Source organism: Spea bombifrons, chromosome 2 (genome assembly GCF_027358695.1).
Source record: "Spea bombifrons isolate aSpeBom1 chromosome 2, aSpeBom1.2.pri, whole genome shotgun sequence".
NCBI classification, from domain to species: Eukaryota; Metazoa; Chordata; class Amphibia; order Anura; family Pelobatidae; genus Spea; species Spea bombifrons.
The window spans coordinates 77,119,246-77,180,193 of record NC_071088.1 but is presented as its reverse complement, the minus strand read 5'-3'; the positions used below and the strand labels follow the sequence as shown (position 1 = coordinate 77,180,193).

The window sequence follows — 60,948 nt, the reverse complement described above, 5'->3', positions numbered from 1 at the left end:
GAGGGTGCTTTGGGCCACTACGCACTTGCAATTCCACGTTTATCCACCTTGAGTGACAAGGACTTAAGGCAACCCACTTGCCTTAACACCTGCTAAAAAAACACTGTATGCCCTGAGCTGTATTGTTCTGCCCCTTCCTTTCTCTACGATTCACGCCAGTTTGTTGCAACTAATCACTTGAATATTATAAAGAATCTTAAGATACTTTTTTAAGAATATAAGACCATCTTTTCACATTTATTCACTAACAAACAAGTTGTCTGTCAAGTTGAAGAAGGGTGACTTAACTCAAAACCACTCAATTAAGCCAACTTCACTGTTAGTCTTCAAGTTGCTGTTGAGTCAAATAATTGCTGCCAAGTTCAACTTGTCTGAAGTTATATTGCACAAGATAGCTGCCTGGTTGTGCATGAAGTTTGTCATTCGAGTTGGTGGTTAGCACATCTGCATTTCTGAATTAGTGATGATCACTGCTATTGCATGTATTGAGTTATTTACCACCAGTCAGCTCCAACAGTATCTTGCTGATTGCTGTGGGTAGGGAGTCTATTGATACCTCTGTGTAAATGCATCAAACGTGCTCACAATTATTTCAGTGTGTAGTTTTTCCTGCTACTGATTGGTTGCTTCCAGAATCATCGGACTTGGAGAAGGGACGCTGCAGCTTCTCCCTAAGGTAAAAAAAAATGTGTATTAAAGTACTCATTCTCCTTTAGCAGGATTGTCAGATACAGTAAACTGTCCCAAAAAGAGCTAACACAAACTGGTATTGTCGGAATTTATTTCTCATTTTGCTCATGCTTGAGGTTTCCATGTCATCCGACACATTCTAAACAACATCCCTGCCACCAAGTAGAGAGTTTGGCAGAGCAACAATAAAAAAATAATGTTCAGAACAGAATGATTTATCTCCTAACATTCATCAGCGATGTATTACAATGCTGAATACAGCACGTACTTCCAAGATACTGTCAGGGAAGTAACCAAATCAGATGTAGATATTTTCTTTAAAAAAAGATATGCAAACAGCCTTTTCTTCATCTACACTATCTATCCTTTGCAGCCACCAAATCCCTTGGACCCTATAATACTTAGAGAATGATTATTTGCATAAGAGCCTCTCATCCATAAATTCCTTTTTAAAAATGAAAATAAAATCACATAAGACAATAAATCAGCTACCAGTAGTAAATTATAGTATTTATGCAATTATATTGTTTAAATTATATTTCAATGCACTTTTCGTGGTTTGGATCTTGTGTCAATGAAATTCGCTCTTGCCGCTTAAGTATTAAAATTAGACCTTGGAAAGTGCATCTGTCACCTGAAACAAATTGCACCAATTAAAATAGTAAAAGAAAAAAGGTAAAAATGAGCTCCAATCTTGGTTTTACAAAGGGAACCTTTCTTTCTACATCGGTGCATAAGATTTAAAATAACAGATGGGATTGGATGGGGTGGCTGCATGGTAGGAAATAGTGGAAATATTTATTTAAAGGTTCAAGTTTTATTTTTTTTTTAAAATGTCAGTCAAGTTGCCCAGACAAACTCGTCAGAGCATTAGACAAGCTTCATGAACAACCAAACAGCTATCAAGGACAACTTGATCCTAGTTGGCTCAGTTGAGTGATTTTGAGATGTCAGCCCTCTATAACTTGAAAGAGAATTTGTACCATAGTGAACAGATGTAATCATCCATGCTATCACTGTGAAATGATGCTCATTATACTGGCTTACCAGACCTAGCCCCCATGCTCTCTCAAGAGCAGAGAGGTTGGGCCCACCTGTTTAGCTGCAGGGACGCACTGGCATGGTAGAAGAGGGAAGCAGCAGTGCTGCAGCTTGCATGGAGGTGAGAGAAAGATGAGGAGGGGGATTAGCGTGTGTGTGTGTGTGCTGTACTGTGGTGTTAGTCAGTGTGTGTGTGTGCTGTACTGTGGTGTTAGAGTCAGTGTGTGTGTGTGCTGTACTGTGGTTTTAGAGTCAGTGTGTGTGCACATGTTGGTATATGTGGTGTAAAAGGAATAGCACACCCAGGTGCCACTCACCCTAGGCTTGCCCTAGCTCTCATAAAGTTTGCTCATGGGAGAATCGTAAGGAAGGGTGATGGCTGAAACAGGGGCAGAGCAATGGAATTGACATGGCGCAGGCTGATTCTCCACAGTACAGATCTGAAAGGTAGGACATCACCATGCTTGTGGTGGTGTATATATGAAGTGGCATTGCCAAGATCCCAAACATTGTAATCAAGTCCATTTAAAGGTGATAGGCAGCAAATAAAATCCTGAATGAAATGAGCATCAAAGATAGCCAGTTTATAGTGAAGATATCAAGAATGGAAGGTACACATTACACTAAACAGTAAATACTAGATTTATGCATTCGGATTTCTAAAAATTGCAAAAAACTATGTATTTTGTCCGAAGTTTGCAGGCTCTTTCACTTCTTCTTGTTCTTCATCTTCTTGTTCTTCTTTCTTCTCTTTTCCAATTTTTTTTTCTCTATTTTTTCTTCGTACGCATCTTCATAGACATGACCTCCTGGGGAAAACTTCCATCAAAACGGTGGAGCTTCCAGTGACGTCCTCAACCCCGATTGGAGGGTCAGGGTAGGGGACATTACAGGAAGCTCCATCATTTTACCCTGCAATAACCCTGTGTAAACTTTGGCCAAAATGTCAGAACTTCCTCTCCCCTTGATTGGAGGATCGGCGAGAAAACGTCAACGGAAGCTCTACCATTTTGCCCTAAGATAACCTCATGTGATCTTCTGCCGAAATGGTGGAGCTTCTGGTGACGTTCATTCCCCAGATTGGGTGAAGAGAGAAAAAGAGCATATAAAAGAGAGGAGGAAGGTGAAGAAGAAGTTGCAGAACAACAGGATGTGAGACATGAAAGCGGACCTACGAGAAAGGGGGTTGGGAGAGAAAGTAAGGACACATTTATAGAGCATGAGAGAAAGAGTGAATGAAAATGAGATAGTGAGAGAATGAGTCAGAGTAAATGTGAGTGTCGGACAACAAGTTTTGTTTCTGAAATTAAAATGAATGGGCAGGAAACAGAAATTGTAGTCTGAAAATTAATGGGTCAAAAATGAACTGAAAGATTTGTCTGAATTGTTTTTGGCTTGTTTGCACATGTCTAGTAAATACATCACAATAAAAACAGAAGGGATGGGGACACAGACCATTTATCTATGCAGACAGACATACATATAATTGAATGTATAAAAAGAGGATTATGTAGATATCAGATGTTGTCATGTATAATTATGTGGCATGGTTTTGGCTTTGAACACTTCTCCCTGTCAGAAATATACATGACTCATCCATTACTAAATCATGGCCCAACAGAATTAGAAATAGTAAAGTCAGCAGGTGCTCTGATGCTTTTTGTCAGTGATCTGAAAACATTTATCAGTCGACCTTCAATATATTTATTTCGCATTCCTTTTGGGAGGAATTCTATGCAAATGGCTTATTTGCTTCTAAATATTGGTTTCCAATCCAGAAAGAGCTGCATTTTACCCTGCAGATTATAACTGCCCTAATGGGCTGTCAAGTGGGTGGTCTTTTATATGGCAGCAGGAGAATCTGTAGAGCGACTTCTACATTCGCTAGCACAATGTATCAATCTTTTTTCTCTGTTCAAAATACACCTGCCACCTGTGAAAAAATGTCTACACTAACAGACTTTTGTCACTGTGACAGTGTTACAAACGCACAATGGGCTGTCAAGAGTGACAACCCATTACAACAAGCAGCAGATAACTGGACCAAAATAGAAGCAACACTGATTTATTTTAAGATGACAAGCAAAAAAATGAAGCGCTTAAGCAAATAGGATTTTTTTTTTAAACAATAGTGTAGAGTAGTAAATGTCTAGTGTGTGTATGATAATGTACTCAATACTGCATAATACTGCATGGTATCTAAAAAATTTGAAAAGTACACCAATGGCATAGTATCCACTTACGTCAGCAGGGCTGATGTGTCGATGTGTTATGACACATGTACATAGTCCTCCAACGGGCATATAACTTGTGTATCTCCATTGCCAATGGATACTTGTGGCGCTAAACAGAGCAAGAAAGTATTTACAACTGTAAATGAGACATAATAGTTTAACGGGACCATAATTGGGAAAGTGAAAGTATATATGGTGGAAAAAATTTGTTCAAATAGTAGAATATATTGACATAGATATGCTTGCATTAACACAAAGTGATGGTGTATCTTATGTGTGTCTAAATAAATGTAAAAAAAAATTATAACTGAAAAATATAAATACTTGTATACAGTATGAATCAATACATACATGTATATAAATAATTATATACATTTGTAATGTAGTAATATATTAACAAAGTAATTTATACATCCTTAAAAAAATAAGTGCATGTTTATTAAAAATTATTTAAACCAGATGGTCTCTTGTGTGTCTAGTATATATGGCTCTCTTATTGTGAATTAAATAACGTGTTATTTATGGATACATTTGTGTAAATACAGTATGTATAATGAAATATATGTTGTCTGGACTAATGAATATGTGATTCAGATGTATAGATATCATTTGTAAATAGGAATTAATTATATATAGTGTGTATATATACCATACATCTTACAATACTGATAATATTAATAATTAAAAAAATCTTATACAAAGAAACAACTGATCCCAATAGGTATAAATAACGTATTAACAAAATACACAAATAAATATGGGTCATTCCTTGAAAGTCAATGTGGTGTTAAACCAAATATAAAAAATATAACAAAGGTTTGTCTACATTCAAAGGTATTTATTATAAGGTAACAACACAGCAAACACATTTATCTCATATACACACGCATAGCCAAACCCCACAGGACAACAACCCCCTTTTATCTCTCTCTCTACATATAACAATTCCCTTCAACACAATTTGATCTCACCCACTGTTAAGCCTCCAGATCCGATAATAGCTCACTGCTGGGAGCTGACTCTTACTACATCCACCATGGAGGAAAAGGAAAAGAACTGAAGGAGTTCACGTGTGGCATTATATTATATACCCTTCATTTGACATCACATCCTGTTTCATCACTTCCTTTAGTGAACTGTGGGAGGGAAGGATTCTAAGAACGCCTACCTTAACCTATTTCCTTTGACAAGACAAGTTACCACAGTCAATATATTACATTTGGGTTTAAAGAAGTTTTCGGTAAAAAAATCCACTCTGTTTCTTAGATAAAATTTCAGATATATTACCTTCCCGCCAACATGATTTTATCCCTATGGTAAGGAAATTTGTGGAATAAAAAAGAGGACGTGAATTACAGTGTAATGGAACACTGTGTTTAACACCTTTGTTTTTTATGTTATGTTCCAATATTCTTTCTTTCAGTTCCTTTTTTAATTGTGTAGAACACATCTTGGAATTACCACAAATATGAAATCTCTTAAATTGAGTATTTAAAAAAAAAATTAGAAGATTTATCTTTTTTGAAAGGTAACACACTTGGAACTAGGATTTGTTCTAATGATTCAGTTCTTTTGAAAACAATTTGGGATTTATCTGGTAGAATATCTTCCAAGAAGTCATCTCTCGCAAAGACAGAACAGTGTTTACCTATAATTTTATTGATCTCAAAGGCCCTAGTATAATACTTCGCTAAGAAAGTAAGATTTAAGTCCCTTTTGCTATATCTAGGACATCTTTCTACCAAAGACACTTCCCTATTTATCTGATTTACCTGATCTAGGCTTTCCTGTAATATTGCAGTTGTATATTTATTTTACATAGATCTTTCTCTGAATTAGCAGCATTACCAGCACAATTACAAGCTGCAGTTGCATCCTTTTATGCTGTCCATCGTCTGTGCTTGATAAAATATTTGGGACAGGCATGACAATAGAGGTGGGCATAATTCAATACAGTTTTGCCTACTAAACCTGTATAGATGCACACAAGGACCAAACTACAAAAGGGGAGTATGTGTTTCGGCTGGCTCAGGTGCTGTTTGGATTCCTATGCTTTTAATGAGTTAGCCCAAACCATAGTGTTGAACAGTTGCATTATTTGTGTACGAGACTCCTTTTATATTTTGTTTTTTCTTAACTGATTTTGTGAGTACGGTTTTCTGGTGACAATGTTTTTTTTATTTTGTATTAATTACTATACTACTATAAGTATTGCTTAGCAACAACAAAGAACTTAGTGTGCTAAATATAATTCTAGTACACAAATCTAAATGAGAAAAAAGGATGTTGGACCTCAAATCTATGAAAATAAAGCAATGGTTTTACCTGTACACTCAAAAACCTTAATGGATTTTTTTCATCTCTCTAGCATAGTTTTACATTGCTTTTTTCAACTCTGTCCTCTTCAACCACATATTCTATTTTATTGTGCATAACAGTTCTGATCTGAGAAAAAAATCTAATAGTTTTCATTCATTTCCTGTAATATTTCCACGTAGTGGTGCAACTACAAAGTCGGAATGTGAAGAATATTTAAGACTCATTTGATAGTATAAAGAGGAGAGAATACAAAACACAGTTTCCCTGTTAATAGTGAAAGTGTGAATTAAAACATGTTACCATTCACAAAGTGTTATTATAGAAATGAGAATAAGTGGTAGTATCACATGGAGGAAAACAGTATAACTGCTGTCTGTTACTACAAAGACTCTGAATGACACAGTTGTTATGTGTGACCCTCACAGACACGATTGGAAAGAGACTTGGTTCACAGACCCTTTTAGAAAGAGCTGAATCACAGAAGGTGGACAACTTACCCTAGAGGCATCCACAGGCAATTGGTTCCATGATTTAGTCAGGGCCAGCCCTAGGCAGGTGCAAGGGGTACACCTGGCCCTGGGAAGGAACCATCTTTGCAACACTCAAACAGCCTCCTTTAATAATTGCAGCACTGTTATGTTTACAATATGAAAACATCAGTGCAAATACTTAAAGCCAGATCCATAAGTTATACACCACACTTCCCTTCTACTAAATACTCAGGGACTTGGAGAACTGGGCATGGAAGGGAGAGGGGATGGTTGCAAGAAGCAGTAACTCTGTGGCTGTATTTATCGATACATATCTGAAATCCAGGAGCAGCGGTGGCCTTGGTGAGGTTTCAGTAGTTCAACAGTAGTGGCCATATAAGTCAGACCGTATAAAACCGTATAAGAAACTCTATGATTCTTTTCTCCAGCCTAAAACACCAAGACGAGAAGATTGGCAAAGCCTTCTTCCCCCTCAGAGCTGGTACACTCACTGGCCACTTTATTAGGTACACCGGTTTAATTGCTTGTTAACACAAATTGCTAATCAGCCAATCACATGGCAGCAACTCAATGCATTTAGGCATGTAGACATGGTCAAGACAACTTGCTGAAGTTCAAAAAGAGCATTAGAAAGGGGATTTAAGTGACTTTGAACGTAGCATGGTTGTTGGTCTAAGTATTTCAGAAACTGTTGATCTACTGGGATTTTCACGCACAACCATCTCTTGGGTTTACAGAGAATGGTCCACAAAAGAGAAATATCCAGTGAGCGGCAGTTGCGTGGATGAAAATGCCTTGTTGATGTCAGAGGTCAGAGGAGAATGGGCAGGCTGGTTAGAGATGACAGAAAGGCAACAGTAACTCAAATAACCACACGTTACAACCAAGGTATGCAGAATACAATCTCTGAACGCACAACATGTCGAATCTTGAAGCAGATAGGCTACAGCAGCAGAAGACCACACCGGGTGCCACTCCTTTCAGCTAAGAACAGGAAACTGAGGCTACAATTCGCACAGGCTCACCAAAATTGGACAATGGAAGACTGGAAGAACATTGCCTATTCTGATGAGTCTCGATTCCAGCTGCAACATTCAGATGGCAGGGTCAGACTTTGGCATGAACAACATGAAAGCATTGATCCAGCCTGCCTTGTATCAACTGTTCAGGCTGCTGGTGGTGGTGTAATGGTGTGGGGGGCATTTTCTTGGCACACTTCAGGCCCCTTAGTACCAATTGCGCATTGTTTAAACGTGACAGAATACCCGAGTATTGTTGCTGACCATGTCCATCCCTTTATGACCACAGTGTGCCAATCTTCTGATGGCCACTTGCAACATGTCACAAAGCTCACATCATCTCAAACTGGTTCCTTGAACATGACAATGAGTTCAATGTACTCCAATGGCCTCCACAGCCACCAGATCTCAATCCAATAGAGCACCCTTGGGATGTGGTGGAACGGGAGATTCACATCGTGGATAAGCAGCCGACAAATATGCAGCAACTGCGTGATGCCATCATGTCCATTTGGACCAAAATCTCTGAGGAATGTTTTTAGCACTTTGTAGAAAGTATTGGGTACTAGCAAGGTGTACCTAATAAAGTGGCCAGTGAGTGTAAATTATTTAAAACCCCATGTGACATGGGATAGGAATATGCATTTTGTGAGCTGTGAGGATATATTTATGTTAGCTATGCCTTAGAATGCCAATTTGTATGCTTACACGTCACATCCAATACAAACAAAATTATTTAACAAAAACCCTAAATACTGGTGCTAGCCCAAAATCTAGGCTGAGATTCATTACCCTGTTGTTATCATTGTTAGCAACAGTACAACTTAGCCTCAAAAATTGTCACCATTTGATTTTTTAAGTAATAACATAACAATAAAGTATATTTTGAATGCATTAAACATGACTGAATTGTTTTTGACCAAAAAGAGAAGGCTGCAATATGCAAACTTGGTATTGTCCTCATTTTACTGTTGATAAGCAATCTTTCCTAGCAGTGTGTAAATCTTTACACACAAAATTGGATTTTGCATATGCTAACAGACTGCCATTTGCAATTTCACGCACATCTCTGCTTCAGAATAAATCACAAGCTTTGCATAGCATACTTATCAACAAACACAGCTCCAGAGGATTAAAAAAATGATTTCATACAGATGCCACTCTGTCATTTAATCTATTAATAAAGTGCAAAAAATATCTCATTAAAGTTGATTAAATCCTATTGCAACAGCTGCTGCTAATGGGCATTTTCTTACCAATTTTTAGACTGGTCCAAATGTATTCTGTATATATATATATATAAATATATATATATATATATATATATATATTTTTTTTTTTTACATGATAGCTGTAGTCGATAATGAACAAGACAGAACTAAACAAAGAAAACATATATGATTTTGAGACACATTCCAAAGAAAGTTATAATGGGATCCCGTTGAGCACACCTGGGCGGTCCACGAAGCATCAGTGACATATATATATATGTATTTATGTCTTCTGAAAGTGAGTCCAAGTATTGGTCTTAAGTTAGCCAATACTGGGTCAACATGAAATATTTCCAAATGTAGTAAATGAATGACGCCGTTCATATGAAGAACAGTTATTGTAACGTTAATTAGAATGATAGACAACATCAAGTATTTTTACTTTAATTGCTTAAAATGCCAGTTTACAATGCTGGCACAATAAAATGCAATAACATGTGCCCAATTCAATGTAAAAACGTGACCAAGCTTTGACTTATAATTTTGTTTCAAGTTCTTTGAACACATGGTAGATGCATTGTATTGCGTTCAGTCCTGATGCTTGTAAACATTACAACCCTGACATCTATTCAACTCAGTTATTCAAGTGAAAGTAGTAGAATAGAATTACAAGTTTGTAGGAGGATTTTTTCCTTGATCTATATATATTGAGCTAAAAGTCAGAGCTTGAAATGCCGTGTAAATATGACACAAGCCATGCGTAAATGCTAAGTAACAAATACATGTTTTTATGTCCTAGCACAGGGGTGTCCAAGTTTTTTCTACAGTGGGCCAGAAATGTATGTGTGCGTGGGCCGCACTCATTTTTTACTGAGAGAAAATATGGCCTTTTGGCTTTATAATGCATATTAATACAGGGTTAATTTGGCGGTAATGAAAAAAGCAGCGGACAAACAGTTTTTTGATCAACTTTTATATGTCATTCTATCAATACTAAATTACTCAAGCAGTAAAAGTCAGTCCACAAACCATTTAAAACAAGTTTAGCCAAATATATGGCTGGAGCACACTTTGGGTACAAGCTGGATTTAAGATGGCTGACGCACACTGGAGACAGGGCCGGATTTAGAGCATCATGGGCCTGGTGCTGAGGATTTTGGTGACCATTTTATGGAAAAAAATAAAACAGACAAACTTAACTCCTCAGCATCCATGTGTACTGGATAAAGATGACATCAGAGCTTGGCAGATAATATAGGATAGAATCTTATGTGATGGAATTGGGAGTAATCAGCACACTTAAAAGAAAGTCATAATACATGGGACGCCTGAAGCCACAATTTACTGCTACTAATCCTTTGTAATAAAATATGCAGAATGAAACAACACAAAACCTTTACTTTTCCTCTCACTGATTTCTGGGCCAAGAAAATGTTGTCCTCTGAAGTGACTACAAATTCAGGAGGGCGTTTTACCTCTGGATAAGTAAAAATTAAATAGTTCAATTTGTTCCTACAGTAAGTAAAGTGCCAGGAAACAGATAACCAAATACACACCAGGGCAGGCTCTGCCACATCGACATGCAAACACACACACATACCAGGACAGGCTCTGCCACACTGACACACACCAGGACAGGCTCTGCCACACCAACACCCAAACACACCACGGGACAGGCTCTTTCACACCGACACGCAGACACACACACACCAAGACAGGCTCTGCCACACCGACACCCAAACACACACACCAGGACAGGCTCTGCCACGCTGACACCTAAACACACACACCAGGACAAGCTATGCCACACCGACACACAAACCAGGACAGGCTCTGCCACACTGACACCCAAACCAGGACAGGCTCTGCAACACCGACATCCGCATCAGGATGGGTTAAGCTACATAAAGCATAAAAAATACTTTCCAAACTGCTTTTTTTGTATTGATGCTCCAGCCAGGCTCCCTTTAGTATTAATGTACTCCCGCCCACACCCTTGTGTATTGCCCCATGTGCATTTGTGCCCCCAGCCAGCTCCCTTTGTGAATCCCCCCCCACACCCTCGTGTATTGATTTTTATGTAATGCCCCCAGCCAGCCTCCCTCCCTTGTGTATTGATGCCCCCACCCCCTTTTGTACTGGTTAATGTAATGCCCCCCCATACCCATGTGTATTGTAAAAAGTCACCCATCCCCATTTTTTTGTACAGATTTATGTGATGTCCCGACCACCCTGTTGTGTGCTTATAACCCTCAGCCGCCCCCTTTTTGTATTATTTAATTGTTGCCTAAGGCAGCCCCCTTTAAATATGGGTCCCCTTCCATTAGTCACCCTAAGTATAGTTTTGTGATGGTCACAACAAGGATCATCTCAATGAGCTTCTGACCAAAAGCTACCAGACTTACTGCTTCTGTCAGAATATGTTAATTTTGTATAAATTATATCTAATTTAAGAAGCCACTTTCACATGCTTCACGCAATAAAGTAATTCATCAGTACTGAATGAATGTGTGGACATTGAAATAATACCTTTGAAAGTTGCTACAAAAAAAGAACAGAGAGATTCATGGGGTCAGGTGGTTATTGTCTATACAGAAGTGGGATGTTAGGAGTCATTTTCTATGGTTATCTATAATTCTATTAGTGGTACAGGGGAGGTTTTACTCAACCACTTCAGTATGATGATTGATGAAATTATATTGGTATAGCGCAAAAGTGACAGTTCCCCTTTAGACAAATTGTGATTATATTAACCATAGTCATCCATTTAATTATATAAACACATTTCCACAGGTTTTACAATTTTTTCCCACATGACAAAAATTAAAATTAGGTTTACATCATGACAAACCAACCAAAGCCATATTCATCCTTTTAATTATTCCTGTCTTGGGCTAACACCACCAAGTTTCACCCAGCTAAGAGTTTCAGTAATATACACAATGTATTTTTTATTAAGAACTTCGAACAACTGTGATTTGTGATAACATTACAAAAAACAGACCGGTCTACTCTGTACATTATACACAAATAAATTGAAGACCTTGGCAAATAATTCTTTAGCAGCCAAATATTAAGCTTGCAAAGCTATTTGTAGGAAATCTGCTAAAATCAGCACATACACTGAATCTACCTACTAAGCTACACCTACCATTGATAATGTATTGAAAATGGAATGTTGGCAGCTGATCGTTACTCATGCATGCCTACCCGGCCATATGTTGCGTACTATAACCTACATAGGCTTTGTGTGCGATCTACATGCATGATCAATTACATACCTACAATGCATGTATTAAGGTTGGATCTTTTCATAAAATACTTTTGTTTCTGTTATTTTAATTTACTTTTCCATATATGGGGAAATACTTTACTGTACTATGATTATACTATACTGTACAATTAAATATGAAAAAAACACTATATGTACTTGAAAAACAATACATACATTGAAAAACAATACATACAAAAATGCCAAATGCATTTTTTTCCAGGGAATAATATCCCTTTAGTAAAGTGGAACATTACAAAGAAATACTGGTACCATGTATCCTTTTTAAGCTACTTCTTATATTGTGCTCTGATATTGCTCTCTTTTTACTGGAAAACCTAATATATCCTGTTGTATTGCCTAATTTAATAGTTTTTTTCCTTTGGCTCACATACAACAATCCACTATAAAAAACTAGAAAGTACTATTTTATTTAATATATCTGTTTTTGTTACACTTCACTAAAGAAACTGTGTTTTTCTATCTCTAAATACTTGTCAACCAGACCACAGCATCTGATTATAGCCATTGAAAGCCTAGATAACAAACTTCATCCTAAATGTTACATAGATACCTAACTCATTTGTCTAACACTTTCTATCCAATATAAGTCTTCTCCTCCAATAAAACTTTATTTTTACAACTGAGTGATTTGCATTTTGTATTTAAATATCTCTCTAGTACTAAGAAGTAAACACTTTAATATATAACTTGAAAGACAACAAAGCCTATAGATAACATTATTTTCCAATTGTTCAACAAATGTTAATATCTTCTGAATTATATATCAAAAATACTCTATATTGCTTTGTAAATGCTTTGCTTTTAAAGAGGCAGTTCATAAATGATGTACCAGAGAACCTTAATACGCATTCTTTATAAAAAAAAAAACAACCAAAAACACTTACCTGAGGTAGAAGCTAGACCTCTCCTCTCCCTTCGTGTCATTGATCAGTGGCAGTAAAGTATTCCCATTTAAATCATTTTCCATTTGCAAGGATGACTCCATACAAATTTAAAGGGACCTCTTGGCTATCTTATGCATTAAAGTGTCTCTTTAAAGCTTTAACATGGTTCAATATGTTCCGAATCGCATAGTTAAATAAGGCTAGAAAAAGACTTAAGTCCATCAAGTTCAACCCTTCTACCTAACCTTCCTACTCTTGATCCAAATGAAGGCAAAAACCCTAAGCTACTTCAAATTCTGCCATCAGGGGGGAAACAAATCCTTCTTGACTCCAAAAGGCAATCGGATTTCTCCTTGGATCAAGAAGCTCTAAAATATTAATTCTATTTTCAGCCCTGTAGGTCATGCCTTTCTAAAAAAAATATCCAGACCCCTTTTGAAGGCATCTAATGTATTTGATAGCACTACCTCCCTTGGCAGTTAATCCCTTACCTTATTATCCTTACTGTAAAGAATCCCTTCCTTTGTCGTCTATGAAATTTCCGCTCTCCCAGTCTCAGAGGGTGACCTCTTGTTCTTTGTGCATTTCTGTTAATGAACAGGTCACCGAAGGGCTCTATATAGTGGCCCTGCATATATTTATATAAAGTTATCATATCCCCTCAAAGACACTGTTTTTCTAGTGTACATAATTTTAACTAACATCGTCCAATCCCCTTATTCATTTTGTAGCCCTCCTTTATATTTTTTCCAGTTCCATAATGTCCTTTTCAAGGACCGGTGCCCAGAATTGTACCGCATATTCAAGGTGAGGTCTTACCATTGACCTGTAAAGAGGCAAGATGATTTCCTCCCCTCGTGAATACCTTGTTTTATGCATGTCAAAACCTTGGCCCTTGCAGCTGCTTGCTGGCATTGCGCACTGTTGCCAAATCTGTTGTCTACCATTGTTCCTAAGTCCTTCTCATTGGTAGTTTCCCCCAAGGATATTCCATTTATAGCATAGATTGCATTGTTGTTATTTTTACCATAATGCATAACTTTGCATTTATCTATGCTGAACCTCATCTGCCACTTGCACGCCCAGTCCCCAACTCTGTCTAAATCCTCCAGCAAAGAAGAAACATCAAGATTAGTCTGAATTACCCGGCCTAATTTTGTGTCATCAGCAAAAACTGTGACATGGCTCTAAATGCCGCTTGGGAGATCATTTAGAAACAAATTAAAAAGAAGAGAACCCAGGACTGACCTCTGAGGCACTCCACTTAATACCTGCGTACAATCTGAGAAACATCCATTCACAACAACTCTCTGCATTCTATCTTTTAGCCAGACCTGGCACTTTATACTTCTGGGAGAGGAGTGATGTGTCCGCACTATCCTCTCTGTGGGGGTGGGTAAGTATTCATGCTTCATATGGTAGAATTGTTATATATTAAGGTATTTGTCTTCTGTTCCGGTTCTCTTGATAAAAATCCACAGGTAGGGGCTGAAATGTTACTATGCAACCAAATATGCACCATTAAAGTTATCTTGAAAACTCCTAGTGTGCCCTGAAAGAAGCACCCAGGTAATTAACCTTTGGGGTTGTGTATATGGTCCCTGTTGTGTTGTTTCCAGCTCATAAAAATAACACTTTTCAGCAGATAACCTTACAGCATGTATGGGACCTCTTCTTCCCAAATAGCCTATTTTATGCCTTTTGAAATATACGTAGCTTGTTTTATAACTGGTGTGTGATAAAGAAAAGGAAATAAAACCAAAAACCCCACAGTTTTTATTAAATATGACAAAATAGTTTACATATGAATTAATGTTTACTAGTAAAACTTTTTCCTATAGTGTAGGCTTTTCCCCCCCCCTAAATTAATATTTAAATACGGGTAAATGAAACCCCTTGGAAATACCTGTTTTTTTTATTGCATTAACTGTTCATAACATGTGATCTGACCTACATCTTAGTCACAAGTATAGACAAACACAATGTGCTTAAGCTATTACCACACAATGATATTCTTTCATGTCTTTATCGCACACATCTATTAAACATTCACAGTGCTGATAAAATAAAAAAAAATGAAGTGAACCATTGGATTTAATAACTGGTCAAACCTCCTTTGGCAACAACCTCAAACACGCACTTCTGGTAGCTACAGATCAGACCTGATCAGAAGGTATTCAGGAGGAATCTTAGGCCATTCTTCCTCACAGAACTGCTTAATCTAAGCCAGGGGTTTACAGCATCCCAATAAATAAATACACACATATAAAACGCACACACACTACCGTCCCAATGTTTGGGGGTCAAATAGGAATGTCCTTGTTTTTGAAAGAAAGGCAAATTTTGGGACGGCTGATTTGGGATGGCACATTGTGTTCACAAATCCAAGCTTAAAAAGCTGATTAATCATTAGAATACCCTTCTGCAATTATGTTGGCACACCAGATGAAGCCTGCAAGAGGGGAAATACATTGTGGGACAGCATTAACGACATTCTATTCCAAGTTGTAGAACTATGTGCTCTATACAGAGACAGCTTGAAGGACTGAGCAGGGATCTGAGTGATCCGTTGTTTTAAAATTGTAGGGTATTTTATGCACTTTTTCTATGTAATGAATCCAGTTTAATTAAATGCCTCTACGTTGTTCTATTCGAGAATCAAGACTGGAGGAATGGGACATCTCATTTTTGACACAGAAACCTGAGAGGTCAAATTGAAAGCAGTGTATACAGCTCATGAAAGAGTGAGTGCAATACAGCTATCATCTATATATGGTTTTTTTCCTGATACAGACAATACTACAATATGCACTTAATTAGTTTCTAATATTCACATATAGGTAAAAAAGCAATGCTACATTTTTAAAATATGGTTTAAGTTTTTTATTTGACAGTGGGAAATATAAAAGTAAATTTAGCACTTATTTACATGTTTTGTATTTCTGTTTTTCAAATCGACCTTTACTGTAGTAAATCATTATCATCTTCATCATCAACTCGTGGACGCTTCCGAGGGTTTCCTTCACATTTTAGTGCGTTTAATTCATGTTCAGCAGAATCAATATCACGAAAACCTTGATGCTGTGAACGGTACAACATTGTTTTCAATTAGAAAAAAACATCTGCAGTGCTGGGCACATTTGACGTGATGAATGATGGTTAGTGGTCCTTCAGGACTGAGAAATCATATATAAAAGGAGTTGTCACCTGCATGCTTTGTACTTTTGGAAACCTATGGTTCAACTCTTTAAGCGTCGCATGTCTGAACAAAATGTTCAATATAGTTATAATATTTAGTTAACGGCAACTGTAAAAACAGCTTAAACTTTTTTTTTATAGATGCCTATTTTCAAGGTGCCATGCATTACACCATATATTTGTAGAAATAATAAGAAAGCTTTACCCATTTTGTGTAACAAAATAATACAATTAATTATTTTTTTTTCAAAAACCCTGAGAGCATTTGGTAAATGTATCCAGTATATACAACTGCACATACATTTTGATTACAATATAGCTTATGTATTCCACATGTCCCAGGGCAGGCACACATTAAGTGGGATTAATGCCAAAATTATACCAAAAAAATCAAATCAACGAATAGACAACAATTTTGCACAAACTGTGTATGGTCTTTTGGGAACCATAATGCTCATGCCTCTCATAATCTTTCTTGCTGAGGGTCAGGCAGTTGTAGTCCACACAAGCTATCCACCTGTGTGTTTTTATTTACTTGGGGGAAGGGGCTTTAACAGGTATTTGTGGGGGCTAGTGTTACTATTTGTTGTTATAGAGAGCCATTATCTTTTTTCAGTGCTGTACAATGTGACCTCACAGTATCTTATCCATGTACCTTGCTTGTGGAAAAACATTCTCCAAGTGAGTTGCTTTGTGAGGATTCTTGCATCATACAACATTCCAACACAGCAGGAAAAAAATGAATAGGAAACAATGACCCCATTATGAGACCACTTACTGTGATTGTGTATGGCACTGTAGCCATCTTCTGACTTGGGGATTTATACAAGGTTGCAAGCCTTAAAACAAAAGTTTCGATTAGCTTCAGTATTACCCAGACATTGCAGTTTACATATCAGATTCTAAAACTACCATTCTACCTTACCAAATACTTATGCACAAAACAATGAGCTTACCATCCATTGACATTTAGTTAGCCGCTTGACACCCTTATGGATGCACTAGGTCTTGCAAAAAGTGAACACAATAGCCACTACGATGTCATTTTGCTCTCGACTGACAGCCTGATTTCCAATTTTATCAAGAAACTCCCATAAACAGTGTGATCACCGTAGCCAAGGCCAAACAGAAGAAGGGACATTTTCTTCCAGGAGGCCATCGACAGCAAGGTTTTGTCAGTGCAGACCCTCTTTTATGCTAATAAATATTGTGTTGCATGTACGAAGTTTCAAACGAAAGCTCTAACTGTAAATTGTGTTGGTATACTAAACATGAAAAAAGGGAACCATGGCTGAACATATGGTAAAAATGAAAATATATCCAGTCTTTATGGTAGAACATAACCTAGCAATTTAACCGAACATTAAAAACAAAACAATTACCACCAAGGAACATGTGCGATTTGCCTTTGTATCCTTTATGCATTAATCAAACACATTCTGCATTATGTGTTCAACCTTGAAACTCTCAGATGAAATAGAATACTTGCATTGTACAACAAATTAAATTAACAGCTGACAAGAACTACTCAAATAGAATATTATGTTAAATAAGGAAACTTTTAATGATCTTTTTTTTTTAAAAAAAACTTTAGAATTGCATTAAAAACTCAGTGGAGCTTACTCTGCATTACTAAATCTTTGGGGGGCTTTTATGGAATTCTGCTTATATTGCATAAGAAGCATATTTATTTTTAGACTAATTACATGATTTTTTTCTGATTGATATTATTAAGACCAAGGAAAAATCTTATGGCTGAGGCAAAAAGGACTGAAGCAGACTGTCTGGGTTGGGTTAGTGGTATAAAAATGTATAAACAAGAAATAAGTTGGTCGCTGTTTTTGCCACACAAAAAGTTCTGCATGTATACGCAGAGAGAAACTGTATTTTTAAGTAACTACACGGGCTAATAATATTGGTAGCAAAAAAACAGCATTTAAGCTCCAGATGGGAAGGGCCCTTTCTATACTATTTTGAACCGGCACGGGGATACAGGAGCGTATTGGGGTCCCGTGATCCCTCTGTGAAACTGAGGCTGCCCGCACAGTAAGCAGCCAGAGAGGAAGCTGCAGGAGCAGCAAGAGGTAAGCAGGGGTGGGATGCATATATGTATGTTTGTATGTATGTATGAGAGCATGGATGTGTACTTGTGTGTTAGCATGGAACTGTACTTGTGTCTGTGTATTGTGTGTGTGCGCATACATGTGTACTTGTGTATGTGTGAGCATACATGTGTACTTTTGTGTGTGTGAGCATGCATGTGTACTTTTGTGTGTGTGAGCATGCATGTATAGGTGTTTGTGAGCATAGTTGTCTAAGTGTGGTGAGGTAGAGTGTGTGTTAGTGAGTGTAAGTAAGTGTGCTTACATTTGTTGTATGTTGATAGGAGAAGCAAAGGCTACTGAAGGCACAGACAAGTTGTTTGGGGGCAATGATTGCACAGACTAGCGGTTGAAGTTGTGGGCCCCCGGGGCAATTTTCGCACCAGGGCCACATGGTTTCTAGTTACGCCCCTGGCTGTTTTACTTGTTTTATGATTAAGGTAAGCAAAAAGGCAGTAAGAATTACTTGTGTACAGCAAACGATTGCTTAGAAAATATAGGGAAATAAAGGAGGCTAAAATGGCATATTGTACAAAAACTGAACACAAAGACAATTAGGGTTTGTTTTCCCAGTATTTGTCTGGAATTATAAGCACATCTATGAAATAGCATGCATTTGAGAAGATATATATATATATATATATATATACATATAGCAAGACTATTTAAGTCTTTTGTACTGATGAAGAGATCACTTGGGTTCCCATGAAACACCAAGATTGTATAAAGGAAGATGAATAAAATTATTAACCTTATAGCCTACACATAGACCAAAACATACTAGGTTATTAACATTTTACTTGGCAGAATGGCACACAGTTGTCATGGATGTGCTTATAATTCCAGACACATACCGGGGAAGTAAAATCTAATTGAAATGCTATTAACTGGCTGCATGTGATACCTAAAGCTACTCGTTCCTCAGGATATCACCAAGAAAGTAAAACCAGGAGAGGGTTTGTATTAAACTGAAAAGTCAATAAACAGTACAGAATATGGACCTAGGATTTGGATTCTTATGCACTTCTAGAATGGTCTCAAGCACAAAATGGTTTGTGAGCCACTGTTCAAAACCATAAGAATGAGCAAATTATTATTTTGCACTAAAATAGTACCATGTAAACAGTATGGACTACACTACTGATAAAAACAGTAAATACTGTCTTACCTTAGAGAAACATGTTATAACTTGTTTAAATAGACATAGATAAGCTTTTCTTTAGAATACCAAAACCTCTACCAAAAAAGGTGAAAATCGTGTTAAGAAAGTAAGCAGCATCTGTACATTTAATCTTAGACGGTGGCATTTACGCAGTCTAACACATAATAGAATGTAAAAGCATTTTCACAGCTTTCTTCTTTAGTGGGCACCATGGTAACTCATTACAGATAAATACGCACTAATCCCGAATAAAGTCAGATACTCTGTGCATTTTAAAAATGCCGTTCTGAAAACAGGTATAACGCTTAAACATCAGACTGATGATGCCAATATGACAAATCACAAAAAAAAAAAAAAAGGATCACTTACTTGCAAATAGGCCTTAATTATACCACGGTCCAACATTTTATTGGTTACAGTAATATTTAATTCAGAAGCAAATGTTTGGGTGCTGGCAAGGGTAGTTAAAGGAAGTAATACAGTAGATTGAATATATTGCATAAGTCCAGTGGGATATCATATAAAAGCCTTTAAGGACCAAAAGGATGAAAACCAGACATGGCCCCACTAAATTGTCCAAACTATGGAATGATGGACCTTAATGCTGGATAGGGACTTTTTTATTCTCAGTTTTATAAAAATATCCAGTTACAGATAACATCCACATGAGTAATACAGAGACTTAACGACATATCAAACTTTTGTTTACTTCAGTAGGCTGCTACTTCCATATTCTGCAGAACTAATTACCTTTGGGCAGGACCCTGTGTCCAAGATATAGCATCTTTGGATTTTTTTTAAGGTAGATTTCAGGGATTACTATCAAGTCTATATTCAAAGTCTTAATTAAAGTCTTGTGTGGACATTTAAAGATGTCTGCTGGAGGAGGTGGAAGAAGGCTGCCTGTTGGTGAACATAGTTGGTACACTAAGCATCGAAAGTGCTTCAGCTTGTGAAGGGTACTTAAAAAGCATTTTCTTACATGAAAACTGATTCAAATGGTGCCCTGTTATATGAAACAAGTTGTAATGACAGCAAGGTGAGTTGGGTAGAAGTTAAGCTCAAATACAGTGTTTCTTGCACAGATGCTATGTTTAGGTGACTCGGATGCAGTAGGGTAGTCAAGTTAAAAGAAAACAAAATCATGTTACTGTTCCTTTGTGAGTTATTTCAGCAAATTCATCTCTGCAAAATAACATTTGTTACAATGCCTCTATGATGTTGTTGCCAACACGTTTTTAGTATTATGATGGTGGACATAGTTTCAGAATTCATAGGTCACAAAGCACCACTGTTCAATGACATGTTTTAACAAGAAGGGCAATAGAATCATAGACTGCTGTCTACGAATCTTCCGCAATAGTATAATAAATCCTGCGTAACACTTAGAAAAGTCACAGTGCAGCTACAGACCTGAAGAAAATGTCCTGTGATCTACTACATTAAAAATGAACCAACTGCATAACTTTTAAACATTGAAATAAACAATAAATACAAATGTACCTTTGATTGCTTTCCCAGTTAAGTAGTAAGCGGATACTAGCTGCATGCCCCCAGCTGTCTCCTAAAAGAGGAAAACAATATTGCATTAATTTATTATCGCAGTACAAACATACACGAACCTAATACTACCGTGTCTTTGGATTTGCAGAAATATACACTTAACATAGTAAACCTTGATTATTGGCTGTACTCAAGTTCTGGAAGTGGCAAAATATGGTACTTTACATCTGTAAACTCCTGGAAATCCTATCTGTTTAGGAAAATAAGTCACTTTCTACTTTGCTCAAAATACTTTACAGACTAAGAGGACTTAATGCATATTCATCCCTTTTCATTTTGTGTAAAGTTAAAGATATGTCAGCTAGTTCTAGACGGTCTGCTAGATAACTTACATACACTTTAAGAATAGTCTTGAATATGTTACCCATTTAGAATTGCCACTGGTTTTGATATTGATTTTCAATTGAATCTATATAATTCCACATCATTTTCAGTCTAAAAAGTCATTGTAACTGTTTTTTTATAATGCAGATTCAGGGGAAAACAAGTATCAGCAGATAAGAACGATTCAGCCCATCTACTCTGCCCATTTGTCCTGATGTAAAGACTCAATCTTTGGTTTACCTTGAATTTAGGATATCTTTATTTCTATTCCAAGCATTTTTAAACTACTTCAATGTATTAGCCTCTACAACTTCTTATGGGAGGCTGTTCTATTTAGCTACCAACCTCTTCGTAAAGTAAAACCTCCTATTATTACTATTATATACATCTAAGCTTCTAACCATCTAGATTATGGTCTCTTGTAATTGCATTGCTTCTCTGTTAAAATAAACTTCCCTTCTGTACTTTGTTAAACATCTAAGTGTTTAAACATTTCTTTCACAGCTCCCCTCTCTCTTTCCTCCAGGCTATACATATTGTGCTCCCTTGGTCTTTCCTCCAAACCATTTACCATTTTAGTTGCCATCCTCTGAACAAAATTAATACTATTTCAAAATATGTTCCACTCACACTCTGTATATATGTAGAAGATAATATAGGTATCTTTATTGTAGAGATACAATATTGTGTTAAGTGCCGACCATTGCAGCCAATCATCCCAATATGCTGTCCCTGCAGTATATCATATAGTAGACAATACATACAAAGATACTTTGTATGCTATTCAGTAGTTGATTAGAGCTTCTTCACCGGCCTGCTATTAATGAGATTGCCTCCTCACTGTTCTGCCAGCCAACAAGGCAGTTAAAACAACCAACTGTCACCGTTTTCGAAAGGTGTCCCTGCAATCTTGAGTGTCTATGAAGGCACCTGGCTCGTGAATGCAGCATCACGATGGTAAAATGCTATGTAGGTATCTATACATCACCTGAACTCTCTCCAATATGTCATTAATCTTCTGGATATAGGGTCTCCAGAACTGCACACAAAACTATATGCAAGGTCAGACCAGATATCTGTAAAGTGGGATAACAACCTTTCTCTTTCTGCTACTAATACCTCTAGCTAGACAACCCAGCACCCTGCTTACTTTTTCTCACATTGTAATGCTTTACCTGCTTACCCTTAAGGCCTCAGAAATAATTACTCCCAGATTCTATTGTCACCAACAGAACAGTGTCCCAATGCTATGTTCAGCCTTGGGATTTTTACATCTATTTTACGATTAACACGAAACAGCATCTACCACACCCTAGATCATTCTTCTAATTTACTTTATTTACATTTTTGTACTATCGCACATAAAAGGACACCTACCGCTGATGAACTGGTTTGCCATGACCAGATGCAGTTTTTAAGCACTTTTTGAACACTCCTCTACTTGCCTGTAGGTTCTTTTACACTACTTGCAATAATCACACCACAAATCACAATTTATAAGGATTGATTAACTCACCCTAAGCTTCTTAAAGGTATACATTAAAAAAGTTGAGCAACATGGCTGAAATCTGTATGTTCCATGATTTATACCTTTACAGAGTTATCCCTGGGTAGAGCATACATAAGATTGTAACTACTTCTAAAAAACATGGACGGTTGAGGAAATCATCCATAAAAAAGCCAGTGGTTGATTTTGGCCCTTTTCTTTGCAATATGGATATTTTAGTTGTCTTACACAGCTTTTGTAAACCTGAACATAATAGAAAAAGGGCATCAGTATTTGCTTTAGTGTTCTGCATGGCATGAACACAACATTGCATACCGGAACACAACATAGCATAAGATACACAACAACTTCCCTTTTGTATTTTGACCCAAATTGACCTAATGTTTTAAGTCTGTTGCTAGGTGATCTGTTAATTGTCTGGAACAAAAATAACAGCATTGTGAATTAAGCCAGCTTCCACTAAGAAACTAAAAGTAGTAGGAATACAAAATGTTCAGTAGAAAAGAAGAACTGCACTTTCAAACAAATGCTACCCTGATTGATGAAAAACTGTAATTAAATGTTACATGATGTAGACAAGGGCCCTGTTTGAAAATAAGAACCACAATTATATTATATTGAAATCAAGAAAATGTAGCTGGATATAAAGGTTTAAGAAAACCCACTAAGGTTTTTGCAAACATGATGTATGCTGATGCTTCAGCTCAGGTTATTAAATTGAAAATGCATATCGAATTCCCACTTTGACCAAAAAGAGACTTGAGAAAAATAAACAGAATTCGAACTGCCCAATATCCTGCATAAAGGTCCAGAAATATTCAGATCATTCCTCAGATCTGATAAAACATTTAAATTGTTAGCTCAAGGCAGCCAAAACTAATTTTATAATTAAAGGCTCTCCACTGCGGGCAAATTAAATAGGAGGCAGGGAAGATTAATGACTCCACTCATGATAGTGTCTTGTCCTCACAGTCAATGAAATACCATTTAGTAACTGTGATACAAACCCAAAGGGAGTCAAATTTTAAACACACCAAGAACGGGTCATCTTTATTCATATGCCTGCTTGATTGATGGCCATAACTAAACTCTGTAATTTAAAACTACATTCATTCATGCTAGGCAGACACACACATACTTGTGATTAAAGCAATAAAACAGACTTTAATTTGTATCCGAGGCACTTCCACCAATCACCAAAAAGACAGCTATGTGTGGGTGAAATGTACCTTTGGGGCTGTTTGTTCCCTTGAGTAAATGGTGATTCACAGCACAGCCCTAATGAGTAAGATCAGTGGGACATGGTCATAGACATTGTTTATGCTCCATAATAAACTTTGTCGTCGGCTACAACCTGAAGTATATTACCGAAACCATGAAAATCCTTATTTTAGGTTAAAAAAAAAACTGAAGTCTTTTAGGTTTATCGTGTCCTTTGCTGATTTATAGATAATGTCCTCATCTTAAGCCAATGTATAGTTATGTCTTAAATGAAAAGAAAAAGGCCATACGTCATTATTTATTTTATTAAAGCATGATGATGAATCAACGTACCCCTATGCTCCAAGCACCAACACGCGGTACTCACGTGTGGGAACAAGAAAAATAAACCTCTTCTATTAAAATAATAATACTAATACTAAGTATCTATTTGAAAGATGCATTTTTTATTTATAAAACATGCACAAGATCGTACCTGGACACAACGAGATTTCTGTGTTGTTGGTGTGAGAACTTACTTCGATATACGAGTTTCTTTTTTTAAACGTTTCATTGCCTCGATAAATCATTTTAATTTGTCAGTAGCAGTTAAAGACTGATGAGAGTTGGAGTGTGAGACAGTTAGTTACAGTTAGCAGAGACTGAGACTGATGTTCAATCACTGCTTATCTACTATACTGAAAGTCAATTCAATAGTTTAGTGCCGGAAACTTACTGGGGTGAATTGGAGAAGCTGTAGTTTACTGTATATTAGTATTGGTATACAGGGACTGCAGCAGACATTTCCCCCCATTTATTTTAGGGCTGTTTTTTCCACTTTAAAAATTAACTGATGCAAAACCTCTACTGTTTGGTCAACACACAACAATAATTCACTAAAAATATTGGTGAAAAGATTAGGCATTTGACTGCTTGCACAGTGTGTTTTAGTTGTTGAAATACTGTTCCTCAATTGGGTTGAGCTGTACATTTACGCTAGAAAAAAAGGACAAAGAGGGATAGTCAACCCTTGTAAAAGTGGGTCTCACTGCTGCCGCTCAGTCCCCTTCCTACTCTGAAAAATGAATTCTTACTTTTTTTTTTTTTTAATATTGGGGGGTTCAGTCATGTAGCTGCGTGTGTCTGTCTGCATGTGGGTGCCTGGCCTATACCCTCCCCTGCCCCAGCGCCTCAATGCCCTACCTTACTATAGAGGATCAATATGTCCGTCTGCATGTACCAGTGCCACTCGCAGTGCCCTACTACTACTGCTGCTTCCATAACACCTCCCTTGCTCTGATGGCTCAATTAATCAAAATGGTCCGATTTTTGGAGAAACTGAGTTCCATAGAATGCTGCTGGATATACACTCATTGGTCGCTTTATTAGGTACACCTGTTCAATTGCATGTTAACACGAATAACTAATCAGCCAATCACATGGCAGCAACTCAATGCATTTAGGCATGTAGATGTGGTCAAGACAATTTGCTGAAGTTCAAACTGAGCATCAGTATAGGGAAGAAAGGGGAGTTAAATGACTTTGAATGGCATGATTGATGGTTCCAGACTGGCTGGTCTGATTATTTTCACGCACAACCATCTCTACGGTTTACAGAGAATGGTCGGAAAAAGAGAAAGTATCCAGTGAGCGGCAGTTGTGTGGACAAAAATGCCTTGTGGATGTCAGAGGAGAATGAGCAGACTGGTTTGTGATGACAGAAGTAACTCGTTACAACCAAGGTATGTAGAATACCATCTCTGAACGCACAACATGTCAAACCTTGAGCAGATGGGCAGAAGATTCACATCATGGATGTGCAGCCGACAAATCTGCAGCAACTGCATGATACCATCATGTCTATATGGACCTAAATCTCTACAGCAACCTGTAGAAAGTATGCCATGAAGAATGAAGGCAGTTCTGAAGGCAAAAGGGGGTTCATCCCTGTACTAGCAAGGTGTACCTAATAAAGTGGCCAGTGAGTGTATGTATCCATTGGTGCAGTGCTGCTGTTGCTGGTGGTCCTGCAGTGCAAAATGAAGTCTAGATCTCTCCCTGAACATTGAGATAGTGCTGCTTTAGGTGAAAGGTCCAGAAGGTGTCAGGGACCTCCCCCTTTTGAAATGTCCCTGAATGTCATTTCAGAATTTTGTTCTAACAGTAGGAAAACAAAATTTGTCACCCAAAAATTAATGTGGCAAAAACAAAAGGAAAATTCTGATCGAATCGATTTTGCTTCCCGTACACAAGTCTAATGCATTGCCAGAGTAGAAATAAGTTTTCTTTTGCACTCAATTTGTGTCAGTAGCATTACCAAGCTGCATATGTATTCTAATTATAGTCACAGTACAATAATACATATACATTTGCCTACATTATGTATGACAAATACAGTATGCAAATTTCATTTCAGGAAATTATGAAACTTTAGATGTGAACATTTCCCCTAAAGCATACCTAAAGCAGGCACCAACAGGGTTTCACTGGGTCCAATCCTGGTAGTCATCTGGTTTGTTAGGATTACCTAACAAAAAAAAGATGAGAAAAAGTAAGCTTACTTGACATTGAAGGGGTTAAAAACATTAGTCATTCAATTGATGTTTTTAACTCTAGATATCGACTCTGTAGCGGCCGCCTTTCAAATGCATGAGGATGGTTCTGCAGAATATCCACCTGTAACAATCCAACGAGAGAAAGGTCCCGTTTGCAAAATGGTGAGCTATCAGGACGGGTAGTCGTGGGAAGAATAGTGGAACAACAGCAGGAAAGTTCCAATAGTATGAACAAGTCATAGTCCGAGGTCGATGCAGACAGCAAACATGCAAAAGTCCAAAAAGCAATCCGAAGTCAATCCAGGCGGCGATCAGAGAGAGTAGTCAGGAACAAAGTAGGAGTGAGGAAACCAGCAAAATCAGAATATAACACACTGAGTGATAACGTACGTACCACACAAGGGCTCAGATTAGAGTGAGCAGGGGGTTTAAATTTGGTGCCAAAAAGCTGAAGCAAATAATTAGTCAATACCCTAGAGTGATGTACACAATTGCCAAGTATGGGATTCCCAGCCACTATGATGGCGTGCATGTCCGGCGCACTCAATGCACCGAGGACAGGAGAAGAACTTCCACATGACCCCCGCCGCAGACCTTCAGCAGGAGAGATCGACGCCACAACGGTGAAGAGGGTGATCCCCGACGGCGAGCAGCGCGGGAGGACCCGACGGCAGGCACCATCGAGGATTCCCCCACCGGAGGCAGCGGGACGCGCGACAGACGCACGGCAGCAGCGGAGCCCCCAGGACAGATCTGCCAGCGAGAGGTGACACCACCTTGTATGCACTTGACCCTTTGACCACCCCCCGGCTATTAATCGTGCCTTAGATGTGTTCCTGGTAGAATAATAATGACCAATAAACAAAGCTTTATTATTATTATTATTATTATTCTAGCAGCAACCCGAGAAACTGAATATGCATGCTTTTTAGGTTGTGCGCTGCCCTATTTTGTATTTTTTTCTGTGCCGTGCATATTTGTGGGTTCTGACCAAACCTTAGGGTTGAGCAAGCCCTTCAGCCCACACAGGCGCCTTTGTGAATGGTGTCCAGAGAAGGCTTCAAATTGCTTGAGAGTGTCTTTTGGGTTAAAAGGCAAAGAAGACCCCCTGATTCAGCTCCTTGGTAAGCACTATAGCCATGAAAAATTAAACCTGGGGTACTTTGACGTAGTAGCTGGCTAAGCAATATACAGCCATATAGTGTGAAGTAGTCTGCAGTATTTATGCCTAAAAAATGTGTTTTTTTAATAGAATTTGCTGGGTAAGCATGAAGTGTTTGACTGGTCTCCCTCTACTTTGCAGTGGAGCCTCTTGTAGATTATGGCTATATATGGCTGACTGGCATGAGCGTGCTGGACAAGCCCATGCTAAACGTTCAATACTGTAGTGACCCAAAAGATCTGGCAAATGATGTAAAAGGCAATAATGCTTTATGGACACAATCAGGTCATGTGCAATACACAAAATGCACATAAAAGACATCACTATATGGAACTGCAAGTCAAATACAGAGAAAAATGTTTATGTCACATCCACCCCAAGGCTTACTGGGGAGTATTATGTATAAAACCCTAGATCAATCTTATAATACAATTATTCAGGGATCTCATCTGGGTTTCAAACACAGTAGGTAAACGATGTCTCCAGTGACTTCTCCCGCATAGACATGCTCCTAATATAAGGGAAACCTGGCACCAGAAGGACCAGCCCTGCGGTTGTTTATTATTATATATTGATTTATATAGCGTTGTCATATTTCACACTGATATACAATGTCAATGTGGGCAAATTACTGTATAAAACTCCTAAAGCTGAAATCATATCCGGGTATATTTTTCACACGACTGCTTGTAAACCCATTTATGTAAGAAAATATTTTGTTTGGGATTTAATTTTTTTTTCACAATCCCATGATGCTATTTCAACGGTAACATTTTGAAATGCCTTCTTGCGGATTGTGTCGATGACAGTGGTGATTTACTTTTGTTCTAATAGCATGTAAAATGTTGAGGCACAAGGGGTGTATGATTCTGTTCAGTAAACAGCATTATAAGAATGCAATTTTGCGTTATTTCTCAGAGCCTCAGCTAAATCAGCTCAGACCTCAGCACTATTCATTTGAAAATATGCCAAGTTATTGGAACAATAAATACATTATACAAATAAAACTGAAGCGGAGAGGCTAGGAGTAATGGAATAAAGCAGGCATCTACTAAATCTGAAATGCCCAATCAGGCAAGGCAACTCACATGCTGTTTCTCTAGCTAAAATGTATTTGAACTGGAGCAATGACAGAAACTATGCATACGCATGGCTCTTTTTATATCTTCCACATTAGCCAGCTAATCAAGCAGATCATGCTGTTAACTCCTCTAGCACTGCAGACGTAACACAGCTTGGTGAGAAAACAGAGCTGTATTGCTGTACTGCAGTTACTCAACTAAATGGAATAGCTCCCTGATCGAGTTCCATAAGGGCAGTACGGCTGCAACAACTAATCGAAAAAATTGATATTAATCGATAATGAAAATCGTTGCCAACGAATTTCATTATCGATTAGTTGAATCGCTTTTATCGTTTATAAGATGAGGGTTTTTTCACAGCAAATGCTCCTGAAAAATACCACTCATTTTATAATCCGACCTCAAATAGAGGTCGGATAATAACACTAACATCCAGATCCCCCGCAGCGCTGCAGGGGACCCGGATCCTCCTCTCTGACAGCCGGTGGGGGTGTCTGTGCGATGAAGTTCGGATCCAATTTTTCGGTTCATTCAATGTCTCTCACAGCAGTTACTACTTCCCAGTCCCTCCCTGCAGTCACTCTGATGATTGCCCCCGCCCCTTTCCTTATAGAGTCCACACTGCTCAGCAACTCATCTAACAGTAAGTATAAAAATTAATATTTGGGCTGCTGAAAGTTAGGGGAGGTGTGGGTTAATTTAAGGGCAGTTTTGGTTAATGGGGTCATTAGGGTTAATTTAGGTGCAGTTTTGGTTCATGGGGTGTCTAGGGTTAATTTAAGGGTAGTTATGGTTGATGGGGTCTTTAGGACTGAGAGTTAATTTAATTAATTTAATAAGGTTAACCTAAGGTGCAGTTAGAGGTAAAGGGGTGTAAACTAAGGGGAATCTAACTCCTGGGGGCAGTGAAGATTAACATTGTATTTATTTATAAGAGTATTGTGTCAGTCTGCTGTGAACGAGTCTGTGAACAAGTCTGTGAATCTATGAGGGCACTATGGCATATCTGGGGGTATAAGGCATATGTGGGGGTGTAAGGCATATAGGGTATATAAGGCATATGTGGGGAGGGCAGAGTGGCATATGTGGGAGGCATTTGGCATATCTGGGGGTATGGGCCAACTAATCGATTATGAAAATAATCGTTAGTTGCAGCCCTAAAGGGCAGATAGCATGTTTGATAAATATATATGTATAATCGGTAGGTACTGTGAATCTATTGACTGGGAAAATAAATTATGGTGGGAGGTATTGTAGTAAAGGCTGGGATTTGTAACCTATGTGTCTTCACACTCTGTAGAGATGTGTGAATGAACGTAGGGCACCATTCTGCTTGTGGAGGTGTGGAGCAGTACATACCTAGAGAAGGTGAATTTATTGTGGGACATACCTGCACAGGCCAACATGAAGGCTGAAGTTAAAACTGTTTTGGCATGTTACGGATGTTAACAATCCCTAACATGTCAAAAGGTCTGTTGTCAACCTTCCATGATACAATGAAGTTTTCTTTATGGATAGCATTTGCGTGCAATAGCATTTGTTTTAAACAAGATTTTAAAAAATCTAAAAATCACAAAATAAAAAAAAAAACACAAAAAAAGATAAGAGCCATAGATATAACCAATGGGAAAAAGGAAGCGGGAAACTGTGCAACTAATAAAGGTGCCTCAGGAAGGTGTTCATCCTTAGTGTGTATAACGTTGCTGAATGAAAAAGAATGAAGCAGCACATTTGCTTCAGTACCATACAAGGGTGACAATTTAATGGTCCAGTGTTTCCGTACAGAATGCAAACAGGTGTGATGAAACCAGACAGCATTGTCTCATTCAGTATGGGGAAAATAAATGTGGTAGGCAAGAGGCCAGTCACTGCCTAAGAGCATACAGAAACATGCAGGGCTTATGCTTAGATGACAAGTAAATTTGCTTTATTTAATTCTGAATAAATACTATCACACTCCTTAAGATAAATACCGTATTTGCTCGATTATAAGATGACCCTGATTATAAGACGACCCCCCAAATCTGAAAATTAATTTAGGAAAATAAGAAAAAGCCTGAATATAAGACGACCCTATAGGAAAAAAGTTTTACCAGTAAATGTTAATTCATCTAAACATTTTTTTTTTTAATAAAAGCTATGATTGAGAAAAATATTTTGGTTATGCACATCTGCCCCAGAAATGCCTTATACCCCCTATATGCCACTGTGCCCCATGATATGCCTTTTAACCCTCTAAATGCCACTGTGCCCCATGATATGCCTTTTAACCCTATATGCCACTGTGCCCCATGATATGCCTTTTGACCCCCTATGTGCCACTCTGCCTCCAGAAATGCCTTATACCCCTATATGCCACTCTGGCATTTTGAGGGTTAAAAGGCATATTATGGGGAAGAGTGGCATAAAGGGAGGTTTAAGGCATTTCTGGAGGCAGAGTGCCATTAAGAGGGTAAAAAGGCATTTCACAGAGCACTCTGCCTCCAGAAATGCCTTATGCCCCCCATTTAACACTCCCTCCCCCCCAACTTACCGGTGCTTCTGACTTCCCTGGGGGATGGGAGACAGGAGGATCCAGGTCCCCTGCAGCTGCGGGAGGTCTGATTATAAGACGATCCCGATTATAAGACGAGGGGTATTTTTCAGAGCATTTGCTCTGGAAAAAACCTCGTCTTATAATCGAGCAAATACGGTACTATCACACTCCTTAAGAGATGGACTATTTCCACTCATGGAAGCCTTTTATTATACCATATCTGTCATGTTACTTAAAGCAATTTACAATTAATGCATTTACTACATATGAGAATGAATGCCAGGGGATGCTCACTTTAACAACATGTCAGCCTTTACCAATTTCGACTGAATTCAGCCATATGTCAGTTGTTCAGTTTATGGCATTTCACATTTATGTGAAGCCACCAGTTTCAGGTTCTATATGAGCACCTTACTTACTGCCAGTTTGTGATGTTTAGCCATGCTGATCATATGCTGAGCCAGAGTATTGAGTAGCCGTGTTCGCAAGGAAAGATCATCAAAATCATGACGGAATGGGAAGGCAATGCTGTCAATGACAATCAGCTTGACCTGAGAAGAAAAGCCAGAGATTCAGAAGAAAAAAAACACAAACAGCATCAACTGGCAACATTCAAAAAGTAAGGACATCACTTACAGCTACAATACAGATATGACATTAGAGACAATCTTAAAAGGTTAAATGCAGTCTTACATTTAACAAGGCACTCAACCTGCTACGAGAGCATTGTATCTATTTGATTTCATCCTATTCTCCTGAAAGGCCATACCACTTACTTACCACTAGTTCTTCAATTAGATACTTAATATTAAACTGCATTTAAACATCCGACTCTTTGGCTTTAAAGCAAGTTATGGCTCTTATGGCCCTATCAAATATACTTCCCTTCTGTACTTTTTGTCATAGTCAATGTAGTCTCACTGAGCTCTGCAGAGTAGCCACACAGAAATATACAAGACTACTGTTTCCCTTTTCAATTCATCAGTATGTTAGGTGGTATAGTATGCAGGTGGGATCTATGGGTTTCCTCTTGTTTCAATGATAAATCTTACAGCTTGTATTGGAATGAGTGCTTGCAATACAGTATCTGTGGGCATTTACGCAAATGCAGAGATATCCGGAAGTGATGCAGGATAGAAGTCAAGAAGAAACTGCTGGGAGAGTAAACATTCTCCCTGGATTCTGGAAAGCTACAAACACTGATCTCGGGGGTGAAGAGCAGACATTTAGTTACCCTGTGATGGGGAAGACAGGGTGCAGAGCACTATACAAATAGTGATTATAGATGAACATTACTTTGTCTAGTCAATTGCTCTATCCATACAAATGGGAGTTTTTTATTGTTTTCCTGTTTATATTAGAGTGTTGCAATACATTATTCTATACATTAACCAGGTGTCCAGCTGCCCTCACTTAAAAATGTCTTACGTGTAAAGCATCCATTCTTTACTTACAATGTACTTAAATGACACATCATTTATTTGTGGGACTGCAAGTACATTGCAGTACTCCTTAGAGTGCCAGAGGTCTCACCAACACCCCCCCCCCTCCTAGGAGGCAGGGACATTTTCAACAATTTACTATACAATATTTACAATATACTATTTTGGGGGGGCAGAAGTTCAGCTTTTCATTGGTAGCTGACCTGAGTTACGTTTTGCATTGTGTGAGAAGATATGAAGTCTTAAGTACATACTACTTTCATACTATATTATTTTAAAAAAAGTACATACTACTTTCATACTATATTATTTTTAAAAACTATTTTTCCAGATTCTATAGATGTGCTAAGTGTATTCCCTTAAGGGAAATTATACAAGCACAAGTTTACCTCCTTTTTATTGACCCTGCGAGTCACAAACAACTTTGTAATTTGTTTACTTTTGGAGGTATTTCTGGATATATGATTATGTATTTCTCAAATGTTATCTGAAGAAAAAAACATATTACATATGAATCTCCAAAGCCTCCTGAATAACACAATACCAAGACCCCACAGCAATCATGTAACTTCCATGAACAAAGGAATTGTATTTCTCCACTTTTTTCATGGTCTAGGTCTAGGCATATCTGAGGACTGATACTACATCCTGGCCTACCAGGAACATGATATAATATACAAAATCATATTTTATCATGTCTCCTGAACACATAGATACCACTTATGTGGTAGCAATACATGAAAGATCAGTTAGGGGGCAATTTTATTATGGTGTCTCAAAACTAGCACTCAAATAATTAAACAACTAAGTGATTTTATCTAGGGGTTAGGTTGGAGTTAGGGGATAGAGTAAGGTATGGTTAGATGCTAGGGTTATGTTACTATATAGTGTTAGTGGTAGAAATGATGAGATCAGGTCACTGGCTGTAGGACATATGTAGATGGCACTCTAGGGGTTAAAAGCCTATGTATTTGTACAGTTCCCTATATATATACATTACTTCTTAACCTTCTTAAACCCCCAAATGTTTCTATGGAAAATTACATGTTATACAGCATTTTGTTCAAATTTATTATTGAGACTTCAACTGGTGCTTTAATTTTGGATAAACACATTTAAAATGCATTTACATCATCTCATCCATGAGGTCACTTTGTTTTTGATCAGTGCCTAGAAGAGAATTCTTTATAATGCATACGAGCTGAGAATCTTGTAATTATACCTTAAGTGCATGGTGATAAAGGAGGCCAATTATACAACAGTAACAGACACCAACAGGGCAGCTGACAGAAACTAATGTTATAGCTAACTTAAGAAGAAAGTACAGGGATATTTTATACTCACATAGGGTTTATATTAATTACATGGCATGGAATTGCAAATTGCATCGTTGATAACACCACATATGTAATGTTCATGAAATGTAACCATCAGGCCTGGTTTAGCCCATGCTCCAGTGGAAGATTATGTCATTTGGCGGGCCAGTGGCCATAAAGTGCCTACCTACTCATCACCAGTCTGGCCCTGGCAAATTTTTAGCCAATAATCTGATTGCCCTTGCTGGCACAGGTGATGGTTTTCACTTAGTGGGTTAAACTAGTATGAGTTTTAGAGAGATGTTTGATTGCCTTCATCTGGATCAACCTAATTACTGTCTTCCTAAAATGGTTTCATTTGACGATATTTTTGTCTGACACAATGGTGGAAATGATGATAACCAAAGCAAATTATTTTCGGAATAACTGCCAACCAACAGGGGCAGTGCTTCATTTATGCACAGACTATGAACTGTATGCTATTTGGGAATATATTAGTTCAATGGCATGTTTCTGAACACAGCCATATTTTACTTTGTGGCAGAGCAGAAAAACAACGTATACTTATACAAAAAAAAAAGAAAAGAAACAGATTCTAAACACAAATAATAGCGTATGGTTGAAATTTATGGCAGACAGAATTCCCTTGGAGACAGAATTCAGGACTGAACTGGCACCCATCTGGCAAAACGCCATGCTGTTTATCAGACTAATATGCTGTCACGCTAAAAGGAAGATGGCTAAGCAGCTGTTCAGAGGTTTTTAAAGAGAAAACCTCTGCAAGGTAATGGGAGATGAGATGAAATGATTGAATTAAAGAACAAAAATAAAAGCATTACATGACTTGCTTTAAACATGTAGTCTCAGTTATAAAACAATGTTTCTCTGATTATAATATGGCTGCGTGTTATTTTAGGATTTAGCATTATTAATTTACTTAGGTCATATAAACCAGATACCAGATTCACCGTCACTTTAAAATAGACCAAAAAAAACACAAATCAGGATGCTGCTTTATAAAGTCATTAGTCTTTGGCGCCCCCTGCTGGCAGTAACATTATGTCAACATTACAAGAACAAAAAAAAAAGGCAATCTTGGTTTTCTTGCAAAACTTTCAGAAATCAAAATCATAATAAAAAATAAGTTAAAAAAAGTTGGTTAAACCTCATATGTATCGTGACACGATACACCTGGATCAGCCTCATCTAGGACTGAGGCTATTGTACAGTTGTTTTGTACAGCAGTAATGTCATGGCAGGAAGAGGTACAAATGTTGAGTACAAGTGAGTCAGTAAGCTGTTGTTGATTAAGGTCACAGGGGTTTGTGTAGATTTATTAATAGCTCCTATTATGTGGGAGCTATGAAAAGGTTGCAGGTTAAAAATGGTGGTCAGGCAGAGTGAAGGGGATCTTGTAGGGCTGTGTCAGGAAGTTGGTCCCGTAACGGGGGAGACAACAGTCTACATATAGCAGAGGTAGTTGGATTGTTGATGGGTATATTATAGCAACCCATAATGTGGGGACGGTAAAAGAAGAGTAAGTGGGAGATTATAATGTAGGATGCAATACCAGGGGGCTGGTAACCACCATAGAGGTCAGAAGAATGAATATGAATAATATGAGTGTATTCCATTTTTTTTTTTTTTTTTAAACATCAGTGTATATTCATTATTGGAATTGCAAAAAAAAATACACCAAATTCTATTGTCTGGAAGCTCTAATTTTGTTATGTGATGGATTACAAGGAAAAATACCTTTCTCTCCTTTATTTAAATAAAAAACCCAAACATCTGTCTACCCGTTTGTAAGTAGTTTGTGTTGCCTAGCTACCAGTTTGTTCACAAGTTGGATAATTTAGCAATGTCTTCATTGTGTCGGGATCTGACATAAATACATCATGTGGTAATGGCAGGCAGTTGACTTGTCCATGGTTATGCCATTAAATGGTGATCATCCAGTTTTGTATAATTCTGCATTCTCTTTCAAATCATGCATCCATTTAACAGCAAGGCAAACCAAGAAAACTTTTTGTTAGAGCACCATAAAAAAGCAGGGTGTTATGAATTTAGGTGGAAACAGAAATAGTTTAGACTTTATCAGGTTAAGTTTTAATTGTCGCGGAGACATCCATGAAGAGACAGCTGTAAGGTGAGTGGAAGCCCGCTTTCCCATGTTCCAAGAGTATTCCTCCCTGGATGCTAACTTTATTGTTGAGTCATATTACAAGGAAACATAGCGTTTGGTGGCAGAGAAGGGCTATTTGGCCAATCCAGTCAGCCCATTTACCTGCTGTGTAACCACAAACACTGATTGGTTCTTGGTCCTGTTATTATGTCCAGGGTGACTCAATGCCTGTCCCATGTGTGCTTAAATTCTCTCAACCATGTCTGCTAGATAGGGTACCAATGTTACCAAGAAATACAAAGCAAGGCACCGCATAGGGTTTCTCACAAAATCTAGTCTTTGTATATGTTTCAGATAATAAAAATCATAATTTTTTTTGCTACACAAAATCTGTTTATCAACTGTACATGATGAGTGTATTAATGAGAATATCCTGTTTTCTATGGATCGACAGGCCGTTTTCCATGTACTTGAAGGAGCATCTGACAGATGTGCACCCAATTCATTTTGTTCGCCGGGAAAACGGATTACGTCAAACAGCAAATATTGCCACACTGTGTCTTACCTTTGAATGCTGTGCTAGGAAGTGAGGGAGAAAGTGCATTTGAGCAAGAAGCTCTACGTAGTCATGGCAATGAAAGAAATAAATATGTGACATTATATTGTTGAGCGTGAAGGTCTGCATAGCTTTTATGTAGTCTGAAAAAGAAACATTTCCACAAAATGTCAATTTCTGAGGTGAAAAGAAAAACTTCTATTTTAGTTAAATTGATTTTGTTTAAAAAAAAAAAATCTGCACAAGGGTACAATTATGACATAAAGAGGAAACATGTATGATAAGTAGATGGAACTTTACCAATTGAAGACTTATCATTTGACTCTTACTTTAAATGAATATTTTTTTCTAAATAACCCAAGGCCCATGTTTTATCTATTCCGTTTAAAATGAATAGATAATTGGATAAAAATGAAAAATAATATTTTCATTGTTGGGAAGCCATGTGCCTCTCCAGTCATACATCATGCATCATACAATTAAGCAATGGTTTCAAAGTATGTGCAGGCCTTTCTACATGGATGTCAGATGTGTACAATTTAGTTAGAATATAATACAGATCATTATGTTATATGAAGTGGTAATAAGAAGTTGTGTAAACGTGTCTTTATGTGAGGTCTGTATATAATAAATAAATAATAATAACAAACGGCTGTAAGAGGTTTCATTCACTTAATCATAACTTAATCGTATAAATAATTTCATGGCAAGACAGGAGGCTTCATATTTGCATCAACTTCTTTACTCAAAACCTCCAGCAGCAAAGAAATGGTTAATAACATTGAAACAAAGCACCAATCAGAAACAGTCAGAGGTCATAAGAAAGCCCACAAAGTAGACCACTTCCTCTTCTTTGCTGCTGACCTCCAGGTGAGCACCCTCTTTTATAGTGTGCTTCCCATTTTGGGGCATAAGTACACTTATTTGGTCATATTTTGTGATTGCTGGTTTTTTATCCACTGTTGTTCTATTATCCATTTATTTGTCTATTGATTTGTTTGTTTTTTGCCATGTATTTCTATGTTCTTATTGCGCGATTTAGTCTTTCGCGCCTTTTTTTCCATGTGCCGTTTTTTCCTTAATTTGGTGTTTTTGTGTCCGTTACCCTTTTTTCGGTAATTTGGTGTTTGTTTTTACATTCTCGGTTCCCTACCTATCGGTGTTCCTTACCTTCTAACGTTTTTTTCACCTTCCTTCCCGCGGGCCTCGTGCTCTGTGGCAGCGCGCAGCGTCTTCTGCGGGCTCCTCTGTGTGTCCGCGGCGTTTTGTTAGCTTTAGCCGCGGTTCACTGCCTTTCGGGATGGCTCAGTTTTCTTTTAGAAAACTTTATTGCCGTCCGGTTACTGTGCGCAGCCCGTTCGGCTGCCTATCTCTGTGTCTGCGTACTGCTACGCAGATACGGAGGAGTTTCGCCCCCCCCGTGTATGTCCTCCTGCGGCTTGTCTCCCTTCGCGGCCCGCGTAACTAAGCGGCGCGGAGCCTGCTTTCTTGTTTTACACTGTTTTACTCTGTTTTACACTGCTTTTTCCGTTTTTTTGAGAGTTTGGCTTCCACCTATGTTGTTTTTCTCACTGGCCATGTCGCCTAAACATGTTTTTCAATTAAATATATAATTAAAAAAAAATAAAAATAAATAAAAATACAAATATATATATTTCTATTTATATATATGTACTGTATACTGTACATACTGATTAAGCCTTTGTGGCTGCTTACTTATTGTGACTTCGTCACTCCTGTGATTGGCGAGAGTTCCTCTCTGCCTGGCATCTGGATACAGCCCCCCTAGGGTGACCCCCTAGACAGTCTGGTTTGGCCTCTGGCCTATAAACCAGCCTTCTGGGTGACCCCCTTTGGTGCTTACAGATGACCCCCGTTTTTTTATCGGATTCTGACTCTGTCCTTTTTCTTCTGTACCACAGATTGTTTCTCGATAACGGAGTCTGCTATTTCAGCAATGTCTGAATCCGACCAGCCCTTAGCCGCCGCCTTGCAGGCATGGATCAAGACAGCCCTAATGGAGTCTCTCCTGGCTGCACTGGCCTCCATAGACCGCCCGTCCACCACCCGGGCGGCTCAACGCTCTGGCTCTCCAGGGCCAGACATCTCAGACGAGTCACAACACTCTCCTCCTGAGGAACGTCCTCGTAAGCGCCAATGGGCTGAAGGAGAAGTATCCCTTAAGGGCAAGGCTCCCCTGAAAAGAGCCAGGGCTCCCGCTTTACAAGTGGCTGAACCACCTTCTTCTCGATTGGAGAGGGAAGATAGTGTTGAGGATTACGAGACGCTGGACGAGTACCCCTCAGCCGCTTCTAGACCTGCATCCCCTGTTCCACAGTCGACCTTAGTGAGGGAAACGATTGTGGAGGATCCTTCCTCTTCCGCTGCGCCAGGGACATCCACACAGATTCTGGACTCACCGGGCCTCCCTATGTTTGACCCTCGGAACCTACGACATCCTAGGTCTTCGGAGTGGGCCCCGGCGGCTCATATTTCACAGTTCCTTCGTTTTTGGCTACGCCGGCCCCTTGAAAAAGATGCCAGTCAAAAGTTACGCGTCGAATGTCCTCGTCCTACGCTTCCAGATAAAGTGGGTCATACCCCTGAATTCGACCCGTCCTTTGTTACCTTCATGACGCGGTCTGGCAAGGACCCTCGCAAAGGTCTGGAGCAGGGTCTACGCTCTGCCCAAGATAAGTTGCTGGACGTGGTGGGCCCTCTCACTCAGCTCCTGTCGGTGGCAGACGAGGCCTTGACGGATGGCACCCTAGCAGATCCCTTCGTCATCCGTGAATGGGCGCAACGGGCAGTTTGCCTTCTGGGCAATGCCAACTCGGCAATCTCTGCTGAACGCAGGAAGGCAGCCCTGAATTGGACAGCAAGTTAGCCGAAGTGGCGTCCAAGGAGTTAGGGCCTGAAGCCCAAGGCCTGCTTTTCGGGGAGAAATTCCTCAAAGAGCTCAACGTCCACTTGAACGTGTTTACCTCCCTGAACAAGGCACAGACCTCGATGCGGAAGGTCTTCAGGTCGGGGGACCGTTTTTTGGGGAGAGCTGGTCGGCAGAGGGGCCGTGCCACCAGCAGAGCGGCCTTCCAAGGCAACAGGCCCAGGTTTCAGGAGAGCTCGGCGGGACAACGCTCCCAATTCCGCTCTCCATTCTTCAGAGGCGCCACCAGGGGTAGAGGAGTCTCCTCCAGATCACGAGGTTCTTCAGGTAAGACCTCACATTCCCATTGCCGGTCGTTTGATGTATTTTTTCCGTGCTTGGTCGAATCTCACTCAGGACCCTTGGATTCTTCAGTGTGTCCAGGGGTTTCGCCTAGAATTCCATTCTTGGCCTCGTCAACCCGGTTTTCCGCGTCCAATTCGCTTCTCCAAGGTAGCGCTTGTGCAAGTTCATGCCGAGTTGATCTCCTTGCGAGACAAATGCGCGATAGAACCATCGTCAGGGGCTCCGGTCTTCATAAGCAGTATTTTTCTAGTGAAGAAAAAGACTGGGGAGTTTCGTCCGGTCATCAACCTCCGCGCGCTCAATTCCTTCGTCGTCTATCGCCATTTCAAAATGGAGGGCATCATCTCCTAAGGGACCTGATGCAAGAAGGGGACTGGTTTTCGAGGTTAGATCTGAAGGATGCCTACCTGACGGTGCCCATCCACGCAGACGACAGGAAATTCCTTCAGTTTCGGTGGCAGGGCGCACTGTGGCAGTTCACCTGCCTTCCCTTTGGTCTAAGTTCCGCCCCATGGTGTTTCACCAAACTTCTCAAGCCCGTCATGGAGTTCCTGAGGGGGCACGGTATCAGGTCAATCGTCTATCTGGACGATGTTCTTCTGATGGCTCGGAGCCAGTCTGCCCTGTCTCGGGATACCCTTCTCACAGTTCGCCTTTTTCAATCTTTAGGCTTTGTGATCAACGAGGCGAAGTCACAATTGACTCCGACTCAATCGATCCAATTTCTGGGGTTTACGGTGGACTCGGTGGAAGCGGTCTTACGCCTCCCACAGAAACTCTCGGCCATCAAAAGGGACATCCGGAGGTTACTCCGACGTCCGTACGTGTCTTTGCAGGATCTGGCCCGCATGATCGGCCAACTCTCGGCTTCCATCCTGGCCATATTTCCGGGACCTCTTCACTTCCGGGCAATGCAGCGTTTAAAAACGACATGCCTCCGTCACTCGGCTTCCTACGACCAGCTCATTCGTCTTACAGACGAGGTACATCTGGAGCTGAGGTGGTGGTTACACCACATGGAGGCATGGAACGGCCGGGCTATCTTTGGGCACGCCCCAGATTTTTATCTGGAATCCGACGCCAGCCTCCTGGGTTGGGGTGCGGTTTGCGAAGACTGCGCCACCGGCGGTTTGTGAACGGACGAGGAACGGGGCTTCCACATCAATTGCCTGGAATTGATAGCGGGAACCTTTGCCATCCGCACTTTCAACAAGGACGTCTCTCACTGTTCCCTGGTGCTTCGGATGGACAACGTGTCTGCCGTCCGTTATATCAATCGTCTGGGCGGTTCCAGGTCGAAGCTGCTGTCGGATCTCACCACGGAACTATACCAGTATTGCCTGGATCGTCATCTCTCCATCAGGGCAGAGTACATCCCGGGTCAAGACAATCTAGTCGCAGATTGGTTTTCCAGACACTGGTGGGATGCGAGCGATTGGCGTCTTCGACACGACGTTTTCCGTGCTCTGGATCTGATTCGGGGTCCGTTGATATTGGACCTGTTCGCTTCTCGCCTCAATTGCCAAGTGAAGGATTTCTTCAGTTGGTTACCGGATCCAGCATCCCTAGCGGTGGATGCGTTTCTCTAGACGTGGTCGTCCTCAGGGGCGTATGCGTTCCCTCCGTTTTCAAGGATCCTGCAGACCCTTCATCAGGTCCGCAACCATCGGATCTCTGTGCTCTTGATTGCCCCCCTTTGGCGGACTCAGCCATGGTTTCTCCTATTGTTAGAGATGTCCTGTGCCGATCCGTTATTACTCCCTCAAGTCCCGGATCTCCTACCGTGTTTCCCCGATAGTAAGACACCCCCGATAGTAAGACGTATCGGGGGTTTCAGAGGGGTCGGCTAATATAAGCCGTACCCCGAAAGTAAGACATATGTCTTACTTTCGGGGAAACACGGGGGATTTGCCGGGTCCGCCACTCTAAGGGGCCGGGAAGTCCCCACCAAGGCCGGCCTTACGTGTCTGCGGCCGCACAGGATTTAAATTAAAACATCGGGGTTTTTTTTTAACTTTATTTAACATCCTCCATGTTAAATAAAGTTTTTTTAACTTTATTTAACATGGAGGATGTTAAATAAAGTTGAAAAAAAACCCCGATGTTTTTATTTAAACCCTGTGCGGCCGCAGACCCCTAAGGCCGGCCCCTTAGAGCAGGGCCGACCTTTGGGGTGTGCGACCGCACAGGGCGCCACACTCCAGGGGGTGCCAACCTGCGGCACCCGGCACCCCTCCAGAGACGGACAGTAATGTCCGCCGCTGGAGGAGCAGGCTCGCAAGGGAGCGGTATCGGAGGTCTTTAACAGACCTCCGGCTCCCTTGAGTGATTTTAAGCCGGGTTCAACCCGGCTTAAAATCACTCAAGGGAGCCGGAGGTCTGTTAATGACCTCCGATACCGCTCCCTTGTGATCTGCGCGGCAACAGCTGTTGTGCGCCGGGGTTTCTTGTCAGATCCCGGCGCACAACACTGAAGCCGCGCCCACCGCTGTCCGTGCCCTCTGAACCAGGAAGAAGACAGAACTGAAGAAGAGGAGCGAAGAGGAGGAAAAGAAGCTGAAAGAAGAAAGGAAAGGTAGGAAAGCATTAAGTGAGAGTGGATTGGTGTATATGTGTGTGGATTGGTGTATGTGTGTGTGGATTGGTGTATATGTGTGTGGATTGGTGTATATGTGTGTGGATTGGTATATGTGTGTGGATTAGTGTATATGTGTGTGGATTTGTGTATACGTGTGTGGATTTGTGTATATGTGTGTGGATTGGTATACGTGTGGATTGGTAGGTGTGTTGATTGGTAAGTGTGTGAGAGTGATGGGTGTTATGCTGTACCATTTCCAATGTCTTTTTCATGATCTAATTATGCTCTAAAAGTACATCATAACTCCCATCACTCTCAATTTTTTCCCAATATAAGACATACCCCGAAAGTAAGACATAGTGGGGCTTTTAGGGATAAAAAGAAAGTAAGACACTGTCTTACTTTCGGGGAAACACGGTATTAGATCCAGAAGGCAATCCACACCAGTTGGTTCTCCTAGATCAGCTGTCGCTGGTGGCCTGGACAGTTTCCAGGGATCCTGGGATACGTCGGACTTATCAGCGGAAGCTCGTGACCTACTCTGGGACTCATGGGCCCCAGGTACTAGACGGTCTTATCTCCAGGCGTGGAAATCCTGGTGTAGCTGGTGTCTGGAACGACATCTTGATCCCTCTGCAGCGCCTCTGGTGATGGTCTTGAACTACCTGGCCCATCTTTTCTCCATGGGTAAGTCCTATCGGTCTATCAATGTGGTTCGCTCGGCCATTTCAGCGGCTCATGTTCCTGTGGCCGGTGTGCCCATGGGTAAGGATCCCATGCTCTGCCGCCTTATGCGCGGCATTCGGGTCTCTCGTCCTCCATCTACGAGGTATTCCGTTTTCTGGGACGTGTCTACGGTTATTCGTTTTGTCGAATCCTGGCCCGATAATGATTCTCTGTCCCTTCGTCAACTTTCGGCTAAGCTGGCTCTCTTACTTTGTCTGATCTCTTTTCGGAGAGTTTCGGATGTTACTGCTTTTAATACGGAGTCTTTCTCCTTTTCACCCGAGGGCATGGTGGCCTCTTTTTCTCGTAGAACCAAATCCAAATCTTCATCTGTGTCCTACCCCTTTTTTCCTGAATGTCCTCGCCTATGCGTCGTCCGTTGTTGCCGTGCTTATCTTGCCGCCACGGCTGGTTTACGTTCTTCGGTCCAGGGTCCTTTGTTCATATCTTATGTCAGTCCTTTCCGACCGGTTTCAGCCCCTACGGTGGCCCGTTGGATTCGGTGGGTTCTTCAGACTGCTGGAGTGAATGGTAATTTTGGTGCCCATTCGGTTAGGGGTGCTGCAGCTTCTGCGGCTTTAGACTGTGGTGGTTCCCTTGCAGATATCCTTTCTGCGGCGGACTGGTCCAGGGAATCGACCTTTCGTACGTTTTATTATCGGCCTCAGTCTCACGTCGCTTCCGTTCTATTGCATTAGCTTTAAAACTGCAAATATGAAGCCTCCTGTCTTCCCATAAAATTAGGGATTATTCTAGCTTTAGTGTAGAGATAATCTAAATTTTATTAAAGACAGGAGCCGAATATTTCCCTCCCTGTTTCTTTTTCCCGTCCCTTATGTTTGAGGGCATGGTCTTTTATGATGTGTTATTTTACATTGTATTTATTGACCTTTTTTATTTGGTGTAATTTATGGCTCTGTTTGGATTATTATTCCATGTACAGTTTACTTTCACGATGTTTTTTCTTTCTTTTAGTTTGATCATACTGCAATGTCGTCGGGATCCAGAATGTCTTGGTCCTTTCCTGGATTCTTTATTTTTTCCGGTTCTTCTACACTGTTCTTCGGTGTGCTACTGTTCGGTTCATCAAAGAAGAGGAAGTGGTCTACTTTGTGGGCTTTCTTATGACCTCTGACTGTTTCTGATTTGTGCTTTGTTTCAATGTTATTAACCATTTCTTTGCTGCTGGAGGTTTTGAGTTAAGAAGTTGATGCAAATATTCGCCTCCTGTCTTTAATAAAATTTAGATTATCTCTACACTAAATCTAGAATAATCCCCAATTCTACCATATGTCATGGTTAGCTATGTACAAACTTCATGTTAAATACATTGTAGGTTTGCGGCAGAACACAAGAAAAGCTAATTTTTACTCAAAACTCTGTATTGCACCTGTCATGGAATAAAAACTTTCTGAAAAAAAAAAAGATTCAGCCACCATAGGAATTGAAATTATAGCTTCGTAGTACAGTTAGAGTCACAGTGTTTTCCACTGCAAAAAATACTTTCTACAAAACTTAGTATTGTACCACAGCAGCATAGGCTGGGATATGGGTTGTAAAGTGTGCAGAACATCTAATGGAAACATCTTTGTAAGGCTTAATTGTCGGGGAATATGCCATAATAAAATTTAGAATTCAGTAACCATATACTTTATACAAGATAAACTGTGTCTATATCCATTAAATATTAAAACACATACCTTCATGTCGATGGGCTTGTGTAATAAGGTTACAGTGGTGAACACATGCATTAGCAATATCCACCAGTCTTTCCACCAAGAAAGTGCTCTCTGTATCAATATAAATAGTTTCACCATCCACACCTCCAAAGCACTCTGGGATCTGCACATCTACGGCTAGCTGCATGCTATAGAGACAAAGAGAGAAAAAAGTAAAATATACAGCATATGTTAAATTATTATTCATCTTCAGTATTATTATTATTAATTATTATTAATCTTCAGTAGTCAATCATTTTAGTGTAGGCTCTGTTGTTCAGACACACAGGTGAATTGTACAGCATTTTTAAAAAATGAGAACCCCACCTCACTCAGAAATCACACTCTTCATCAACCTCAAACCCATAGACACCATGAATTTATACAAGAAATAAAAGAATGGTGCAACTGAAACTAGTTAAATGTACCTACAGGATTTTTACGCACAAGATGTAGGAGCTGATGAAAGATTCACATGCTTGAAGACAAAAACCCACTGGCCTACTAGACAATGTGGTATGATCAGTTAGGGTGGGCAGTGAAGGCAGATAAAGCATAGTGGAACTTTCTGCATTCTCTTTACTGATCACCCCTTTCGGAAGTTAAAATGAGAACCAAAACAGGTACGGAAGGGAAATTAAAGAAATAATACAGGTGACTACTTGCCTTTTTCTGGAGTATGGGGAGGCAGCAATGTGCACAGATATACACTACTAAATCAATAAGGTACAGGTTACAACAATCAATAACTTTGAAGGTTGCATGAATGTCATATGACTTAACATAATTGGTAAGAAACTTTCAAGCAATAAGAGAACCTCAGCCACTTATTGAAAAAGATGATTATAGTAAATACATATATACATTTATATAATAAACTATATTTTGTTTACCATAATTGCGTCTTTCCTACCCCAGGAGGACCACATATCTCTGTGATCTTGTTCAGGTCAATGCCTCCTCCCAAAATTTCATCAAGGGCTGAACAGAATGTTATGATAAATCCTTGAGCTTGTTCTTGTGCAAGCAACTCCAAGCCTGTCGTCTTCTGAATTTTCTTTGATGTTCCACGGAAATATTCTCCCCTTACCATCTGCAAAGTTTCCAAGGCTTCTTCCTCGGATATACCTGCTTCTGAAAGACATACAAACAACAAATCTGTTCACAACACAATTATTTATTTTACTACTAGGCACACCATTAGGCAATATACATTGTTATGAATAAACTAATAAAAAATGTTCCAAAATCAGTTGCCTCAGGTGAAAAAAGTTCACTTTCTGACCAAGGTTGTAAGTAAGTAAAGCCCGATTCATCTGTGTTGGGCACTCCTCACATTGAAACCTTTGACATTATACATCATGATTGCTCACCAGACACGTCATTTTATACATGTTATCTAGATATTTTCCAGATGATTATAATTTAAAAATACATAATTATTTAAATCAAAATGGTAAAATATATTTAATCAACCCCTTCAGTAGTGGGGGTTTTCATAACCCCAAATTACTTAGTATTTTTTGTAATTTCTACCATGAATCCCCTTTTCCATATTTGATGAACCTGCTCAACCTATACATCATTTTACTATTTTTACTATTGACTTAAGTGGGTTGAGGGTAGTGATTTTTTTTTACTTATAGTGGAATAGTTATGGGGCACTTTGTTTTAGGGAATTATCATCATTTATTTTTTTGTTAGTTTATTGCACTGTTCCCAAGATGCTAATACATTTTTGTTATGGCAGTAATGTTATAGTGACAGAATCTATGCAGTTTGTAGTCTCAGATTAGAGATATTTAGCTAAGTAATCCTTGATTCTTATATAGCTGAGAAACATCATTATTAGGGAGCCCAAAATCACATTGTAGTCGATTGAATCTTTTAACATCCCCATCTATTATATCTTTCTGGTATTTCTTGCCAGATTCTTACCATATGTTAATGTTTAATCTCTCAATATTCTCTGAAATCACCTCCATGGGGAGAATATAAAAATGCTTGTCTCAGATTTTTTTAATTACTTAAGCCTTCCTGCATAACAACATAATTTTATCAATTTATGAAATGGCTTGTTTTCCCAGACCAAATACATTTTGTGACTATTGTATTATTTTGAGTCAAACTGTAGGTACCTTGATGGAAAGAATATAATTCTTCTTGGGCAAGATATCTGCCCTAATGGTATTAATCCTGCCTAGCCAAGACATATCCAGTTTAGGCCAGTCCTTCAGGACTTTATTTGTATATTTTAAGAGAGGTAGACAATTTGCTTTGGCATAGTTCTGGCAGGAGGCACTATATAAAGCCATTGCGGCTTTATAAACCAGGCTATTCAAGTCACAGGCCTTTCAAGTATTTCCCAGGAAGTCCCATCTGACCCCATCAAAGGCCTTCTCCACATCCAGTCACAGGGTCAGAAGAAGAGGAACACCAGCCTGTATGCTCAAATCCAACACTTCTCTAATGTTTGTTGATACTCTACCTGGCACTATGCGCAAACTCTGGGATACTTGGTTTCAGACTGCTAATATACTGCTGTAGATCTTAACACTGCCATTGAGGAGAGAATTAGGACGATAGTTTGTAGATTGTATAAAGTCTGATAATAATTAACAGCAGCTCCAATTTTTTCTCATCTTTTTTACCTTTTTATTAATGTTTATACCTTATCTGAAGATGAGACCTCTGAAATCCCAAAAGTTTATGTAACTTTACCGCCTCTTCTGTTTTGGCCCAACAAAAGACTCCATTTTGTCTTGGGCCAATATGACAATATTTTGTCTTGTTGACATAGTTGTCAGATTACAGTATTTCCCATAATAGATGTTTCCTTTGATTGCAATTACACTAAGATGTAACTTTATTTAATGGTTTGTCATGCCATAAAGTAGTTTTAAAACAAGTTTGTGAGCCTATATGAGTCTACATTTTTATTATTAATAAAAAATATTTTCCCATACTCTGTTGGGGGAGAGTATGTCACTGGAAGCTCCGCCATTGTTGCAGAAGTTCAGGCAAAGTGGAAGAGCTTCAGGAGCTATATATACCGTAAATCCATAGAGTTGTCCTTAAAAGGGCCTTTGAGGCCAAAAACATCTAAAGTTTAAGAATAACCAGTCAACCCAATCAATTTCTGCAGTAAAACAAGTTTTTTAAAATCATATTTCAATAAAAATAATCTGCTTTAAATTGAGAAAAACATTTTGTCATTTCTATACATAAAAAAAAGAAAATCACTTTTTTTAAAATCTTTTACAAACCATTTTAGGAGGAGGGAAAATTCTGCTTATAATGCAGGGTAACAATTGCAAAAGTAGCTCTACTAATGCTTAGATTTGTATGTTTGTCTCAAATTTTAAATACAAGTTGGAATATGTGATCAGGGATAATCACCAATTGGATTTCTAATTTACAAAATTGGTAATAAGCGTAGGGACTTTATATACAGTTATAAACCACAATAATTGATATTACAGTGCCATCCAGTGGTTTCTAGGAATATCGGGGAATATATAAAAAAAAAAAATAGCCGAGTACTATTGTATGCAGACAGAAATTATTTAACACATCTAAGTAGAGAAAAATGAATAAAAACTATATATTATCACCAAAAATAATTGAAGTGAAGGTAGATTTAACATTAACATAAATAACATTTTAATGGCACTACTTCCTATTATTTATGGCTTGGGAGTTGCAGTAATAATAATAAACTACCACTCTCTTCCATTTTTTATTGCCGTTTCAAATAAATTCTAAATGAAAACCACGTTGTGTATTTCTATCCGTGAGGTATCCTCTCAATACCACAACATAACATATAGATGATGAGCTACATTTTCATTTTTTTTTAATATTTGTCTTGTGGTCAAAGGTCCTTTGCGAGCCTAAACATGCCAAACCCTTCTTCAATGCACTGCCCATTGAACATGAATATTTAGGATTTTTTTTTGGTGCTCATGTATTCACAATAAATTTGGATGCATTAAAACTAGAAATAAAAATTTCAACAATTATTGTCACTGATCTCATTTGTATTTTATTAGCTTTATTTAATAAGTCATCACATGTAGATCAACCAATACTGTCTATTAAATCCACTATAAATAAAAACTAGAAGTGCTTTAAGCCACAGAATTTTAAACAATAATTAATAAGTGTAGAAAGCTAAACTTGTGGTTTCAGCAGATGCCTAAAATACGTTACTTTTGTGCTGTTTTAATATTTACAGAAAAGGACTGTGCTGGAGGAGAAAACATACATCCGATAGCAGTAATTACAAGATACCGCCATTACTTCCCCACTGTTACCTCTGCTGAGTTCTTTAGGTTTGAAATCTAACAGGTCTTCTACTGTACGGAAGCCGGAAGAGATCAATTTGGTCCTCACGGTCTGTGCCAGAGGGAAGCTTCCAATATCCCTGTGCATAACGCTTCGTGCACAACAATACAGGACTTATGACAATTCTCTGTGACAATACAAACTCGTCGCCCGCGCATACACTTTACGACGAATAATAGTAAAAATGGGAAAAATACGAGTTATAAACTATAGAGACACAACTCAACTTTTTGCTTTCGCATTCATTGTGCAGGGTTTCTACTATTGCTGCTCGCAGGACGGAGAAGAGAGAACGTTAAATAACTGTCTTAGAATTGCGGCTTGTAAAAGTTATCGCAAAACATTGCCCCAGGCGACACTTAGAAACAAAACAGATTTCTCTACTGTTTAAGGCTCAGAGCAAGAGCTTAAGCGGCGTTGATCTTTTTTTGCCCTCAACAATCATGTCGACTAAAACTGAAGACAGTTTAAGGCGCGCATTGGTGTATTTTATGAAGCATAAATACATACATACATACATACATACATACATACATACATACATACATAAAATGAATAACGAATGCAAAAGCGCGCCGCCGTTGCTTTGCAACCAAAATTCATTTTTAACAACTTGATATTTCGGTTGCGTGACAGTTATACTTTCGGTGACGTCAGTGCGCACGCGAGGGTTGTTTTTTGAGCGGTTAGCACGGTTCTTTTTAACGGTTGAAAGCGGCTGTGCCGAAGACACTTCAGGGGTTAGACAGCCATACGCGGAGTAGTGTGTAGGTGTGAGGTGTGATTTTCCTATTAGGTAGGCGTCTATACGGTCCAATGTCAACACTTTGTTAATAACACAATGTTGTTTTTAAATACATAAAACAAAAAGACAGCAAGCGTTTCTCTTTCGATACTGCGTCACACACCTGTCTCTCACTAAATGTTCCTGGTACTGAGTGGTAAATGCGTAGCCTTCATTATCTGGAGAGTTGTTAATAATCATTTTATTCCCCATGATGGATTATCTAATTTATTTTGTCATAAATCCCAGATTTATGTTCAGTAACATCCCATGAGTAGTATCCTACGTGCATAGATTAAAAAAAACCATTGCATATACACTATATTTTGTGTATATACAGCAAAATTGTTATATATATCTTATATTGAACCACAGCATTCTCTGGCATACTGTAGAGGATTTGGTTTTATATATATCTATGCCCGTTTAGTTTAGAACAAGGGATCAAAGATTAAACACAATTTTTTACCCCTAAATGTGGGTGCAATTTACTTTATGTTTCTAGTTGGAGGTAACTAGCTAAAGTATTATTCTAAAGATGTTACATTAGGCAGAGAGGGTGGTATACACAGATGAATAACTCATGTGAACTCCCAGACCCAGTACAACATATTTGTCCTCCCTAGAGTCCCTAAAAAGTAAAATGGTGCTTTAAATAAATACATGTGCCTAAATATAACATTGACAACAAAATCATTGTATACAGCATTGTTTAATAGCATAGCACTATTACTTTGCATTTACACTTTAGTTGAAAAGTTTGGGGTCACTTAGAAATGACCTTGTTTTTGAAAGAAACAAATTCTGTCCATAAACCACTTTAAGGGCAAAGCTTTCTTTTATTTTTTTGTCTTGCCCAAGTAGCATATTGCTATTTTAAAACCTTTTTTTTAATCTGGCCTCCATGTCCTGTTTCACTCTTTCCATGCACACATTTTACCACCAGCCTTTTTTTTCTTTTTTTCACTCACATTATTCTTTAGGTGTGAACTTACAGTTTCTGGTATGTGTCACTGCCAACAACACCCCTATATGTGTTCAGCAACATCTCCTGAGTACAATGGTTGTTTGAGGTTAAAACGCCACATTTTGCAAGTGCATATTTTTGGAATTTTTACATCTGGCCAGTCTGTGCCCATGTCCTTTTTTGGGACATATTTGAATCTGGCCAATTCCATTTACCCCATCAAATCATACATTTTTGGAAACTAGACACTGAAGATACACTGCTAACTGTAGGACTTGCATATAAAAATAAACTTTTTAAAAAATATTTTGTTGAAACTGGATGGTTCCCTGATGGTGACATCGCTGGAGAATTATGTTTACATGTTACCACATTTTTATTTATTTTTAATGAGTTTAACTATTTTTCTTCTTTTTTCCCTTGTTTTTTTATTTATTTTACTAATTACATTGTGATTGGTAAGCTTGGCTCTATTGACTTGAATAGTTGAATCCAGTAACCTGCTCTGCATTCTCAGGAGGATCTGGACAGATCTTTATGAAATCTACTACAGGGGATTAATCCTTGGCAGGATTAGAATTAAACTTTTTCAAAGGTACTATCAGATTTTGAATGTTGTTCCAGTCATTTCAATGCAATTATGTATTCTAAAAGCCATAGTATTTTCATGTGTTTTCGTAGCCACCATATATACTTTAACACATATAATAGCTGAGAATCTGCCCTACCCATGATCTCGCAATTCCTGGCACTGACTGGCTGCTTGAAGGAACAGACCCTTGAAATTAAATAGAAAGAGCACTTTCCTCACGTGTGCACAGGGGTCTGAGCATATGCATTTTCATATGATGGCTGGAGCATATGCATTTCCATCTTTTAAACCCTTGAATCCCCTTAGAACATACGAGCGTGTCCTTAAAAGCTTTGCCAAGACACTGATTGCACATATTGTGATCAGCAATGCAGAGCTATTTATTGAGCTGTCTTTGCTAATGATTAAAATTAAATATAAATTTTAAAAAAAATTTATTGGAAGCGATGACATCACTGGCATAAAAAAATGTATCAGAGGTTCTTAAATTATAGAAAAAAATTGCTATATCCAAACTCCTTGAGCCAGTATTACTAAAAAATATATAATACAGGGTAATGTGTACAGGATGGATGTGACCTTGAACATAAAAAATTAGGGATGCGCCAAAATGAAAATTCTGTACCGAAACTGAAAATTCAGGATTCATTTGGCCGAAAATGACCCCCCCACACCTTAAAAAAACCCACTTTTATTAAAAGTAAGTAACACACCAACAAATAACAGTATTAATATATATAATTGTTAACAGCATTCGCACTCCTATCATGCCCAGGCTACCAGTAAATGCTGGAACCTGGGCATAATAGGAGTGTGATTGCTATCTCATTCACAGATACTAATCATTCACAGATACTCACTCATTCCCTCAATCATATATACTGAAATGGTTAATATGTATTCATTTTTGCAGGGAATATATATGCATTGGTATGTAATTTTAATATTTATGATTTACCCCTGCTTTAGGAATATTTCTCAAATAATGGCATTAAATCATGAAAATTGTCAAACAACACAATTAGATAATTTCCTACACAAAATGTATTCTTCTCAAAAACATTGAGATATTATTTGATCCATCTCTATTTTTTGTGTGTTTAAACATAGTGATGTCTCGTTCCTTGAATCTTTTGGCTCCACTTCCTGTCGAGATTGGTTATATTAAATGCGACAGTGAAGAAAAACAACTTCATGATCAAATAAGACATGGAAACTATATCAAAGTAAAAAAAATTCTTAAAAAAGGTAAGGAATATTATTTTTCAAAGTATATGATGCACTTTTCCAAAAAAAATAAAAAAATATTTTGTGACTAAACATATTAGTTTACCTGAACTTTTTCATCACAAACAATGAACAATACTGCTTTATATTTAATTTTATTGTTTATATGTAATTTTATGACATACAAATAAAATATATTCACTTTCCAATCTTTCCAATCCTTTAACACCCCTTAAGGACCAGGCTGTGTTTTACCTTTTGTACCGAGGCTGTTTTAACACTTTTGCGGCGCTTGTGTTTAGATGTAATTTTCTCCTCACTCATTTAGTGAACCCACACAAATTATATATTGTTTTTTTCAGGACAAGAAGGGCTTTCTTCAGATACCATAGTATCTAATTTCCCATAAAAAAATTATAAAATAAAATGAAAACACATTTTCTGACTTTTACCCAAAAAATCTTTTACTCATCCAAAAAAGCTAATGAAAAAAAAATGAAAAAACTACTAACTAGATTCTACTATTTGTCCTGAGTTTAGAAATACCATGTTTTTATGTTTTTTTGCTTTTTTCTGCACGCTATGGAGCAATAAGTACAAGTAGCATTTTGCTATTTCAAAACCATTTTTTCCATATCTGGTAATTCTTCCCCCCATGTGCCATTTCGGGTATCTTTGAAGCCGGCTAACGCGATTTACCCCATCAAATCATATGTTTTTGAAAACTAGGCACCCCAGGGTATTTCAGATGCTAGAATTTTAACTCTTTCCATGCACTAATTCCACCACCAGTCTTTGTCTAACTTTGTGGTAGTAATTTATTTTGTGTTTTTTATCACTAAAATTGCGCTTCAGGTATGGATTTACAGCTCTTGGTATACGTCACTATCAAACAACACCCCAATATGTGTTCAGCAACATCTCCCGAGTACAGTGATACACCCTATGCATGGGTTTGTCGGGTTGTTTGGGAGGTAAAACGCCACATTTAGGAAGTGCACATTTTTTAACTTGGAACTTTTACATCTGGTCCTACTGCCCCCATGTCCTAATAGGACCATCTTTGAAGCCGGCTAATTCAATTTACTCCCATCAAGCCATATATTTTTGAAAACTAGACACCCCAAGGTATTTCAAATACTAGTATTTTAACCCTTTCCATGCATGAGATTCTCCCACCAGCCTTTGCCACACTTTGTGGTAGTTTTTTTTTGGTAGTTTTTTTCACACAAATTGTGCTTTGGGTATAAATTTATAGCTCCAGGTATACGTCACTATCAAACAACACCCCAATGTGTGTTCAGCAACATCTCTTGAGAACACTGATATCCCACATGCATGGGTTTGACTGCTTTTTGGGGTTAAAAGGCCACATTTGGGAATTGCACTTTTTTCCCCTATTTTGGTCAGTCTGCCTATGCCCTATCTTTGAGCCCGGCCACTACAATTTACCCCATCAAACCATATATTTTTGAAAACTAGACACCCAAATTGTACTTTGGGTATAAATTTATAGCTCCAGGTATACGTCACTATCAAACAACACCCCAATGTGTGGTCAGCAACATCTCCCGACTACAGTCATACCCCACATGCATGGGTTTGTCTGTTTGGGGTTAAAATGCCACATTTTGGAAGTGAGCTTCCCCCCCCCCCCATTTTGGTCAGTCTGTGCCTATGCCCTATCTTTGAGCCCGGCCACTCCAATTTACCCCATAAAACCATTCATTTTTTAATCATGCCCAGGCATACCAGTATATGCTAGAACCTGGGCATATGATTGTATGATTGCTGTTAACAATCATATAAATACCGTATATATTTTGTGTGTTACTTACTTTTAATAAGGTCTAGTGGTAGTCATTTTCAGTTTCGGCCAAGTGAATGCTGAGTTTTCGTTTTCGGTCCAGAATTTTCATTTCGGTGCATCACTATATCTATTGGCAGCAGGGACTAATATATATATATATATATATATATATATATATATATATATATATATATTGGCAGCAGGGGCTAATATTTATATAGGTGGCAGGGGCTAATATTTATATATATATATTGGCAGCAGGGTCTAATATTAATATATATTGGCAACAACTGCCAGTTCAGCTGTTATTTTGAAATCATATTTCAATCACGGTCTTTACTTCAAATAGATAAGTACATATTATGTAGTTAAAAATGCATGTCTAACGCATATATATATATATATATATATATATATCAATAAATATCTATATATACAATGTCAAAAAATCAGAGTATTGCAGAGTATGCGGTGATACCTTTTTTATTGGACTAACATAATATTTAAAAGACAAGCTTTCGAGAGTTATCCTCCCTTCATCAGGTCCGAAGCAATACTAATCAACATGATAGAGGTTACAACTTAAAACAAGTGATGGTATAAGAGAAGGGGGGGGGGTTGAGTGGGGTGTCGTAAATAATAGGTCTGGAGGTGAGAAATGCAGAGAGGTAGAGAGATAACCCAGGGACAGAACAATTTTTAGGTTTTGGATGGAGTGATTGTTCTGTGTGAAATTGGAGAAACCGGGCTTAAGCTGCACCTTAGAATGAACCTGCACCGAAGCTCCATCAAAAACCATGAGGAAGAAAAATATTGCACCCCAGTAGGACATCATTTTACACAGAACAATCACTCCATCCAAAACCTAAAAATTAAAGTGATAACACATTTTAACACCATAAAAGAGGGACTTAATGTGGATTCTGGTTTCCGTACACACTACCCGAACTTCATATGAACTTCATCTAGTCATCCCATGTCTAATTGCTGTTATTATCTTTGATGTTTTACTGTGGTTATTGGTTTCCCTAAGTTTATTTGTTCTGTCCCTGGGTTATCTCTCTACCTCTCTACATTCCTCACCTCCAGACCTATTATTTACGACACCCCACTTGTTTTAAGTTGTAACCTCTATCATGTTGATTAGTATTGCTTCGGACCTGATGAAGGGAGAATAACTCTCGAAAGCTTGTCTTTTAAATATTATGTTAGTCCAATAAAAAAGGTATCACCGCATACTCTGCAATACTCTGATTTTATTAAGACACGGAGGCTTCGTATTATGCTATACTCTTTCTTTAATTCCCAACAGCAGCAAAGAGATATAAACAAAAAAAACAAATAACATCAGCCAATAAGCAGGTAGCGCCTCCAATATCATCACGCCCAGTCCCATAATCCTCCTCTTTCTTTGCTGCTCCCTCAGACAGCTAAGTACCAATTTTTTGCTCTCACTGTATTGTATATTATATTATATTGTATTATTCATAATTTTGTATTCTAGTTATTTGGTGTTATCAATGTATTTTGTCTTATGGTTTTTTGTGGATTTCTGGTTTTCCTTTTCAGTTAGTATTGTATTACTTTCCGTTATTTATATTTTTTTCTTCTTTAGTTTTGCCCTCTTCTCGGTGTTCTTACCTTGTGTTTTCCGCTGAGGCGGCCGCGCATGCGCGGTTGTGCCACGGCGGCCATCTTTGTGTCTGGCAATAGGTCTTACGCGGTTTTTCTCTTTGATCTCCCGTAACGGCCTTTTTCTTCTTACGCGGCGGCCATTTTAGGTTCGTTTCGCGCAGTTTTTTGCTGACAGTGGTTCTCTGGCTCTGCCTCTCCGTGTGTGCTGTTGTTTTAAGGGTTATTTCACCCTTCTACATTCTCCATACTTTTTTCTTTCAGGTTTGTTACTGGTTATTTTATTATGCAGAGTTCTGGTGGCGATCTCCCTTATGGGGCTAATGCTTCCACTGCTGTCCCTACTAGCAATGTGGCCAGGGATGATCATTTGGTTTCCTCTGAGGAATTCCAATTAATGATGGACACTACTATGTCCAAGTCCATTAACCCCTTAACGACAATCCCCGTACATGTACGGGGTTGCCGTGCAACGGGTTAACGACAATGCCCGTACATGTACGGGCTGCCGTTAAATAGCTGCATCGCCGCGATCGCGGCGTTTTCGCCGCGATCGGCGGCTTTGCAGCATCCACGGAAGCCTCACAAGTGAGGCTGACCGTGGATCCGGGGAGGGCAGCCCTCGGCAGCCCTCCCCGGAAGAAAAATGGCCGCCGCCGCACCGATCATCAATGATCGCGGCGGCGCCCGGCTAAAGCTGCTTAGGAAGCGATCGGAATCGCTTCCTAAGCATAAACTGTGTTACTGACATGCCTCGATATCGAGGCATGTCAGCAACACAACCCCCCGACCCCCGATCGCCTTGTGATTGCTCCGAGGAGCAACCACAAGTGCCATCCTGTGAATGACGTTGCCGTCATTCACAGGATGGCATTAACAATAGATATGAGTTCACAGAGGGTCAATCCAGACCCTCTTGAGAACTCTCGAGCTCCTCCTGCAGGTTGAATGCAGGTACTGCATCCAACCATGCAAGGTCAATGGAGCCCAGCTCACTAACGAGAGTGACTAGTAAAAAAAAAAAAAAATAAAAAATAAAAAAAAAAAATTAAAAAAATGTCAAAAATATGGTAACATGTAAAAATACCCATTGTCACCAAAAAAAAAAAAAAAGTTTTTAATAAGCAAGTCCTAAAATTTTTTATCTTTACAAAAATTCCATTATGGAAAGAGTTAAAATATTGGCATTACAAATGCCCATAGGGTGTCTAGTATTAAAAAATATATGATTTGATGGGGTAAATTGAATTGGCCGGGTTCAAAGATGTCCCAAATATGGGACATGGGGCAGATGTCTAAATGGCAAAAAAATACACACCTCACAAAGGCGGCCTTTTACCTCCCAAATAACCCAACAAACCCATGCATGGGGGGTATCGCTGCGCTCAGGAGATGTTACTGAACACATATTGGGGTGTTGTGTGACACGGACATACACCAGGAGCGATAAATTTATACCTGAAGTACAACATGTGTGAAAAAAATACAAAAAGAATTACTACCATAAAGTTTCACAAAGGGTAGTGGTAAAATTAGTGCATTGAAAGGGTTAAAATACCAGCATTTCAAATACCTTGGGGTGTCTAGTTTTTAAAAATATATGATTTGATGGGGTAAATTGCATTGGCCGGCTTCAAAGATACCCGAAATGGCACATGGGGGGAAGAATTACCAGATTTGGAAAAAAAGTTTTTGAAATGGCAAAACGCTACCTGTACTTATTGCCCCATAACGTGCAGAAAAAAGCAAAAAAACATAAAAACATTGGGTATTTCTAAACTCAGGACAAATAGTAGAATCTATTTAGTAGGTTTTTTCATTAGTTTTTGCAGATGAGTAAAAGTTTTCTGTTTAAAAAGTGAGAAAAAGTAATTTTTTAACAAAAAATCCCCATATTTTATCATTTTTTTTATAGTAAATTAGATGATATGATAAAATGAATGGTATCTAAAGAAAGCCCTGTTTGTCCTGAAAAAAACAATATATAATATGTGTGGGAGCATGAAATGAGAGAGATGAAAATCACAGCTAAACAGTAACACTGAAAAACGTTAAAAGAGCCATTGTCCCACAATATACTACGAGTAAAAACCCCTATTGTCCTTAAGGGGTTAATTAGGCTGTGGGGGCTATGTCATCCTCCATATCTCAATCTATTGCCCAGGCTTTTGCTCAAGCCCAGGGCCCCGGCCTTATTCAGCCTGGGGTTTCTTCTGCAGGACATTCTGTGCCCCGTTTGACAGGGCGTAAAGCCTCTGCCAAGACAAAGCACTTGTCTCCCTCACTGATTGATGTCAGGGTCTCCCCTGCTGTTATGGACAGTTCTCATGCTGTCACAGATGGCGCGTATGCACCGCGCAATAGTGCCTCTGACCGGGCTAAATCGGTCAGGAAATGTAAAAGGGCGCGTGCCCTGGTTGAGTCCTCTGATTCAGAGGCCAGTGATGGTGAGGATGTCCAGTCTATGGATTCTTACAGGGATCCTTTGGACGGTGCTGACTCCGATGAGTCTGATATTCCCCCTCCAATTTCAGATACCCTTCCTACCGTGCCTGTTAAGCAGGCTTTGGGTGTTAGAGGCTCAGGGTCCTCTACTAGATCCTCAAGGTTTGCCCCTATTTGATCCTCGTTCTGCGGAGTGGGAGCCCCCCGCTCACATTGCTAATTACCTGGCTGCTCGTATTCGTACTCCTTTATCTAAGGAGACTAAGAATAAACTGAGAGCCGAATGCCCACTGCCGATTGTTCACGATGGGGTCTGTAAGACTCCCGAGGTAGACCCTCAGATTATTCAATTTCTTGGGAAGACTGGATGGAAACCCCGTAAGGGTCTTGAGTTTTCCCTTAAAAATTGCCAGGACAGGGTTTTGGATTCTATTGGGCCCGTCACCAAGTTGTACGAGCTATTGGAGGCCGCCAAAATGGGTGATCAGCCTTTGGACGTTGATACCGCTTTAGGGTGGGTTCAACGTTTGGTGTGCCTGCTGGGGAACGCTAATTCCTCCCTGGCGATTGAGCGTAGGAAGGCCATTCTCCTCAAAATAGAGCCTAAATTGGTGAATATGGCTGATAATGAGCCTGGCCCTTCGGCCAAGGGTATGTTATTCGGTGATTCTTTTATCAAGAATCTGGGGTCTTTTGTGAAGACTTTCACAGCCTTGGATAAGGCTCAAAGCTCTATGAAGTGTGTTTTTACGCCTAAGGTTTTTGGCGGGCCGGCAGAGCTAGGGGCCGTCTGTCCGGCCGTGGATTTCGCGGTTCATTCCGCCAGAATCGAGGCACCTTCCCCAGTAGATCGGTGTATGCCGAACCCAGGACCACTCCGTTCTTCCCCTCCAGAGGACGACCATGGCAGTCTCGCACTTCCAGAGGAACCTTTCCAGGGAAGAGACCCTACGGTAAGTACCTGGTTTCACCGTTTTTCCCATGTAAAAGTGGGGGGCAGGTTGGCTCTGTTTGCTCACGTATGGCAGGTTGTGACACAAGATGCTTGGGTTTTGGAAGCCGTGCAGGCTTATCGTTTGGAATGGGCAACCATTCCTTTCCAGGTGGCTCCTGCGAGGCCTTTTGTGTTTCCGGCAAAGGATCGAGAGATGATCTCTGCAGAGGTTGCAGAAATGGTGGACAAAGGGGCCATTCAGGAGTTTCCCTGGGATACCCCAGGATTCGTCAGCAACCTTTTTCTTGTTCCCAAGAAAGGAGGTGGAGTACGTCCTGTGATCAATCTACGGCCTTTGAATTCCTTCCTAGTGTATCGTCACTTAGAAACATAGAAACATAGAAAGTGACGGCAGATAAGAGCCAGAAGGCCCATCCAGTCTGCCCAACCTCTGAGTACTCTCCTTTAGTACTTGCCCTTATCCTATATCTAGCTTGGCATTATGCCTATCCCATGCTTGCTTAAATGACTTTACTGTATTAACATCTACCACTTCCACTGGGAGGCTATTCCATGCGTCCACTACCCTTTCCGTAAAGTAATATTTTCTGATGTTACCATTAAACCTTTGCCCCTCTAGTTTATGCTTGTGTCCTCTTGTTGCGGTTTTATTTCTTCTTTTAAATAAACTTTCTTCCTTTACTTTGTTGATTCCCTTTAAGTATTTAAATGTTTCTATCATATCCCCCCTGTCCCGTCTTTTTTCCAGGCTATATAGGTTAAGATCCTTTAACCTGTCCTGGTAAGGTTTCGTTTGTAATCCATAAACCATTTTAGTAGTCCTTCTCTGCACTTTCTCCAACAAATCTATATCCTTCTGGAGATATGGTCTCCAGTACTGTACACAATACTCCAAGTGAGGTCTCACCAGTGATCTGTACA

At 39.1% G+C, this 60,948-nt stretch overlaps 1 protein-coding gene across 1 annotated transcript; it reads right to left on the bottom strand.

Moving 5' to 3' along the window:
• Positions 1-16,043: 16,043 nt before the first annotated feature.
• RAD51C (RAD51 paralog C) lies at positions 16,044-49,766 on the bottom strand. Its single transcript, XM_053454874.1, has 9 exons — positions 49,585-49,766; positions 46,162-46,402; positions 45,251-45,417; positions 37,024-37,157; positions 31,995-32,126; positions 26,701-26,767; positions 21,150-21,210; positions 17,161-17,221; positions 16,044-16,265 (listed from the first exon to the last, which is right to left on the bottom strand). The coding sequence occupies exons 1-9, from the start codon at positions 49,700-49,702 to the stop codon at positions 16,146-16,148; spliced, it is 1,101 nt and encodes a 366-aa protein (XP_053310849.1). The 5' UTR covers positions 49,703-49,766; the 3' UTR covers positions 16,044-16,145.
• Positions 49,767-60,948: the final 11,182 nt, after the last annotated feature.

Bases quoted from the DNA above. Each gene is read 5' to 3' on its own strand.
- RAD51C (XM_053454874.1), bottom strand. From the start codon at position 49,702: ATGCACAGGGATATTGGAAGCTTCCCTCTGGCACAGACCGTGAGGACC. The intron at 17,222-21,149 runs GTACATTTGTAT...TTTTGTTTTAAG, and splicing joins AACTGGGAAAGCAATCAAAG to GCTTGCAACCTTGTATAAAT. The intron at 16,266-17,160 runs GTAAGTGGTCTC...TACCGTTCACAG, and splicing joins CAGTGCCATACACAATCACA to CATCAAGGTTTTCGTGATAT.